General features: G+C 48.3%; 3 protein-coding genes across 6 annotated transcripts; 2 read left to right on the forward strand and 1 right to left on the reverse strand.

The window, feature by feature from the left end:
• The first annotated feature begins 433 nt into the window (after positions 1 to 433).
• Positions 434 to 12,210, forward strand: SMCR8 (SMCR8-C9orf72 complex subunit). Of its 4 annotated transcripts, none has more exons than XR_016346901.1 (3): positions 435 to 3,356; positions 6,410 to 8,854; positions 8,893 to 12,210. XR_016346901.1 is itself a non-coding variant. In XM_014575243.4 (2 exons), exon 1 carries the CDS (start codon positions 1,012 to 1,014, stop codon positions 3,358 to 3,360), a length of 2,349 nt encoding a protein of 782 aa, XP_014430729.3. In that variant the 5' UTR covers positions 434 to 1,011; the 3' UTR covers positions 3,361 to 3,383; positions 6,410 to 6,546. The 4 variants fall into 4 exon arrangements, 2 of the variants coding, with proteins under 2 accessions (XP_014430729.3, XP_006126648.3); XR_016346902.1 differs by having other exon boundaries at positions 8,931 to 12,210; XM_014575243.4 differs by lacking the exon at positions 8,893 to 12,210 and having other exon boundaries at positions 434 to 3,383; positions 6,410 to 6,546.
• SHMT1 (serine hydroxymethyltransferase 1) lies at positions 12,146 to 29,971 on the reverse strand. The gene is made up of 12 exons (XM_006126585.5): positions 29,812 to 29,971; positions 27,062 to 27,203; positions 24,583 to 24,728; positions 24,090 to 24,205; positions 23,692 to 23,852; positions 22,238 to 22,319; positions 21,208 to 21,420; positions 20,038 to 20,154; positions 18,820 to 18,942; positions 18,170 to 18,286; positions 14,127 to 14,237; positions 12,146 to 13,370 (listed from the first exon to the last, which is right to left on the reverse strand). Exons 2-12 carry the CDS (start codon positions 27,161 to 27,163, stop codon positions 13,198 to 13,200), a joined length of 1,461 nt encoding a protein of 486 aa, XP_006126647.3. The 5' UTR covers positions 27,164 to 27,203; positions 29,812 to 29,971; the 3' UTR covers positions 12,146 to 13,197.
• A 1,871-nt stretch (positions 29,972 to 31,842) lies between these two features.
• Positions 31,843 to 36,206, forward strand: LOC102444841 (chemerin-like receptor 1). The gene has a single exon (XM_025186369.3). The coding sequence runs from the start codon at positions 32,948 to 32,950 to the stop codon at positions 34,031 to 34,033; it is 1,086 nt and encodes a 361-aa protein (XP_025042154.1). The 5' UTR covers positions 31,843 to 32,947; the 3' UTR covers positions 34,034 to 36,206.
• The last annotated feature ends 19,267 nt before the right edge of the window (positions 36,207 to 55,473 follow it).

The following is a 55,473-nucleotide window of genomic DNA, read 5'->3' on the forward strand; positions in this document are numbered from 1 at the left end:
TCTCCTAGCCCCCCCAAGCCCAATGGCAGGGGCTCCCCCTCCTCTCCTAGCCCCCCCTCAGCCCAATGGCAGGGGCTCCCCCTCCTCTCCTAGCCCCCCCCAGCCCAATGGCAGGCTCCACTCCCCGCTGCCCTGGGGTCTCCTAGGACCAAGGCTCCTCGATTCCCTCCAGTACTTCTCTCCCTCAGCCGAATTCCGCGCCCCACACTGTCGTGACGAGAGGGGGAAAGGCGCCGTTTTCCTATTTTTGCGCCTTGCCGTAAAGCGCCGCCGCCTGCGGCCGGAGAGAACTACAACTCCCAGGATGCCCCGCGGCGTCATTTCTATTTTTTTTTTAAAAGGCGCTTCGCTTTCGCTCCCCCCCTCGCGAGGCGCCCCCGACGCTTCTAAGTAACGTCTGGTGAGTGACACTGACACCGGGAAAAGGAACAACCCCGGGGGAAGAGGGCGCCCAAACCACTTCCGGGTCAGGGGCCACAGCCCGAGCGGGTCATGTGATCGGAAGATGGCTGCCGGGCTGAGGCGTCCGTGAGGGAAGTGGCGGTTCCTCGCTGGCGCGGCAGCCGGGAAGGAGGCGGCGCCGGGCGGGGGCCCGAGCTGGGGAAGCGCCGCTCCCCCGGGAGAGAACCGGCCCGGGGAGGGGCCGCCCGCTGCATCCCGGAGCCCGGGCGGGCCGGCCCCTCGCTCTCGCGCCGGGGAAGCGGGGCTGCGCCAGGGCCCCCAGGCCGGGGAGAGCTGCCCGCGCGGGAAGCGGGTCTCGGGGGGGCCGGGGCCGTTGATCCCGGCGAAATGGGGAACTAACTGGTCGGGCAGCTTGGACGAGCAGCGCTAACTCCCTCCCCACCCGGAGACCCTGAGGGGAGGGGCGCTCAGCCTGGCCCGGGGGCGGCAGAGGAGTCGCTGCTTCTGGTGTGAGAAGGGTTCCCTCCCCGATGGCTGCTGATTGAGCTTTTATTGGTTGGGTTAGGGGAAGGGATCCCTTTTCCATGTCCTTGAACCCCACCTATAAATATGATCAGCGCCCCTGATGTGGTGGCTTTTACCAAAGAGGAAGAGTCTGAAGAGGAGGCCTACAATGAACCAGCCCTGCCTGAGGAATACTCTGTGCCGCTTTTCCCCTTTGCGAACCACGGTGCCAACCCCTGGTCCAAGTTTTCAGGCTCCAAGTTCACCAAGGACTTCATTCTCATCTCTGAGTTCTCAGAGCAAGTGGGCCCTCAGCCTTTGTTGACCATCCCGGATGATGCCAAAGTGTCTGGCACTTTTGATCTCAACTATTTTTCCCTCCGGATCATGTCTGTGGATTATCAGGCTTCCTTTGTGGGGCACCCACCTGGATGCGCCTACCCAAAGCTAAATTTTGTGGAGGATTCCAAAGTGGTGTTGGGAGATTCCAAGGAAGGGGCTTTTGCTTATGTGCACCATCTGACTCTCTATGACCTAGAAGCTAGAGGCTTTGTGAGGCCTTTCTGCATGGCGTACATTTCCACTGATGAGCACAAAATCATGCAGCAATTTCAGGAGCTCTCTACAGAGTTCTCCAAAGCATCAGAATGCTTAAAGACTGGTAATAGGAAAGCTTTTGCCAATGAACTTGAAAAGAAACTGAAAGACCTTGATTACACCAGGACAGTTCTGCACAATGAAACAGAGATACAGAAGAAAGCCAATGACAAAGGATTTTACACAACCCAGGCCATTGAAAAAGCCAATGAACTGGCTAGTGTTGAAAAGTCCATTATTGAGCATCAAGATCTTTTAAAGCAAATCAGGTCGTATCCTTATCGAAAACTGAAAGATTCTGATTTCCACCCATATGAGCCAGAGTGTGTAGTGGATCAAGCTAATACAATTTTTGATCAAGACTCTACTACCTCTAACCCTGCTGAGCCCAGTGAAATGCATCATCATGCACGGATGCCATCTTACACCCCTAAACTCATCAAAGCCAAATCCGCCAAATGTTTTGACAAGAAGCTGAAAACCTTGGAGGAACTCTGTGATATTTATTTTTTCACCCAAACTCTTGATCAGCTAAATCAAATAGAAAAAATGTTTAGAGGTGATGTTTGCTACCTTTTGACAAATCAGATCAGTAAAGCACTTTTAAAGCAGCAAACTATAACTAACTTCCTTTTTGAAGATGTGTGTGTGTTAGATGAAAAACCCGAAAAACAGTATGGGGGTTGCCAGTTATCTAATCAAGACACTGTTAACACCAAGTGTTTGGAACAATTCTTGATTCCTAAAGTGTTAATCAGCATGGGGTCTTACAAGTCCAGTGTGGAGTCTGTACCTATCAAGATGGAGCAGGAAATTGAAGATTCCCAAGAACCAGAAGTGACAGAACCTATTGCTTTTGACCAGGAGAATTTGGAATATCTTGATGCAGACATTAAAGGGAGTATTAGTAGTGGTGAAAGCATTGAGGTTTTGGGAACAGAAAAGTCTGCTGCTGTTCTTACAAATTCAGAGAGCCAGGCAAGCTTGCCTATTCAGCCAAGTCCACAAATGATCAGGAGCAAGGCAGCTGGCAGAAGAACCATCAGCGAGGACAGCATTGAAGTCCTAAGCTTGTGTCCTTCAGAATCTTTGATCCCTGAAGATTTTAAAGCAAGCTACCCAAGTGCCATTAATGAAGAATCGTATGCAGATGATGAAGGTAGAGGTCCTTACCTCAGCCCACATTTAAATCCAGCTAACGTTAAAGAGATGGAAGGCAATTCTGAAGAGGAGAAATTATTGCCAGTTGATTCTGCCTGTTGTATTGGCAAAGAGAATCCAAACTTTGTAGAGTCACTACCTGACCTTCCACAAAAACATTGTGATGATGATGATGGTGTGGTCAGTATTCCACCTCAGCCATACAGGCAGGTGGATCAGGGATTCCATGTGAACTTCTCAGACTGTTCTTCACATGATGTCTCAGGAGGACTCCTTTCATATGAGCTTGATCCACATTACTTAAGCAGTAGAGAGGCCAGTAAAATTAGCTTGGATGAATATTCAGACTCCACAAGCTACATGAGTAGTGCAGCATCCACGTGTTCGGATAGAACTTCTTCTCCTGCTCATCCTCTCAGTCACTTCAGTGAAAGGCACAGAAAAAAGGCTGGCCAGAATGCCTTAAAGTTCATTAGGCAGTATCCCTTTGCTCATCCTGCAATATATTCGCTGCTCAGTGGAAGGACACTAATAGTGCTGGGGGAAGATGAAGCAATGGTAAAGAAACTTGTGACTGCTCTCTCCATCTTTGTTCCTAATTGTGGGTTATTTGCCATGCCTGTGAACCATTGGATCACTTCCCCTTTGAATATCATGGATTTTCAGAAGTGGAAGCTGATTGGACTGCAGAGGTAAACTAACACATCTCCTTCAGATAGGTTCGTGGGCTTATTAATGTCACGAGGTCCAAGCAAATACTTCCTTTTTAAATTTAAGAAGTCTCAAAAAAAGGAACTATTGCAGGGGAATTGATAGTGGAAGCAATCCCTCCCCCTCTTTTTTTGTTGGGCGGACCTTGCTGCTACACATTCTGCTTGTTAGCTGTACATGTGTGTCTGTGTATGGCAGTGGTCCCCAAACTTTGTTGCACCCTGCCCAGGGGCCAGGAGATGGGTCGTGGTCAGTGACTGGGAAATAGGGCCAGAGCAGAGCTCGTTGGCACTTTTCCTCCTCCCCTCTCTGGGAGTTAGCCAGGGCTCCCTCCCTGCCCCCTCCCTGCCTCGCCCTCCTGAATGTTCCTCAGTGCGCCTTACAGTTTGGGGACCACTGGTGTAAGGGGTGGTATTTCTTCCAGTACTTTCCTTCCCTTTTAAAGTGTTAAACTTCCAAATCATTCTGCTGAGTGTTAGCTATTGGATTCCTGTTAGTCAGTTAGAAATCAATCGTACAGCAAAAATACCAAAGGCCCCCGTCCAGTAAAGCACTCAGACAAATGCATTGGCGCAGCAGTTTGCTGGAGCAGGTCATGATATTTCAAGGTGTTGCTTCTTATGTTGCCACCAGAGGCCTCAGAATCTCTTAGGCAGGAGTCTGTTTTTCTTACAGCTGAAGTTTGTCCTTATTATATGGGCCTCTAGATTTCCATTAAGTTTTTATTAAGGATTGTGCTTTTGATTAAATGAAAGGCTAGAACATCCTACCAACAACAATTGCTTAAGGGACAATGGCTTGTTTGTATCCATATATTAGCAACCTTGCAATTCAGGTGCTGGGAAGAGGTGCAAAAGTCTTGTTCTGAGCCCTGTGATAATGTGTGTAAACGCAGTGGAACATGTTTACGGTGCACAGAGTTTCACTCTAAAGTGGAGCAAAAGGCCCAAACTGCTCTGTGTGCTGAAGGTTCAAACTGCATTTGAGTTTATTGGGAAACTTCTGCTTTGGGTGAAGACATTCTTTGCAATAGCAATACTTAGAAGAGGGTTTCTCTGGTACTGTAAGATAGTTCTAAAATCTGATTATTCAGTTCTTAATACATAAGGTATTATTCTATTTGCTACTACATAAAAACCACCATACAACATGCACCATGTATATTGCATTTCGTAACTTTATAGGAGCAAGTGGTGTTGTAGAAAGTTTGTACCGTCACACTCTTACAGAGAGTATGTATAAAAGTTTATAGTAAGAGCTTAGGGTGTGTCTAGACTACAGGGTTTTGTCGACAAAAGTGGACTTTTGTCGACCAAACTATACCTGTGTCTACACTGCCGCTGAGTTCTGTCGACATCGACAGAACTCAGCAGCTTAGTCGACGGCTGTAAACCTCATTCTACGAGGAATAACGCCTTTTGTTGACAGAGTTCTGTCCACAGAAGGCATTATTGCATCTACACTGTCCTTTGCGTCTACACTGTCATGTCGACAAAGCGGCTTGCTTTGTCGACAGAACTGGATGTAGTCTAGACGCTCTTTGTCGACAGAAGCTTTGTGGACAGTATCTGTCAACAGAACTTCTGTTGACAAAAGCCTGTAGTCTAGACATACCCTTCGTGTCAGTAACTTCCACTAGAAAAGGCAGCTTTTTGAGCATAAAAAAATCAAAATGCAGAAATCTGCCTAGTGTATTTGTGCTTTTTTTTTCTTTACCTAGAGGCTCTGAATTATTAAATCGTTTTGAAGAGTACATTTATTTATACATCCTTGTAAGTGAAAATGACAACTCTTCACCTGTGCTGCCAGTTATTACTATGCTTTGGCGCTCGCATTTAGGCAGAGAGTAATATTGGGAGGGGAGGGGGGCCTACTACCCTTGTTACAGATCAGCAACTCTTTCCTCTTGTGTGAAGTTGTGGTGTGCCATTCCCAACAAGGAGATCTAGTCATGCAGAATTAGAAACACTGGGCAGAGTTTTCTTGAGGTTATGATTAAAGATGTAAAATAAAAGTATAATTGTTTAAACGGTTAACCGATAAGCGTGGGCTTATCAGTTACTGGTAACGATTATACATAGGCTCCTGCCCTGCTCCTGTGGAGCTGGTTGCCACCCTGCACTGCTGGCTCTGATACAGAGCTAGCAGCACGAGGGGGGAAGCCAGCTCCCCAGGAGCAGGGCTGCGGGTGGGAGCCAGTGCGTGTCAGGAGCTGACTTGAAAGCCAGCTCCCAGCAAGCACTGGCTGTTGCCCCACGCTGTGGGTGCGTGTAACCACGTAACTGCTAAGATTTTCTGTGGTTACACAAGTTCCCACTTTTTAACATCCCTAGTTATGATTATCTCTGTTAAATCTCACAGACTTGTTAGGCTTTGTTTGGTGTCTGCATGTGATGAATATCATTTGACTTCATGTCTAGCAAGAAATGCCCAGACTCTGTAGTGGAACTCGCTTGTCTAAGGATTTGTTTACAAAAAGTTTTTCTACAAGCAGGGTTTCACCAACGTCAAAGCAACTACCAGCAAAAAAATTCTGGGGACATAGGCAGTTGTTGGAAAGGGGACCACTGAGGGCTGTTCCTTCACTTCAGTGGAGAACAGTTGTAGCAATATTTGTGTCTATTCATCATACGCATACACTGCTTCTTCCCCCCCCCCCCCCCAGTGCATTTTTAGCAGGCTGGGCAATAGCCCGGCTCAGTCCTGGCTTGCACCAGGTCTGGGATGTCCCCCTGCTGCAGCTCTGTATTTAAAACTTATTAGGAGCCAAGCAGGCTGGCAGACAGCTTGGCTCAGTTCCAGCTTGCACCAGGATAAGAATTCATTAGGTTAATCGACTAAACAATTAACTGATATTCAACATCCCTACTCTACATTTGATCTCTGCTACTAAAGCCAAGTGACAAGTTTACTCGTAAAGATTATCACACTGTATTTTATTAAACCTTCCAATCTAGTTTGTAAAAACTTTGAGTCTTTGTGTCCGTGTTTCGCAGCTGTCCTTAGGATGCGATCTCTCTCTTCTCTTTTGCAGAATGGTTTCCCCTGCTGGTGTCAATATGTTGCATTCTTTGAGTCGATACAGCCGATACATCAGCATTCTGGATGTGGACAGTAAGACACTACGCTGTCCCCTTTATAAAGGAACCTTGGTGCCCAGGCTCGCTGATCACCGCACTCAGATCAAACGAGGAAGCACCTACTATATGCACGTCCAAAATATTCTGACTCAGCTGTGTTCTAAGGCCTTCTTGTATGCCTTTTGCCATCACTTGCACCTTCCCATCAACGAGACAGAAACAGAGGACTCGGTTGTGTCTCGCAGGAGGAACTTTCTGAAATTTCATCTAGGACTTGTGAATGAAGATGTGAAAGTGGTACAGTACCTAGCAGAGCTGCTGAAATTGCAGTACATTCAGGAACCCATCAGAGGCAGTAACCCTGTCCTCAGATTTGACTATGTTCCCAGCTTCTTGTACAAAATTTAATATCCTCTGGGCTGCCCTTCTGTGGATTCTCATTTTGATGCAGATCATCTGTGCTTGACTTTGCTGTTTACAAATATCAGATATATTGGGAATGATGCAAAACATTCAACATATTTGCAAGCACGAGTCAACTGGCTAGAAAACATGGTGTTGAAGGAACCTAATTTCTATGTGGTTCCCCACAGCTGAGAACTGCATGTGTTGTACCCCACTAAAAAAGCTCGAGATCTTAAAAAGATTGGCCACCCCATCTTTAGATGTTAAAGGGACACTGTCAACTTTTAAAAACCATGCCAAGAACATCATCACCATGTTCATGGCAGTGAGGGCAGGAGAAATCAGCTATCATTATGAGGTGACATCTGATGAATAGTGTCCGATCCCCTCAGTACATGGTAACATGTACATTTAGTTAAAACTTTGCATTTGCCTGGTGGCATCAGCATTACTAGTGCATAGGCAGGAGTTAAATGTGAAGTATGGGCCCTATGGGTTTTGACTATTTTACACCCATGACAAAATACATTTGCCCAAGTTTGGGGGTGGGGAGGCGATATTGGCTTATTAAAGCTGTCAAGCATGGTGGAGGCTAAACATTACCTGCCCCCAGTAAATAGTTCACAGTGTCCCTTTGTGTTGTCTGTGCTCATTCATGGTTCATGGAATTGATTGTTGCTGAGCCTCTAAGCTAAAGATCGAAGCATGTATGTGTCTGTTGTCATCTCAGCTTTGCAGGAAGAAGAAAAGGTTTAAGAGTGTCCTGACTCTGAGGCTCCTCCTTCAGTGTGAATGTAGAGCACTGTGCCTTATTAATTTGCAGCATACTCATTGATGACCTGGGGATGGGGAAGCGACTTACAAGTCTTTAAATCTTGCGAAGGCTTTGCCGCACTGCTGTGGTGTAACCTTGAAGAGGATATGCTAAGTGAATAGCAAAAAGGGCACCTCTTGGTTACTCTGAGTTTAGAGAATAAATAATGCAACTCAGCTGAAACTGCTTGCAGAGGGAGAGATGGGGACAAGGCACCTCTTAAGGCAGGCACTCAGGAGAGATCTGGAATGAATGTACTGAATTAAACATTTTATCCTTGTAATTTTGGGTCGGGAGCTAGATGTGCATTGGATAGGAAAATGAGTGTAGGCTCAGCGGCACCAAGCACTGCTTCTAGCTCTGTCTCGCCATGCCATTTTATTTATTTATTTTTAATACCACGCCTTTGCAACTTCTCTACTACCTCTCCCACAGCGTCCAGTGGGTAGTTCTGGATGCTGCAGTACTGCACTTCACTGAGCCCATTGGTTGAATATTGAGAACTTTTCAAAGCTCCTCCCACATTGCAAACTGTGCCAGAACCTTCATATTGCCAGTAGAAGATGTGCGTTTTCTTCTGGTCAGTGTGGAAGGATTCACGCTCTGCTTTTGTCGTGCATCTTTTCCTTGCCCGAGAATCTCCGAGGAGATTACATCTCATTCGTGGCCACCCCTTGGCTGGAGATTACTCCAGCACATCCAAGGCCAGTCCCAAAGTTGTTTTACATGAGAGAAGTTCTGGTGGAAACAATTATCTGGGTTTTCTTTCTTTTTAACACTGCTCTTGTCTGATTCGGGGTGGAAGCCATTACTAGAATAACTGAACTGTATATATTTTTAAACCTCTGTCTAATGTGATTGAGACATGCAGAAACTGAATGTAAATTTCTAACGTACCAGAGGAAGCTGCAATGCAGAGTGCTAGATTGGTTGGTGTATTTTAAATACCATTGAAACTTGAGGCGATAGCTGCACTATTATGTAACATGCACCCCAAACAAAGAGAGGCTTTCTGGAGAAACACTGCACTGTATGGTCCTAGTGTCCATACTGCTGTAATTCATCCTCCTCACAGAGAGAAATGTCTGAGACAGTACTGCAGCAGGCTAGGGGGAATCAATGAGGAGGGAAGACCGTTTTAAATGTTAGCATCACTACTGATGGCTTACAGTCAGACCAGGTCAAACAGGAAATGAGGAGGTACTACAGTCAGACCAGGTCAAACAGGAAATGAGGAGGTACTACAGTCAGACCAGGTCAAACAGGAAATGAGGAGGTACTACAGGCTCACTACAGTCGGAGGTTGCTTGTAATTTGTAGCATGCCGTTGGGAGCCAGTGTAAAATAGCCTTTTGCTGAAGGGCTGAGCAGTGTGTGCATGTGTCATGTCAACTTTACATGTGTCTGTGCACAGTGCTGCAGAATTGTTTTCACATTTAAAAAGCATGTGTGAAGAACTTTTCCTTTTCAGATTCTAAATGTGACCGCCTGTGTGCAGCTGCTGCATGTGAACTGGGTCTGCTAGTAAAAGCTATTTTTGTGCTTATGTAAAAACAATATAATGTACTAGGTGACCAAAGTCACTGCTTGTTAATTTAAGGACATGTCTTAATAACCTTAAGCCTAAACAAGATTCCAATTAGAAAAAGAACAGCTGGGATCTTATTAGTAAGTGTACAATATAGATATGATTCAGTCTTAACCTCTCTGTCAATTAATGGACTGAAAATATATTAATCTCAAGACCTCATCTTTGTACTGTAAAATAATCTGATGCTAGTTGGGAGTGAGGAGGGTTAAAAACATACCCAAGTTCTTGGAGACCTTGATCTCTCCCTATCTGACAGAACAATGAAGCAGGACTGGTGAATGTTGCAGGATACAGTATTATGGGACTTTCTAATTACAGCAGCATTATTTGGGTTTTGTTTAATCAGACTCCTAAGTTGGTAAACGAAGATTCTAATTTTTCTCTGTGCAAAACTGCATTGGTATCTAGTATTCTGCAAGGTGGGATTAACCGCCAGCAGTTGTGCTTCTACCAATCTCTCTCCCGATTTACCTGCCCAATGCAGCTGTCAATTTCAGAATCTTCCCCTGCTTTGTGGGTGTACCCAGACCATCTGACCTGTTCCTTTTGCTCCTGATTGAGGAATTCCCCCATGCTACATGCAACTTTTATTTGCTTTAATGTTGAGCAAGCAGCGCAGGTAAACAAAGTACAGGAAACAGAGGCTTAGCTTGCCTTGTAGCATGGAGACTGTTCCACGTAGCTAGGCACAGCTGGAATAGGTCTTGAACTTGAATTGCTAGATCTTTATTGCTTGTAATTCCTTTTTCCCGTTATCCACAGTGAGAGGGGAAAAACCTACACAAGGCTGAACTGGCAGATAGTGTTTGGAAAGTTGATGCAACTCTTAAAAGGTGCCTCACTTGATTGAAAGCTTTCAGAGTTGATTGTCTTACCATATTATAAGGATCCCTGTTTAGGCACTTTAAGACTTTACCTGGTCCTTAACCATATTGCCTCAATACCTTCTGCTATTAGGAACTATTAATTAATTGGGAGCTTAATACTAATGGTTCCTACTGCTGATATTGACACGTATGTTAATAACTGGTTTAAACTGGAATTGTTACTGCAAAGCCCAAGGGAAAACACTGGTACATGTCAAGTTTCAGCTGCATTTTTTAAACCTTAAGTGGCACTAGATCCTGTAGGGCTAATATTTGCTGCTGCTCATTACTAAATGAAGTCTCTCTATCGGAAAGGCCGAAGACCCAGTGTTGTATTGTGCTTCTGTAAATGCCACCAGCATGCACCCCATGACGCACTGCATGGCTGGCTGTAGTTCACATTTCCTCTTTGTGTTGTCTGTGTCAGGGAGATGTGGTTTGTAAGCCCCACATGAGAATTCATCAGAGCAAAGGTCTCCTGTGGCCTTCTGCTGACTGTCCTCTAGCTCCCTGTGTTTGACGCTGTTTTGTTGGCTTGCTCTCTTAAGCTAGCCTCGTGCTTTTTCAGAACCAACAATTAGGATGGTCAGCCATATGGAGGGAGGTGAAGTGAAGCCTCTACCAGTTCCATTTCTCAGAGGATAGTGCTCAGATTTACCTTAAGCCAGTAGTGATAATTTCTGAGCAGCTCAAAAGCTGTTTTGCCTTTAAACTATAATAGGGAAGTACTGCCTGTGCTCTAGCAATACAGGACATGTTTTAAGGGTTGGGGTTTGGAAGCCTGTAGGGCTAAGGGTTCTGCAGTGCATAATATTCTTGGTTTCTATTAGGCAGCAGAATCAAGGTGGTCCGAAAGCCTGACGGTACAAGCTACTGAGTGCCCGACTCACTTTCAGACTCCATGTCTGGGAGGTTTGGGCCCAAACGTATCGGTGGGGCTGCTTTGGGGTTAAAACACTTAGAAAAAACCAACCATCCGAATGAACATCTAGAACCAGCATTACAACAGGAAGCTCAGTGAGCAGGAGAAGAGGTTGGTCCTAAAATACAGAGCTCTTGCTATCCACTAGACCTCAAGGCTATGTCTAGACTGCCCCCTCTTGTGCAAGAGAATATGCAAATGAGGCAAAGTGGTGAATATCACTGCGCCTCATTTGCATACTTAATGAGCCACCATTTTTGTGCACAGGGCTTTTGTGCAAAAGAGCTGCCTATACTGCTCCCATTTGCGCAACTCTCTTCTTCCCCCCCCCCCCCCCCCCCCACATAAGAGCTGTTCTGCTGCTTTTTTTCAGGAAGAATGGCTCTTGCCCAAGAGGGGGGGTTTGTGCCAAAAGCCCCTTGCGCAAAATTGTGGCTTAAGTATGCAAATGAGGCATGGCAATATTCACTGCTTTGACTCATTTGCATATTCTCTTGTGCAAGAGGGGACAGACGAGCCATAGCCCAGGTGAATAGTGCTGTGTGAGGGCTTATGGCAGCATAGCTATGTTTCAGGGAGATGGGTTAGCTACAGCAATAGGACAACCCCAGCTGATGCTGTGCCTCTGGAGCATTTTAAGTGTGGATGCAGCCTTAGGCAGTGCCAGATAAGAGACTGGACCACCAAGACATTTTGAAGTGAGAGCCTAGAACCTGCTACCAGAGCTTGAGAAATCATAAACCTACTATGTTCTGGTTGCTGAGAGATGCATTTTAACAAAGGCAGAAGCAGAGGCTATCTGGCCCCACTGCCTACTTGGGGAAGGATAGTTCAGTAGATTGATGGGGCTGGCTCAGAACTGCCTTTGAGGGCCATGAGTAGGCTGTGATGAATTCTCTTATTGTAAAGCACCGTATCTTCTGATTGCATGTCAAGTTCCTTGTCTGTACCTCTGCAGGGCACCTGCATCAGTAGTTAGACCGAGTGTCACCTGGAAGAAACCCAAGCAGCATGTTGTAATTTGTAGTGATGTGGGTGTTGCTGCACAAGAGCTTCACAGATGTTAACACCAAATGAATAGTAGGAGAAATGTACTTTAAAAAAAATTATTTATTTGGGTTCAGATATTTTTGAAATACAGAAAAAAGTTGGTTGTATTTTTTAAAGCTTATTCTTGTCATACATTGTGGTTAAATTCTAATTTGACTGTGCTTATTAAAAATGGTCCTATACTTTGGGCTCAGATGTTTGAAAGAGTCTGCAGGTGGTGGCTTGAAATACTGGCATCTGAAACATTGATTAATAGGGAAAATCTGGGGTACGTGCTCTGGAGTTATCAAAGCACCAGAAAGTTTGTTTCTTTCGGTAGCTCAGAATTGCACCTGGACTAGTACGCTTGCCGCTCATGATTATAATGAAAACCTCCTAATCAGAGTTACTCTCCCATGGGGAGTGGCATTGTGGAAGGCTGAATGAGCTATTCTGAAACTAACAAGACATGTTTGATGGTAGTGAAGTGTGATACTTTCCTACTGCACCCTTTACATACAAAATGGGACTGCATGGTAAGTGGCTCCCGAGGGAAATCTGATGATAAACACAAGCACAATTTGAGAATCTCTTTAAAATACGCATAAATCCCGGCTGAGGGCAATGCCAGTTCATGCAGTCCCTTAATCAGTCATTTGGAAGCTGAGCAATTCTGTCTGTAATTGGACTTTAGAGTTACCCTGTTTGTCCTAGTTAAAAATGCAGTTGAGTATTAAAAATCAGTTGCCAATTTCAATCCTTAAAAAAGGGCTAAGTGCTGCACCATTCGTAGTTACTAGAAAAGGAACCGTTTCCTAAACGGAGGCTTACTCACCCCTTGGTCATGCCCATAAGTGGAGCAGCAGCCTACAGGGATAGCCGGGGGGAGAGAAGGGTAAAAAGTAACTTTTTAAAAGCCATCTGCCTTGTGGGAACAAATCACGAAGAGGAGAGAGGATGTTAACAAGTGGGCGAGAGGGGATTGACATATTTCTCTCAGTTCCATTGGCTTGTCAGATGGCAACCGATGTTTTCCTAGTGGAAGAGAATGCACCGCAATCCCTGTTTGCTTCCAGAGTCCTGCTAGCGCTGGAGTTGGGTGCAGCTGCCTTGTTTTACAGGACAGGCAGGCCAGGGAGTGGGAAGGGAGTAGCGAAGGCCTCCACCTCCTCTTTGAGAGACTTGAGAGCCGCTTGGTATTTCTCATCGCTCACCAGCCTCTCCTTGAATTCCTTCAGCGTTGCTTTGGGGCTCATGTCGTTCTGAATCCTCAGCGTCAGCTCTATCCCTATGTGGGCGATATTAATGCTGCCAGAGTGTGGCTCAGGCTGACTAACGTTCCCTCCCTGGAGCCCACTTAACACAAACCTGGTAGCTGCACAGCTAGTGAATTCAACAGCGCTCCCAGCCCCCACAAAGCTCTGCCCGCCCCGCCTCCATGCACCACACTGGTGGGCTTAAGCCACCTTCCCAAACTTTTTGGCATCACGCCCCCTTTTTTATTTTTGAGAAACTCTCCCCCCCCCCTTCCAATAGCAGCAAAACTTGAGGGGGAAAAAAAGGGAACTGACCGGAGCTGAAAAACAAAAATAGCAGCAAAGCTTACGGGGGAGGATTGACCAGGGGGAAGGAGGGGCTGGGTTGCCTCACGTCCTCCCTGGAATTTCTTCATGCCCCCCAATTTGGGAATCCATGCTCTAACAACTGGAGGAGGCTGGGCCTAGCTTGCATGGAGGCTACTGCTCTCAGCTCTTTCCACTACAGGGTGACAAGAGGGAGCAGGTCTGTATGGCACAGCAGCCACCTTTAGTGCCAGTGTACTACAGGTCCCCCAGTAACCTCCTAGGCTGTGTTGCATAGGAGAGGGTCCTGGCGTTGTCCCAGGCCCTGCACCCCCTAGGGTGGGTGCTGCACCCAAGACTCGGTCCAGCTCAGCAGTTGCAGGAGGAGTTGGATTAGGCCTCTCTGCAGAAACCTTTGCTCTGTAAGCTGCTGGAGCCACCTCTCCAGCATTCTCAGCCAGGTGTGGCTGCCTCAGCCTTACCTTTGTGGATGAAGTGAGCTACTTTCTGAAAGTCTTGTTCCCGGAATCCCCTGGAGGTCAACGCTGGTGTCCCAAGCCTCAGGCCGCTGGGGCGCAAGGCACTCTTGTCACCTGTCGAAAGAGCTCACATTCAGGATGGCCATGCTCCCACAACCACCCTCGGAAGGCGCAAGCTTGGCCCCAGGGCCAGGATGTAGTTTCACAGGTTGCAGCCTGCTGCAAGGCAACATCTGGAGAGCTGGGGTTACTCAGGATCCCTGGGAAACGGGGCCATTTGCTGGGTGCCAAAATATGGATTTTAGGAGCCTTGCCTTTAGGCTTGCAGATCTGAGGGTCTTGGCTACAAGTGAGCTGGAAGGAACAGTGGCAGCCCCTATGGGTTGGGCCACACCAATGTAATAGACATCTGTGTTGTTTACCTGTTCCCATAATGTAAGAACGAGGGGCCACCAAATGAAATAAATGGGCAGCAGGTTTAAAACAAATCAAAGGAAGTTCTTCTTCACACAGCGCATAGTCAACCTGTGGAACTCCTTGCCTGAGGAGGCTGTGAAGGCTAGGACTAGAACAGGGTTTAAAAGAGAACTAGATAAATTCATGGAGATTAAGTCCATTAATGGCTGTTAGCCAGTATGAGTAAGGAATGGTGTCCCCAGCCTCTGTTTGTCAGAGGGTGGAGATGGATGGCAGGAGAGAGACATCGTTTGATCATTACCTGTTTGGTTAACCCCCTCTGGGGCACCTGGCATTGGCCTCTGTCAGCAGACAGGATACTGGGCTGGATGGACCTTTGGTCTGACCCAGTGTGGCCGTTCTTGTGTGTCATTTCTGTGTACCCAGCTGTGTGCTCACACTCCTTTGGACTGGAATCATTTTGGAGGGAGGGCTCCATCTCAGAGCTCTCTAGGTTGGTTTGAGGTTTTCCCCATGTGCCTCTGTCATAAAGAGGCCACATGGTGAAACAGAAAAGCGACTAGCCTCTAAGTTAACAGCCTGAAGACTTGGCCATGGAGCAGCAACCCCAACGACTGCCTGGAAGCAATGGAGAGGAGATTACACTAATGGTTGCTAGAAAGAACGAGCCACATCTGATCCGCCAGCGCCAGTTTCCTTTCAGCTGCAGTGTACATCAGTGCTTAGAAGGAAAGGAGGTGCAGCCAGCACTCCCCATCCTCTGGTCACTGTCCCCCATGCTCCCAGCTGGTAACGTCTCCCGCTGGCAAGGCGGGAGGGGAGTTTCCCTGCTGCGTTCTAGAACTCGCTTTCAGTGGCAGGGACGCTGGGAGTGACGCTTGGCCCTGCTTCCATAGATCCTTTCATCTGACAGCACTATAGACAGGCAGCTCCAGCATGGAAATGCAGCCACTTCGGGGGTGGAGCGTAGTGCAGTGCAGTGGAGGAGAGGGAGAATTTGAGTTAAGGACTGTAGGCAAAGTAGTAATCCAGCAGGAATATTTGTCTGTGGAGGAGCTAGACTTGTGCTGCTTTCATGGCTCTTTCCTCCCCCCCAAAGGCACACACACCAAAGCCCTTAGCAGAGGCCCTGCATAAGCCCTGCAGGGTGTAACACTTAGGTTCGAGTGTTTCCAAGTTCACAAGGCCGAGAAGACCGGAGCTGAACTCAGCTCCCTGATGGGGCTCCGCGTTTGGAAGGGTGGCACAGGGGATGCTCGAAGCACAGACTAAAGGCAGCAACGTGACACTGTCTCCTGCAGTAACATTTCAGGGTAAATCTACCTGCCGGGCTCACGAGAGAGCAAGCCACAAGTCAGAACCCCACGCCACAGAGAGGTAAGGGGGTTAATACAAGGGAAGTCTTAACCCTTCCACTCCCTGACTGGTGACTACCTAGGAGCAGGTTAGACGAACACGGTCAGGGATGGTCTAAATCGGGGTGGGCAAAAACCACTCAGTGGGCCAAATCTGGTCACCTAGGGCTTTGATCTGGCCCACACAGCTGTTCCAGGCCCTGCCCCTTAGCACGTTGCCTGGGAGCCATGCGAGCCCTTTCAACGGCTTCTATTTAAAGGGCTCGTGCCTGTCAGGCCACAGCCCCAGGGACGGCGTGAAACCTTGAACAGAAGCAGTCGAAAGAGCTCCCGTGTCCCCAGCTCCCAGGCACTGTAGCCAGACAGACCAACACCCCATCTCATCGATCTTATTTGCCTTCCTGAAGCATACAGGACAGAGAAGGAGCAATAATATCAGCATAGTCTATGCTGGCTCATCTGATCCTGAGAAGCTGAAAAAAAAAACAAATATGTGGAGAGAGAGCGATTAAGTCAACAAGCTGGCCTCAAGGCTGTGAGAACTGCCCCCGGCTGGCACCCATGTTGATTCGAACACACACACAGTCCCTGGGAGAGGAATTTCCCACTGAGAAAAGAATCCCCAGTACTTCCAATTTAGTTCTCTCTCTTACAAGTGTAAATTAAGTTCACAACTCCCTTGTAAGAACTGGTCTCACAAAAGACAGACCAGCCCCATTTGGCATGACAGACAAGAAAGAGAAATACGTGACCCCATGAGTATATAAGATGGGCCCAGCACACACTCACTTTGAGTGTCATTCTACCCTCTACCTGCTGGTCGGGTTAGGTGTTTGACCTCCCAAGGTTCTATGGGGATGCCCACCTCATATTTTCGTCTTTCCTAGGAATTGAGGGACCGGCCCTGGCCTGACATGCTGGAGTCGAGAGGCACAGAAGGGGGTAAAAATTGTACCTGGATGTGGTCCTCTGTCTTAAGTGTACACAAAGAAAGAGTAAGCTGTTACTTGGTACCATTATTTCTATTTTTCTATCTTTATCTTCTTTGTAACCATTTTTAAGATCTATATTTTGCTAGTAGTTAAGAAATAGAACAATAGCCATTGCAACCATATGATTTATAAGCTTCCTCAAATAAACCTGTAACTGTTTAAGTTTTAACCTGACTCCTTCAGTTGCTGTAATAGAACCAAGCACAATTTAAAAGAACTTCAGCCAGTCATAAAGGGACAGATATATGGAGCCCTGACCGTCGGCTGACAGGCACCCCGCTAGCTACGAGGCCAGGAGCCCTTTAAATAGCAGGCGTTGAAAGGGCTCTCTGCTCCCGGCTAACGTGATGCCTGGGAGCTGCAGGGGAGGCGTGAGCCCTTTCAACGCCTGCTATTTAAAGGCCCTGCCCCTTCCGGGGCAGCCTGAAACCACTTCACAAATTATTGCCCACCCCGGTCTAGATGGTGCTGGGTCCTGCCGTGAGAGCAGGGGATGGGACTGGCTGACCTCTTGCGGTCCCTTCCAGTTCTAGTGCTCTATGAATGGAAGAGGTGGAACAAATATTCCCAGGTGCTGCCCTTGCTGGCTCTCTAAGCCACATGCCTGTTTTCAGTCCTTCACTACCGGAAACTGTCGACTTGACAGACTTTCCTCCTTCTGGGGCCCTGCCCCAGCGCAGAGCTCTCTCTCACCTTTGAGGGAAGGCTTCTCAAGTAAGAACAAGTGTGTCTGGCTCGACCCCAGCCTCTTACTTGCACAAGTCTTTTTCTCTCACTGATTAAGAACATCAATGGCCAGACTGGGTCAGACCAAAGGTCCATCTAGCCCAGTGTCCTGTCTGCCAACAGTGGGCAATACCAGATGCCTCAGAAGGAGGGAACACAACAAGTAATCATCGCGTGATCCCTCTCCTGTCACCCATTTCCCGACAAACAGAGGCTATGACACCATTCCTACCCATCCTGGCTAACAGCCATTAAGGGACCTATCCTCCATGAATCTCTCTAGCTTCTTTTTGAACCCTGTTAAACCCTAGTCTTCACAGCACTGAAGCAGTTCTAGATGTGGCCACAAGGGGGCCTAGCCCAGTTTGCTGAGCTGGGAACATTGGTGGCCCAAACCCTCAGATCTGCCACCCTAAAGATAAGGCTCCTAAACCCAGATTTTGGCACTTAGCCAAGTGGTCCAGTTTCCCCAGGGATCCTGAGCAACCTCAACTCTTTGGGTTCTGTGTGAAGCTGTGACCCCGGCTAAGCATTCCACGGAGAGTGGGCCCCTCACCAGGGCAGGTGTTCTTGTTACAGGCAATGGCACAGACTTCCAGCACCCGCTCGGCTCTCCCGCCGTCTGTCCCTCTGTTGCGCAGGTCCACGAGGATCAAGTGGTTGTCCGAGCCACCTGGGAGACGAATACAAGGATGGGAAATGGATTCAGCCACGGGTGGCGGAGGTCAGAGGGCTGGGATATTGGAGATTAAACACATGGGCTCGGTCCAACTCCCATGGGAAGTGGCAGGGGGCAAGAGTCTAGCCCCAGGGCAGTGGAGCCATCTGCGAGGGGGTGGGGAAGTGCCAGCAAAGGCAGGCCTGGGAGGATAGGAGCTATCCAGAGTAAAGGAAACAGGCCTACTAGCTAAGGCATCCCTTGTGCTTGAGGCTCACTGCTGTGTCTATGGCTAGGGCTGTACCAACGTACTGGACGTCTGTATCATTTCTGTGCACCGAGCCTTGTGCTCAAACTCCCTGCACGGGGCCACAGGACAATCTTTAAATTGCTCCCTGCACATGCATCCTAACAGGCTGTTACAACAGAGCCCTGGGCCTTTCTGTAACCATGGCAACCCAGGCTGAGCGGAAAGCAGTGGCCCCAGGCATCAGGAACAGCCTTGCTCACAGCAGGCACTGCCGGGGGTACCTAGCGGTTGTCCTTACCAGTGACGACGTGGTAGCCCATGTCCATCATGGCTGCAGACAAGGCCTTGCAGTTTGCGACTATCTGCTGCTGATAGGCTTTGAATTCTGGGGTCATGGCTTGCTTCAAAGTGACAGCGATTCCTGGCAGAAAGGCCAAGTGTTAGGACTCCCTTGGGACGCGAACCCCAGGCATGAAGAAGCTTGGCAGTGACCCAGAACGCTGACCACGCAACCCCGGCCTGGCAAGCTGAGGAACCATCCCCCGCAAACCAGAAATCAAGGACGCAGCGTCGCATTGGCCCAGAGTGGTGGCTCTTCGCTACACAAAGCGCCTACTGGCTGTCTTCCACTACACAGGGCCAAAATCTTACGAACGGACCCCTGGTGGTCTGGCGGATCAGAGTCACAGGCCCGCTGCAGGGCGAGATTTCAGATTTCTCCAGCACAGTGGCCAGATGGTGCAACTGTAGCTGTGTCTTTCATTGGTGCCTTTCCCCTACTTTGGCCCTGAATAGCAAGGCCTGGATCGGGACTTTGGCCATTGCAGGAAAATCACCTGCTAGCTATTTCTATTGAGAGGGCGAGGAATGTGGGAATCCCACAGGAAAAAGGCTCTTCTCGCTGATCGGCCAGAGGGACTCAGCCAGGGATTAGGGTTCCAGCCAGAGGATGATGCTCTGCTATCCTTCAGTGCTGGCCATCAGAGGACCTCAAAGCGCACTGCACACGGACTCTGAGTTGTAGGGCCATTGTACAGCTGAGGAGAAGAGACAGAGAGGAATCTGACCCAGGAAGCAAGGGCACTTGGCTCCCAATCTATGCTAGGGCCTGCCTATGAAAGCAAGGTCAGCTCTTGACCTTCACATCCCCATGTGCAGCCAGTAGCCTTGGCTGCCTTTGGTTCTGGAGTTCTAGATCCCATGTGGTGCAAGATAAGAGGAGCTACAAGAGGCAAGCAGAATATTCGGCGGCGGGGGATAAGGACCCTTAACCTCTCTTGCCTGGTGCTGGGTGGCTGCAAACTCATTCTTAACACCCCTTGTCCGTGAGACCCTGCGCTTGGCCCTGCCTCCCTCCTGTGCGGAGCCAAACATCCCTTTAGGCATCAGCTGCAAAGGGGCACTGCTGAGTAGTAAGTGCTTTTTCTCCTGCTTCACGCCCTGCGACCTTGGCTGGAACTAGACACCCCTCCGCCCTCGGTGTGGCGGGCAGGGCGTGGCCCAATGGGGCGCCTACCTGCGATGGCATGGTTGTGGGGCCCTCCCTGAAGTCCTGGGAAGACGGCTTGGTTGATGAGGCTTTCCAGGTTGTATGGAATTTCCTTGCCAGTCTTGGGATCCACGCTGCGAGCTCCTAGACGGACGGATGGGGGAGATGGTGACTACAGCTCACTCCTGGTTCTTCCCCTCCTGTGTTCTACACCCGGGTGGGCGTAGATGGGTTTCCTCTCTAACCCTGGAGTGGCTGGAGTCAGGACGTCACCACGCTCCCCCCCAGCGGTGTGCTTAGGGCTGTGCAGAGCCCACTCCGGCCTGTGGAACTTGCAAATGCAAAGCACACTGGGACACACAGGCACCAGCTCCGTGCGGAGTGGGAGTGGGAGAGAGGGCTAAGCAGCAGAGAGCAAAGGCAGGGTCTGACTGAGGGAGGATTGAATGTGTAACCTTGTGTGCTGCTCTGTCCCCGTGAAAGGGGGGCCCGGCCACTGCCAGAAGATGAGCCTGCTGTAGCTTTGCCACACAAAGAAAGATCTTTTAGCTCGGGCAGCAGAGGCTTCAAATCCACAGCCCCCAACTCAATCCCTGCTGCCTGACCCAGGTGTGTACAGGGCACTGAGCTGGGCCAGGCTGGGAGTGCCAGGCCGGGGCAGCATGGAGACCACAAGGAATGGCAAAGCCAAGAAGGGAGAGGAAAGCGAGCAGAGGCAGAAGCCCAGCTGAGCAGAGCCAAGGAAGCCAGACTGAGCCGCTCCGCAACAAGGTAATGATTAACCTGGGCTGCTCCACCAGGGGCCATCAATAACCGCACACAGCCTGGGCCTCGGTTAAATCCTATCGACCATGGGGCGGCTCCCGCAGAGGAGGAATGCTGAGGAATTGTTCCAGGCAGGCTTCGTGGGAAGCGTGTTCCCTACCGAATCACCCACCCCACTCCCTCTAACTCCTAGTGCATCCTTGGCCATCTGCCACCTGCATTTCTCCCCCAGCCTGTCCTGGGGATCAGTACTCCCATGAGAAGGACAAGCCCTTTTTACCCTTCTCTGCCAACTTTGTTTCCACAGCTTCCGCCAGCCAGAGGGAGGATGGACCAGCCACGGCGCCTGCCCCGCCAGCAGCCCAAAGGTCCCACTGGCCCACCCAGCCCAACCGTGTCGCATTTCACCCTCGGCTTCTCCGTGGACCAGACCTTTCCGATAGAAGATCATGCCGGCCCTGCAGCCTCGCAGCGTCTTGTGAGTTGTGGTCGACACCACGTCACAGTGTTCAAATGGCGAGGGCACCACCCCGGCTGCCACCAGCCCGCTGATGTGAGCCATGTCAGCCAGGAGATAAGCCCCGTTCTCATCCGCGATCTTCCTCATGCGGGAGTAGTCCAGGTTACGCGAGTAGCAGCTGACGCCTAGGTCGGGAGAAAACACCAGCCTCAGGGTAGGTCTGGGCTGTGATTGATGCTCAGGTGTGGCTGCATGAGCTGCAATAGTGTAGCCACGGCAGCATGGGCCATACACCCCACCCAAAGGCTGAGTGAGTAAGTCCAGTGGCTAGCTCACGCACAAGGCTGGGCCACAGTTGCTTCGTTGCTCTGGTATCTGAGGAAGCTAGAGTGAAGCACCCCATGACTGCACCACACACCCTCAGCAAAAAGGCTGCTGCATAGCCAGATGCTTGCTCGGACCTGCAACAAAGCTCCGCTAGCACACGACCACAGGGAGGGAATATGTCCAAGTCTAGGAACTAGGCCGTGGGAGGGGCCCAGGACTTGGCTGCAAGAAGCCAAGTGGCAGGACGAGCCCTACTGCCCCACAGGGAGAGGCAGACACCTGGTCCAAGCCACTGAAGTTGTACGTGCTGAACGACATCCTCCCACCCTATATCTTTTAGCTCACTGAGCCAAACCAGCATGTCTCCTCACCCCTGCAAGCCTGACGACAGGAGGAAAGGAGTGAGTCATGCACTGAACGGATGACTCCTAGCCCCTCCTCTCACTACACTGCTCCCCCCCGAAGCCACCGCAGCACCAGCACAGAGGCGGCTCAGAACACGTCAGGATGCTGCGGGGTTGCTGAAATTCACCACGCTGCTCTCAAGTGTCCAGCCAGCGACTAAGCCCTGTGGCTGGGATTTTTCAATAGTCTAGACCAGAGAAAAGGATTTTTACAAGATTCTACCTGCTGCCCTGAGCCTCCGACAGCTGCTTTTCCTTTTCAGCCACTTACCAGCAATGATCAGCTTTGGGTGGAATAAGCGGGCATTCTCCTCCAGCCGGTTGTAGTCGATATAGCCAGTGGTGGGATTGACCTGGCAAGCGAGCAGCAAGAGGAGACAGGAAGGGTAAGCACGGTGCTCCTCTGGCCTTGGAGATGGCAACATCTCGCTCTGGGCCGTGCTGATCAGCGAGCAGCACAGCTGTGCCCAGCTCCCCCCGGAGCCCTCACAGTGCAGAGCCAACGGAGTTAAAGGGTGAACGAAAGAGGTCCCAAGAGGAGTCTGCAGAGCAGACAGCGTGTGTTCCCTGCTCCCTGGGTTCACTGAAAAGAACTTCCTGTGCAACTCTTTGCACAGCCATGCTCTGATGATCTCCCTGGCATCCTCCATTAAAGACCCACTGATTGAGTCAGCTGTTAGACCCCATGACTTCACAGGGCAAATTATTAGCATGGAGAAACTGGCTGCCATCTCTTCTCTGGGAACACAGAGCCCAACGTCCGTCATTAATAGCCTAGGGTCACACTGAACAGGAACAAAATGGGCATTCAGTAGCAGCCCAAAACTCACACTCGCAAGAGAACTGGCCATGATTAATAAGGAAGAGCCTTTAGAGAGAGTGGGTCAAAGATGTTAACATGGTCAGGGAACCAACCTGGGCAAGATGTAAATATCCTGTGCCCATTTGACAGACCAGGAAAGTGAGGCACAAGTGATTAATCAGTGGCGGAGCTGGCAGTAAAAGCCAGATCTCTCAAGTCCCAGGCAGATGCTCAGCTCACACGTCTCTGATTAGAACGTGAATGAGAATGCAGCACGATCCTGGCTAATTCATATTGCCGTCCAGGTGAATGCTAGCTTCATTGGGGGCTCCGACTGTGCGAAATAACCCTGCAGTTGTTCCTAGCGAGGATCCAACTCGCTGAGAAAGCTACTGGGAAGTTGGGCAACTGCAGCAGAAGTTTTCACCCATGAGAGCTGGGTTCCCAGGACACACTCAAGCTTAACCCACCCATCACGTTTGGCTCAGGTTCTATTCCACTTCCCCTTTGGGACAATGGCACCGGAGACACTGCCGGCTTCCTTCCTCCAGCTGCAGCCCAGGGACGCGTCCGGGAGTATGCAGAGCCTGCACACTCAGGGCTTGCCATCAGGGCTCTGGAGAGACAACTAGGGGGTTTCGGCTCTGATCCTAGGACTGCTGGAGCTAACAGGACACCTCTCCCACCTTCATTGGCCTTGGATCACACCCTGAGTGTTCATGCTGGGGCCCATTAGCCTCAGGAAGACTATTTAACCCTTTGGCATCCCCCGTCCTAGCACACCCTCCTGCTTAACACGGAACACGCTAAAGAGTCCCTGCTCCCAAGGCCAGGGCATGAAGTCAGGGTGAGTAGTCTGCATGGAAGAGGTGACAATCGCTGGCCTCCACCGCTCTCCCTGCAGCCAGGTGGGACCCCCTCACCTTGTAGGGCATGGATTCAAAGAAGATCGAGGTGGCTGAGATTTTCTTCTTATTGGTCATGAAGCCGTGCGTCAGGTGCCCCCCGTCAGGCAAGTCCAGACCCATGATCCTGCCATGGGGCTCCACCAGGGCCGTGTACACCGCAAAGTTAGCCGGGGAGCCTGCAACGAAAGGCAGGCTCTTGGTACCGCTGCTCTGTGGTATGGGGAGGGGAGATTGGGTATGTGGCCTTGGGAAGGGGTTTTAAAGCAACCCCCTCTGTGGGGCACCCACCTCCCTGCTTGTACCCAGTCCATGAAGAGGAGGCTGAGTTGCGGAAGGCAGGGGTCCCAGTGGCTCAGCAATTCCCAAGGCCATTCCCGTTCCCCTGTCTCGGGGGAGAAGCTAGGTCCTGTTACCTGAGTATGGCTGGACATTGACCCCCCATTTCTGTGGGTCCAGCCCGTAAACTTCCAGTGCTCTCTTCTGGCAGAGGAGCTCCAGCTCGTCCACAAACTCCGTCCCACCGTAGTATCTGACCGACGAGAAGAGCAGGTGTTTCACCATGTCTGTGGTGTCTCATGGTTCCATCCCCAATGCCGGTGGCAGAGTACGAGCTAACAGGACACCTCTTTCCCCCTCCCCCCGGGCAGGATCTGACCTGTTACTCCACAAGCTCGGAAGCGACGGCCCTAGCAGTAACGTGGGGAAGCTACAGGGCAATGGCCCGTGTGGGACTCATGTCGCAAGGAGCAAAAGGAGTGAAGTGTGGGGCGTCTGCTACTGCTTTGGGAAAGGACCAATTTACAACCAGTGACAGTCATAACAGAGCAGCAATCGCTCCCTCCCAGACAATGATCTGAGCAAAGGGGGGCTTGGGCTCCCTTTGGACGTGAACCCCCCGTTCCATACCTCTGTCCCGGGTACCCCTCCGAGTATTTATTGTTCATGCAGGAGCCTAGAGCCTCCAGAACCGCTCGGCTGGCAAAATTCTCAGATGCAATCAGCTCCAACCCAACCCTCTGACGCCGCTTCTCTTTCTTGATGAGGTCATACACCTGGGAGGGAGAAGCCCCATCCTTATCAGCTCCGTACAGAGCACTGGATGCTGGCAGGTAGTCTCTCTAAGGCAAATAGCGACAGCCAGTAGAATGGAAAGATACAGAGACATCCCGACCTGAACAAAGGAGGCAAGAACCCTTCTCTTCTGGTTCTGTACCTGAAACACTCAGTTCTGGTGTTGTTCTACCAGACGGATACTGACAAATTGGGGGGCGTTCAGAGAAGAGCAAGGAGAGAGCTGAGGCAGGAGGCACTAAAACACGGCAGCTAAACAGAGTTTCACCAAGGCCATGCCTACACTATGCAGAAAAGCAATGTTGCCGCGGTCGATCTTCCAAGGTTCGATTTAGCTGGGTTAGTGAAGACACGCTAAATTGAATTCAGTGGGTGCCCCCATCAACTCCTGCCTTGCACAAAGAGTAAAGGAAACTCATGGGAGTGCTTGCTCCCGGTAGCCTCCGGTTGTGTGGACAGCGTGGAAACTCAATTTAAGATACGTCGACTCCAGCTACGTAATTAACGTAGCTGGAGTTGCATATCTTAATTCGACCTTCTGCTGTAGCGTAGACCAGGCCAAAAGGAATAGACATAGGGGGGACAAAAATCCACAAATATTGGAAAGCTGTAAATACTCAGGATGGGGCAGAGCCGTCTAGGGCAGTGCTAGGGGTAATAAGCTAGGCCTAAGGACCAATTAGTCCGCGTGGTAGAAGACATTTCCCAAAAGCGAACCATTGGAGGAACATTTGCAAGGTACCACCGCAGTGGAAACTGGCTGGAAGAAAGAAACCAAACATCGTAACAGATCTAAATTTGTAATGTCTATAGAGCACCTATTCTCATTTGCTTCACTGCCATGTAACCCTCTGCTAGATCAGGGGTCGGCAACCTTTCAAAGAAGAGGAGCCATTTTTTTTTAACCAAAATACGATGAGAACTGCAACACACACACACACACACACACACCAGTGTATGTGTACTAGTAAAAAGACAGCAGCTACACAGCAGCTGACAAACCAATTCTGACCTGTATACACAAAATAGGTGATGGAATAAACTGGTCTCTGGGAGGGAGTTTGGTGCAGGGAATTGGAGTGCAGGAAGGGGTGAGGGGTATGGACTGTAGGAGGGACTTTGGGTGCAGGAGGAGGTGCAGGCTCTGGTTGGGAGGCAGTTACCACAGACAGCTTCCAGACAGCAGCATAGCCATTCTTGGAAGTGGCTGGCTGCTGCTGTCATGTCTCCGAATGCCCCTTTGGTGGAGTGGGGCAGTGGGTTTCGGTGCACTGCCAGTGCTCAAAGGCGCTGCCCCACGGCTCCCAGTGTCCGGGAACCAGCCAATGGAAGCTGTGAGGACAGTGCTGGGGACAGGGCAGCACATAAGCCACTGCCACCCCTCCTGCCAGAGAGGGGCAGAGATGTGTGGGCTGCTTCTGGGAGCAGCACAGGGCCACCGCAAGCAGGCAGCCTGCCTGAGCCCTGCTGCGCCATTGGACTTTTAGTAGCCCGCAGACTGCAGAGGCTCCAGGATCAACCAGTCGATGGTGATCAATGGATTGGTGACCACCGTTTCAGCATGAAAAGAAGCGAATAAAGTAAATTCTTTGTTTTTTAAATGACTTCTCACACAGGGGCAGCCAGAGAGCTGCAGTTTGCCAACCCTCCAACCCCCATGTAAGATGCCAGGGACACGATTTGGCTCATTTCCATGTAGATACTGTAATATCAGATCCCACACAGGAAAGAGACCTCGGGCCTGAGAAATCTGGGATGAGACACTTAGTAGACCTATTTTCTGGCACAGCTATAGACCACCACGTGGGAGTGTACGGTTTGGAGGTAAATTCACTTTCATGGCAGCGGGGGCTGGGAACACCATAAAGGTGATGCTGCCAGTCTCTGGTGCGGAGAGCTGCCAAGTGTTCTCCCTTGCCACCCCCTTGGGATTGCAGCATGTGGCAGAGGGAATGAGAAAGGAGGCGAGCGACAATCCAGGACTGAGTGACCCCAACATCCCTGAGGCAATGGATAGCTCAGTGGTTTGTGCATTGGCCTGCTAAACCCAGGGTTGTGAGTTCAATCCTTGTGGAGGCCAGTTGGGACAGAAATTTGTCAGGGATGGTACTTGGTCCTGCTGTGAGGACAGGGGACTAGACTCAATGAACTTTCAAGGTCCCTTCCAGCTCTAGGAGATAGGCAATCTCCATTTTTGTGGTTGGATGGGGCTGAAAGGGTGAATGAAGAGCTTGTGCTGCAATTTCTTGGGTTGATCCTCTGCCAAAACACACACAACCCTCTCCCCACCACAAACATGGGGGAAAGCCCTCACCTCTGGGTCACTGGTATCAAGCGGCTCCAAGACCATCTTGTTATGGGACGTCCACAGTTCAGCGCTGGGAAGCTCTCCATTGATACTGGGTAAGTGAGCCATGCTGTGGGCGGGGTGGGTTGCTTGGTTGGTATAACGTGGTCTGAAAACAAACGGCACGGGACACTTTGTAGAGCACAACAGCAGAGTTAAAAACAGCCAGCCAGCGGAGGCAAACCTCTGTAGCATTCCTGTTTTGTTTTGAAATAGATTCCTTCCCAGCCTGTGATCCGACATTCCACTTAGCAGCCTGCAGTGAGTCAAGTGCTGACTGTATAATATATAAGCCCCAGGGCCTGTTCCATATCCATGGAAAGAACTGATTTCAATGGGGTTTGACCCAACCTTGTAATGTATCAGAAAAGTAACCTTGATAGTCTGTAGCTGCAAAACCAATAAGGAGTCCAGTGGCACCGCAAAGACTAATAGATTTATTTGGGCATAAGCTTTCAAGGACAAAAACCCACTTCATCAGATGCAGATATTACACTCTGCATTAACTTTATAATGAAAACCCTACAATTCTTAAATGCCATTTAAAATCTAGTCCGGTTTTTTCTAAAGTGTGTCATTTCAGGACTATACCTGCCCCTGCCAATTATTGTGGTTCTACAATCACTTTGTTATTTTAGCTGTTTTTCTTTCCTTATTGCTGTGTGACAGATCCACCCATGCAAGAGGGGAACCCGTCAATCTGATTATGCAGCGGAAATAGCGAAACTGCATTTACCAGCACTCTGTGTGTGGACAAAGTCACAGCAAAGAGGGAAAAACATTATTTTTCCTCCAAACTCATAGTTCTAGAAATGTTAGTTGGTAAACTCATATTTGGACAGAATCATGATTTTTTTTTTAAATTGCTGCTCTACCTAAAGGGACGGTGCTTGAAACATACAAGAGATATTAAATTCAGATCAATGTCTGATAAATGTCTTCAGCGCCCTTATTTACAAGTAGCATCTTGCACCCAGGAGTGGTCCTAGTTAAGACCACATACTCTCTCATATAAGCAAGGCACTGTTCAATACAAATAAAGGTTGCAGAGCAGGTTGAAGTCCCAGAGTATGCTACAGTACACTAGATCCATGCCAAGCTTCATATTTACAGGAAATGTGACAATCAGGTCTGACCAATACTATCCAAAAAGCTACGCATCCACTGATCAAAGTCCATCCACGTGCCTTCTGTGGAGATCAAAAGCTAAGAAGCATAAACTTTCAGAGTCATTAAGGGACAGAACAGCCTCTATCCTAGTCAGAAACAAAAAGCGCTTTTAAACATTAACTCCTCAAGGCTAGCGAACGGCCATATACAGCTAATTAGGCAATCACATTTTATTTACCAGTGCCAAGCAGATTTCCAAAGGGACTTTAGCTGTTTGTTTGCCTGGCTTGGCAAAAGGCAGCTGGTTAGACCTTGCAATTCTACATTTATTTTCATCCCCCATGGATTTGCTGTCTCTTGGTAGCACTGTAAATTCTGCACCTCAGAAAAGTGGAATTGCAAAAATGGAGTCAGAGAGAATCAAATGTTGCTTAGGTTGGAAAAGTAGGATTTGCCATGGCAACCAGCCAGGCTGATAACCCAGCTCCTGCCAGACCAGAGCATCTTCATTCGTTAATAAGTAATAAGCTCTTCTATAGCATTCTTCACTGTATATCCCAAAGCGCTTTACACAAGATGGGGTGGACACATACTGTTCTCACCAAATCATCAATGGGGAAAGCAAGGCAAACTGCCACAAGTCACAAAGAGCAAGCGACAGAAATGGAACCCAGTGTATGGAATCGTGTCCCTCACTTCCAGGCCAAAGCCCCAACCACTGGACCGTGCTGTCCCTTAAATACTTTCACTTTATTCAGCGCTGTACAAGAAATGAAAGATACAGTCCCTGATCAAAGGATCATCTCAGACCCACCTGACAAGAACTGGTGAATCTCACATATGGTAGACACCTTATACTTTAATAGCACTGTGTCATTCACCTTGTGCCCTTTAGCTATGATCTGCCTTCTACATGTTAGGTGGAAACAGCACAACCAGTAAAACAATTACGATGTTCCTACGCATCTGCAATAGGCCTCGGAGAAAAGCCTGCTTTGAACAGGAGCGTGCAGAAACCTTTCCCTCCCACTGCCAAAACCTGAGCTACCTTCAGCTGTTGTGACTTAAGAGAACATTTAGCCTGCACTTGAAACTCCCTTTCCAAGCCCCGTTCTTTAAAACAACCCCTAATCTTTGTGTCCTGCTGCAGAAGAGGGAGGGAATCACTTCCCCTCTCAACAGTGATTTTGCCCCTGCCGCTGTGACAATACTTCCAACTGCAGTTCTGCCACGCCAGCCAGCGAGGTGCTGCTGGGGGCATAAGAGAGCCGGACAGGCACTCTCTGATCCTGGGGAGTCCCGAAATAGAAGACCCTGGCGCCAACTTCCTGTTGCTTCCCCCCAGGCGGCCAATGGAAAAAGCAGAGGCAGCTGCTGCTAAAGCCCAGCCCAGCCCAAATAAAGCCCATACGGCTCAGGTAAAGGGGAGAGAGAGCCAGCGACCCGAGCCCCACGTGCACCTGGCGCCAATGCTGGCGGACGCTGCCCCCAGCACAGATTTACCCGGGTCCCCCTGCAGCTGACCCAGGGATTCCCTAGGACGCCAGCCTAGCCCCGCAGCCCCAGCTCTGGAAGGGACCGAGGGTCCCCGCGCGCCCTGCACTCACCAGGCTCCCCACGCGCCAGAGACGGCGGCAGCTCCGAACACACTGGCGGCTAGAGCCGCCCCAGGCCCCCGCGCTGGAGCGTTCAGACCCTCCCTCCCCGCGCTCCCAGCCAATCGCTCCATCCGGCCCGGCCGCCTCCTCCCCTCGCACGGGCCCAGCTTTCCCCAGAGCAGCACGTGCGTGGTTGCCAGGTGCCCCTGGCCCGGGCCACGTGTTGGGTGGCGATGGGCCCGGTGCCCAGCGGCGGAGAATGAACCCCCCGCGGGGCCCCGTCAGCTCTCAGCATGCGGAGAGCGACCCCAGCAGACAGCGGGGGGTAAATCCGCCCCTGGGAGCGGGCTGGAGAATGGGGAGCCCTGTCCCTCTGGGAGCCTGGCTAGAGTCCAGAGCCCTTTACCAGCCGGGTCCTCACCGTGCATCTCTCCTCGGCCCCACCCTCCAGTAGGCACCTGCCTTAATGCAACTGGGAGCCACTGGGGAGTGTGTTTTACAGTGCCCCCCCCCCATCTGTGCCAATACACAGATGCAAGGAGTCGTGGCTCTAGCAAAAACGGGCTAAGCAATTGCTTAGTCCCCACGCAGCTCAAGGGGTTCCCCCTATTTATTATTAGCATGTGAGGGGATGGGTATTCCTGCTTAGGGCTCTAATGGGCTAGTATTGGCACTCCCACATACAATCGTTGTTCTTTAGTTCAAGCTGCAGTTACACCTGCTTTATAGCTAGTTCAGTCCCCAGTGTGTAAGCCAAGAGGGCAGCCGTCATGCAACATTAACGATGTGATTTTTAATTAATGAATCCTAGAAAAGCGGCTTCTGCCGCTGCCTGTGTGTCATGCATATCATCTCATGCATATCATCTCGCCTGGCAGAGGAGAGGAGAGGTGAGATCGGAGACACGTACTGAAAGCAGTAAGAGCAGGCTCCCTCCTGTTTTCAATAATCATTAAAAAGTCAGGAGGAAAAACTGCCCCTGATGCTGAGAGACAGGAAGCTCAGCACTATTGGGTAGTCTTACCTCTGGTCATGAATAGACACTGATGCTAAGGACACATCTACACTGCAAGTCTATTTCGGGATACCCAAATATCCCAAAATAGCTACCCTGAGTCTTTTGAACACTTCTGCTATTGCAAAATATAGCAGACCCACTATTTCGGCATCCTTGTAAACGGGATAAGGGATGTCTTGATATAGCGTTATTTCAAAATTTGGCGCTGTGTAGACGCAACAAATTTCGAAATAGCTTATTTTGAAAGAGAATCGAAATAAGATACACAATTTGCATAGCACAAATTGCGTATCTTATTTCAAGCTAAGGGTGCAATGTAGATGCACTCTAAGTAGACACTGAAGATCAACCCCCAAATACAATGTGAACCCTCATTCTGGGCTACCCACCTCAGGTGATCTCTGGAGGCATCTGTCCCTTTGTGATCCACTTGGGGAATTCGCTGTGACTCTGATCCCAGTACAAGAGTGAATTGAGCTGCATGTGCCCAGCATTGCAGCTTCCATTCGGGATGAAGCTGGGGCACTTGGCACATTTCCACAGCTGCATCGTTGAGACTTCTTTCATCCTGCTAGCCAAAATGACTGCTTCGGACAGGATACGGGGCAGAGATGCAACGGGTTAAATTCTACTCGCTGTAAATTGAGGAACAAGACATCGGAATAAATGATACCCAATAAATTCCCCAGGAACTCAGGCCATGGAAAGATCAAACAAGCAAACCTGAATCACGCTCAGAGACAGTCACTGTCTCAAAAGCTTTTTGACAGTAAACCCAACGACTGCACTGTAGCTGCCCAGAAGCTGAGAGCAGAGACGCACTGAAAGGCATAAGGCAGTGGTGAGTGCTACCCATATGAATCTAAGTTTAAATTCAGGAATTAAATGGGGGTTGGGAGGCAGTGACAAAAGTGGCTATGACTTCAAAGGGGGATTTGCTTATAAATGGGAGAAAATCTGTCATACTAGATAATAAATTAGTACACTTTGAACTGAAAGATATATCATAAAAGGCACCTTGTTGAAACAGAATCAATTATAAAGCACCAGGTAATGGGATCACTGAAGGCTAGAATAAGGTACCAGTCAGTGCTTGTAAGTCTCGTCCTGCCAGCCTCTCTAGCAAGATGAAGGGCCATTCAGAACATATCAGGGGAGGCGTGGGCAGACATCTGCTGGCAAGAGAGGGTTTCTTTGCTAGCTTGCCCCTGACTGATTAATTTTCTGGGTAGTTTTTTCATGGGTTAGGATCCTGAGTAGGATCCACTGAAATTGGTGGCAAAACATCCACTGATTTCTAGGGGACCCAGACTTCACCCTTGTCTCTTAAAAGCAGTGACAACACCATGTGCCCATCCTCCATTTGGCCGTACTGAAAGGGTAGCTTCTGTGCCCAGTGTCAACACAGAGCCTAAATCTCTAGGGTCTTCAGGACCAGTTCAGTACCATCACCTCCTAACTGGAGCGTTGCCCACCCATAACCCTTACATAGAAATGTGCTGCTTCTTGGAGGGAAATAGCCATATGCAAAAGATTCTTTCTTCCTTTTTACTGTTAGAGGAGAAAAGCGTCCCGATGCGATTCTCCCTGGGAATTGGGAATAGTGCTTTCTAGGCATTTTAGAGTCTTTGCATCAAATGTTTCCTTACATTTGTCTGGATGGATTTCAAAGTTTCCATTTAGAATAGTGGGGCTCTGAGGCACTGCAGTGGCTGTTGAACTTAAGCTTGAACATCTTATTTTAACTGCTATATAAAGTCAGGCACCAGATACAGGGCTCTCTTAGGACCAGAGTCAGCCCTCTGATATTCATACACAACTCTACTCCTAGTTGTGGCACTGTCTTGCTGGGATCTTGGCTAAGGTACTTAAATGCCTTCTGCCTCACTCTTCCTATCAGTCATGTAGGTCTACCTTTGTAAGTGTTGTCGTAAGCCTCAGATGAAAAGCTCTAGAGGAGCACTGTCAGTACTAAGGGTCGGATACTCCCCAGATTCATGGTCTTATGGATTTTTGGGGCACTGTTGTTGGCAAAGATTCTCACCTCAAACTGACTGCTTAGGAACTGCTAGTGATGCAAATAATAGCAGAAGTGTGTTTCTATAGTTTCAGGAGCCCAGATCACAGATGGTGATGGAGAACGTCTCCTCCTCTTCGCTGTTCTCAACCAGCTTCACCACTCAGCCTGAAAACTCCACTGCATCCAATTACTTCTCTGGCCTCCAAAAGAGCATTCATGTCCTTTCCATGGTGGTCTACAGCATTGCATGTCTGCTGGGGGTGACGGGTAATGGTCTTGTCATTTGGATCGCTGGCTTCAAGATGAAGAAAACTGTAAATGCCGTGTGGTTTCTAAACCTGGCTGTTGCTGATTTCATCTTCACTTTTTTCCTGCCCTTCAGCATCACGTACACAGCCCTGGGCTTTCACTGGCCATTTGGGAAGGTCCTGTGCAAACTGAACAGCACTATTGCCTTCCTCAACATGTTTGCTAGCGTCTTCCTCCTAACAGTGATCAGCATAGACCGGTGCATTTCAGTGATCTGTCCTGTGTGGTCTCATAACCACCGGACACCCAAGTTGGCTTCCAACATTGCCCTGGTCACTTGGCTTCTAGCCTTCGCCATCAGCTTTCCATATCTCGTTTTTCGAGACACGGCTACTAATTCAAAAAACGTCACCAGCTGTTACAATAACTTTGCCCTGTCTGACAACTATAAAGCTGAGGCATCCCGTCAGCTGTGGAGAATGAGGCACAAAACTATGATCATAACCAGATTTGTATGTGGGTTTCTCATTCCCTTCACTGTGATCCTCATCTGCTACAGCATCATTGGTGTCAGGATGAAAAGGAACCATCTAGCCAAGTCGACTAAGCCTTTCAGGATTCTTGTTGCAGTCACCGTGTCATTCTTCCTTTGTTATTTCCCATACCATGTCTTCTGCTTGCTAGAAATATCTAAAATCTCTTCCAACCAGGAGCTGAAAATGGCCCTTTACATAGGGATCCCCTTGGTTTCCAGTCTTGCTTTCTTCAATAGCTGTATCAACCCCATCCTCTATGTCTTTATGGGGCAGGACTTCAAGGAGAAGTTCCGACAGTCCATCCTCTCAGCCTTTGAGGGGGCCTTCAGTGAGGACTCTATCTTGACCTCTCTGGCCAGCAAGAGAAAATCCAGAGCCACTTCTGAAGTAGAAGTTCCAGGGCTTTAATCAGTAGCTAATGACCCAAATTTTAGTGGTAAATTACAGGAGACCGAGCTCTGTCCTTTGCCTCACCAATGCAGTTCCAATGGATTTCAATCAGAGTTGTGTTTGTGTCACTGAAAGCAGAAATGATCTCTGGATAGCAAAGAAGCATGGCTTGCTGCAGTCTGGAAGTGCAAAACCTAGGGGGATTTACACACCAAAGAGGTGAAACAGCTGGATGGAGCATGAAAAGCAACTGACAAAGTGGCAACCCACTGCCATGGACACTTTCCACCAGGGGTGGGCAATAATTTTAGAAAGGGGGCCACTTTACAAATTTCTGAAGTTGCCCCAGACTGCCCTGGAAGGGGCAGGGCCAGGATGGTTGACAGGCTGCAGCTGGCCCCCGGAGGCTCTGTTGCTCACCCCTGCCTTACACTCTCCTATTGGTTGCTTTTCCTACTATTTCCCCCTTTTTCATTTTCTTCAGTGTGTAAGTCACACTTATTTTGACACACCTACAGAGCGTGTGCAAGTTACTGTTACAGCGCGAGTTACTGTTTTTGCCACTTCTGCTCATTTTTAACTGGAAACATAAGCACTGAATGTGGTCCAGAGAATTTAATGCCTGCCATGTTATACTCAGTCAGCCTGCACCTGGCCCGTTATTTATAGATAAAGCTTGTCTCTTTTATTGCCCTGCCTTCACTGATTACCTGCAGCAGCATTCCCTTTGAAAAAAATCCAATATATGCTTAGCAAAATATGTTCCACAATATCCATGATTAAAAGATTAAGATACCATTTCAGGTTTCCTTTATCTGCAGTCAAACCTTACCACTATTCCAGTGGTCCCCAACCATTTAAGGTTGCCAGGCACCAGGGGGCATGGCCGTTCGCCCGCCGGGCGCCAGAAGGCGGGGACACTTGCACGCCCAGGGGCGGGGCCCCCCATAGCCGGCGGCCCCCCGCAAGGGCCATGCCCGGGGCCAGCGCCCCTCCCCCAAGCGCCGCGTGCCTGGGGCTGGCACCCCCCCCCCCATGTGCCACACGCCCGGGGCTGGCGCCCCCCCCAAGTGCCACATGTCCAGAGCGCGGGTGGCCAATCTGCGGCGCTCCAGGGACCAGCGCTCACCATGCGCCATGCGCCCGGTGCCGGCTCCAGCACCATGTATGCGCCACGTGCTCAGGGCCAGGCTAGCCCTGAGCACTTGGCGGGCACACACAAATGCCTCCGCGGGCGCCATGGCGCCCGCAGGCACCGTGCTGGGGACCACTATGCTATTCAGTTAATCATTGTTCACCCTCTGCATAAATATTCAGGACTGAATCATAGAATCATAGAATAATAGGACTGGAAGGGACCTCGAGAGGTCATCGAGTCCAGCCCCCCGCCCTCAAGGCAGGACCAAGCTCCGTCTACACCATCCCTGACAGATGTCTATCTAACCTGTTCTTAAATATCTCCAGAGAGGGAGATTCCACCACCTCCCTTGGCAATTTATTCCAATATTTGACCACCCTGACAGTTAGGAATTTTTTCCTAATGTCCAATCTAAACCTCCCCTGCTGCACTTTAAGCCCATTACTCCTTGTCCTGTCCTCAGTAACCAAGAGGAACAAATTTTCTCCTTCCTCGTTGTGACACCCTTTTAGATATTTGAAAACCGCTATCATGTCCCCCCCTTAATCTTCTTTTTTCCAAACTAAACAAGCCCAGTTCATGAAGCCTGGCTTCATAAGTCATGTTCTCTAAACCTTTAATCATTCTTGTCGCTCTTCTCTGTACCCATTCCAATTTCTCCACATCTTTCTTGAAATGTGGCGCCCAGAACTGGACACAGTACTCCAGCTGAGGCCTAACTAGTGCAGAGTAGAGCGGCAGAATGACTTCACGAGTTTTGCTTACAACACACCTGTTGATACAACCTAGACTCATATTTGCTTTTTTTGCAACAGCATCACACTGTTGACTCATATTCAACTTGTGGTCCACTATGACCCCTAGATCCCTTTCCGCCATGCTTCTTCCTAGACAGTCGCTTCCCATCTTGTATGTATGGAACTGATTGTTCCTTCCTAAGTGGAGCACTTTGCATTTCTCTTTATTAAACCTCATCCTGTTTACCTCTGACCATTTCTCTAACTTGCTAAGGTCATTTTGAATTATGTCCCTATCCTCCAAAGAAGTTGCAACCCCACCCAGTTTGGTATCATCTGCAAACTTAATAAGCGTACTCTCTATCCCAATATCTACATCATTGATGAAGATATTGAACAGTACGGATCCCAAAACAGAGCCAACCACTTGCATACTCAATTACTTTGTTGATCCACTGTCAGGTCTCCCAGCACCTGCCTAACTTACTTCAAGCGGGTGTTGCCCCCGAAAGCTCATGATGCTATTTTTGTTAATCTCTAAGGTGCCACGGGACTACTCATTGTTTTTAAAGTTACAGACTAATAGGACTACCCCTCAGACTTCTCCATGGTGACTCATTTGACGAATGTCTTCTATCCAGTGTAGCCTCAGGGGTCACCTTGTGAATTCTGGTGTAACATATCCAAGGCAAAACCCCATTTATATTTACAGCTGTGTAGCCTCATTAATTTCATTTCTGTCTGGTCAGGTATGTATTTTAGCCGTTACCTGGTTTGCTACAAACTGCTGCAGAGATCCAAAAATGCTTGGGCACCACTAAATGGCAACATGGTGTATTGCTGCTCCTATATATACATGTGTATGTTCTCTCTCTCTCAAATCCAGAGAAAAAAGAAGGAAGCTTTTCTGTTATGTCCTGAATGATTACAAAAAAGTTAGAACCATTAATGTGAAGATTCTGTTTCAGGTCATGTATTATTTTCTAGTGCACTGGTCCTAGTGACCTGGAGGCTTCAGAGAAAACAACCTGTTCAGCAAAAAGGTGACTGGAAGTTGTAGGCTCCACAAAGTTTATTGACCCTCTTCACATTGTCTCCTTATCTTCATTGATGCTATTGTGTGTGGGCATGACCCAAAATATGGAAGTCAGCAGAGAGGCTTCTCCTGTCTTCAATGGGTGTAATTACAGCATAACTTTACTCCCATGAATAATCCTTTTGAGTTAACAGAACTACTCATGTGAGTAATGTGGTGTGTTTTTGCAGGATCAGGATTCCAGGTAGTAAAACTCTATGGCTATGTTGGCAGAGACAATGCAAATGAAACGCTCGTTAGCATTTGTCCCACTGTCATTTGCATATTCTCTGCCAATGCTTTTTGCGGAAGAGTTTTTTGCGCAAAAGCAAGCAGTGTAAACGGGGCCGTTTTGCGCAACCCCGCCCTTTTGCATAAGATCCCTTATGCCTACACTGCTTGTTTTTGTGCAAAATCCTCTTCCACAAAAAGCATTGGCAGAGAATATGCAAATGACAGCGCGACAAATGCTAATGAGCATTTCATTTGCATTGTCTCTGCCAACAAAAGGCTGCAGTGTAGACGTAGCCTATAATTTCCCCCTGCCAGTATACTGGAACATGGTCTAAAATAGGGGAGGGCAATAACATGGCAGTGGTTTGCCAGGGTTAGCTCTGGTGGGCCACCGCTGCTGAATTTACCTGCACGGCCACAGGTAGTGGCAATCACAGCTCCTGTTGGCCAGGGATTGCCATTTCCAACCAATGGGAGTGGCAGGAAGTGGCCCGGACCAGGATACTGCTTCCCACAGCTCCCATTGCTGGCAACAGCGATCCCTGGCCAATGGGAGCTGCGATTGCCGCTACCTGTAGCCGTGCAAGTAAATATAGCGGTGGGAGCCCAACAGGAGCTAACCCTTGTGGACCGGATCCGGCCCATGGTCTAGTACCTGCCCACCCCTGGTCTAAAAGCTCAGATTTCATACAAAATACACTTTTTTTTTCTGAAAGCAGCTTTCAATGTTAGACATTTTATTGTCTCTCAACTATCTGAGATCTGATAGTTTGTACTTCATGTAATGAATGTGAAAATCAATAAAACCATTTTAAAACACATAGCCTGTGGATCTAATGACAGCCGTGTCACCATGTGGTAAAAGACTCATAGGAAAATATTCTGTGAGCACAACCGACTGTGCAAGTTCATCTTTGGCAACGGGACAGCTAGCCAAAATGGCTTAGTCCTCCGGAATCTGGAAACTAGGGGCAAAACTCACTGAACAGTTACTGGGGGCTCCAATGGGGGCTCAGGGATCTGCACATTGGCTCCAAGTGCAAGACTGAAGCCCTTGCTTATGACCTGATCTCAATGCTTCTGATACATTTGAAAACCAGTTGGTTGACAGTGACACAGTAATGATACCCCACTTATGCCACTAGGCTGTATTTGCTTGATCATCAGACTGTAAGATGCTTGGGATTGGGGATTTTGGTTTTTTGTTCAGTAGGAGCAATCCGTCTTTGACCAGGTTTATTTTTTAAAAGAAAAAACCTCTAAGACCAGGAATGGCATTTCAGCACAGAGTGAAATGCTGTTACAGGAGGCTGTCATTCTCGTCTCTCTGTCCTTGCACAACTTGTCATCTGGTGCTTTTCCCTCCACCTAGCAGGTTTGGAAAACTCAGTGTTCAATGCCAGTTTGTTCATCCAGGTGAGGGGAAAAAAGCCCAACAAAGAGCATAAATTATAATCCTCTGCTTCCTCTACTCGTCAGCATGTTTTGCATACATATGACCTAGGTATGTGAAAGTGTAAATGGTTAACTGATGAGCCGGGGCTCATCAGTTAACCTTCATGGTTACACGCATCCCCTCCCTGTACTGCTGTCTCTGTATCAGAGGTAGCAACATGGGAAGTGGGGGGCCTGTCCCCCTCACTGCTGCCTCGATTAGAGGCAGCAGCATGGGCAGAGCCAGCCTCTCCCCCTCCCCCGGCATGTAAATGTCTAACTACTGACATTTCAGCGGTTACACGTTTACCTAAATAATCACATTTTAACATTCCTAATACAAACACACTGTGTGGCTGCATAGAGTGAGAGCTGTCACTTATATACATGTAGGGGAGCCAGTATGGGTCCCTTGGCCCATGCAGTATTTAACAGAATGAATGTAGTCATTGATCCTTCAAATACCTACATAGGTGCTTAACTTGAGTGATTCCACTGGATTCAGGGGGATTACAATACTCACATGTTTAAAAGCAAGGAAACTGATAAGTGCTTGCAGGGCTGGGTACAGAGAGAACTGACCTTTGCCAGAAATTGCTGACTTATCCAGATTAAACTGTGTCAGACAAGTGCAATGTTTGTTCAGCAGCATGCAGCTACAGGGATATTTACTGACTCCGAGAGGTGAGTTGCAATGTCAAGGTTGTTCAGAACAGCATTTGACCTCGCTGCTTTTTACTTACGTTTGCAAAGTCAGTGTAATTCCAAGGGGCGAGTGGCTCACAGATCTTTCACACTTCTGATCCTGGCTCTGACATTTCCTCTTTGACCCAGATTATGTTTGGCAGAAATCCAGAGGAGGAGACCCCAATTCCAGGTTTCTGGGCGCACACCCTGTCCCCAACATAAAAGTGAGCAGGCTTCAGGGGGTATTTAGGGAGCAAGGCACTGGGGGCCTCCACAAAAGCTTTGTCCCACCGAGTGGCACAGAGCAGTCTTAATAAGCCAGATGCCAGCTCCTTCTGTGACACAGAGAAAATGACTTAGGCCAAACTGCTCAGTGTGGATACCTAAAATAAATTGCCTAAGCTTGTATTAATTTCAGTGGGAGCAGCAGGTATCCAATGCCTTTGAAAATCAGCTGTCTTATTCAGGTGCCTAACTTTGTTGCCCAAGTATGAAAATGTTGGACTCAACAGTTCTGTGCCTCAGTTTCCATACCTGTAAAATAGGTATAATACATCCCTGCTGCTCAGCTCTGGGTGCTGTGAGGTCTTAGTTATTTGTAATGCAGTAGTTCCTAGAAAGAAAGAAAATACACATAATGTCTCTCAAAGCCATGTACAAATGTTAGGCAATCAAGCCCCAGAGTACCCCTGTAAGTTAAGTATTATTACCCTGAGGCACTTAGATGTTAGAGTTAGGCACTACAGAAAACCCTATGGCAGTCTAAAATCTTAGGGGTAAACTGAGGCATGGAAGTTTAATGTTCCAAGGTCACAGCAAACAGAAATAGAATCCTGGAATTCTACCTATCAGCCTCATATCCCCATTTGATCCACCTCTTTGCTCTCATTAACCCCCAATCACTCTGTTCTCTGCTCAAACTCGCCTCACTGAACTTGGTGCCTCCTTTCAGGCCCACCTGTATGCTCCAGAAAGCTTCCCCATAATGCCAGCCAGGTGCCCCATCTTCAGATCATTTCAGAAAAATCACTCATTTGGCACAGCATGTCTGTGATAATATCCACATGCTATGCAGTGATTGTTCACAGGTGCTGATCACCCTCTTGCCCCCGGTGCATTATATGCTTCCCCTTCTTCTGGTACCTTTGTCCCATTCTGACACCAGTGTTCCCCCGCTGCTGAGTAGCAGCGGATATCTGGGGCCTTGCAGTTTGGCTTCCCAGTGGAGAAGAAATCAGTGATGCCTGTATATATTCTAAATGTACCTTGTGTCATTAACACACATACCCCAGTCCTGGAACACAGGTGGTCACATAATTCAGCAGGCAACTTTTTCCAGGAATCTCAGCATCCTTGATGTCAGATTCTCTCAGAGCAATGCTGCCCTAAGAATTGACTCAAATCAGATTCCAAGGCAGAGTGCAGTGTCCTGCTGTGTGCGTAGCTCCTTATCCAGAAACCACCTTCAACACAGAACGGTGGCTCGCCAGAGCGAATAACTACAGAGCACCTCTTCCCGGAACCGAACATGTGGTTGTGCGTGCTAAGAACTTGGATGACTCTGTAACACCACCACCTGGTGACACCTGCCAACACAATATTGTATGTGTTACAAAATGCCACATGGAAGGGCACTGACATTTTTCAGCAAACATAATTACCTGCTCCCAGTCACGGTTTTATTAATGAACACTCTGGAACAGAACTGGTGCTTTTAAAAAGAGTCCGATCCAGTCATGGGCAATATACAGAATGGGAGTTCTACATGTGGCCTGTGAAACATTTTGTTTACTATTGCTCACACATAGGGTTACCAGATTCTGCTGCTTTCTATCCACGTAGTTTTTTTTCCCCACCAGTATTACTAAAGTGACATGCACTTAAAACATGGGCATGTAAAGTGAGGTGAATGCTGATTGCAAACAATGACTGTGAGAGATGTGCACTCCCTCTGCATCCAATCAAAGTGCTGCTACACTTCAATCAGCGCACACTGCAAATTCTAGGTACAAAATCGAAGTTAGTGAAACTACCCTATCCCAGGAGACCATCTTGGTTGCAATAATCTCACAGCCCACTAAGGAGAGCCATTATGCAACCCAATCACTAGCCTGGTTTGCCCATCACTGGTCTAATTCCATAACCCTTATGCAACCAAATACCTCAGTGACATTAATACAGCTGGAGCTTGAGACAGGATCAGTCTAATGTTCCCTCTAATTTTTTTCATCCATGTGAAGAATAATTTTTATGTGCACCAAGGTATGTGAGAACGTGCACCACCAGTAGAAACAAAAAACCTAGTTGTGGGCACTCTGCTAATCATCTGGATGGCATCTGAATCTCTCCTGAGTGGCTGCACAAGCACACAGTTTACAGGATACACTGGATCAGTCCCCAAATAAATATTCCTTTGTTCTATCACAGCATCCCTCATTTATAACCAAAGAACCTAATAGATTTGTTTCTACATCTACTTTAATTGTAACATTCTTATCTGAAAATTTTAATTATTAAAAAAGCATAAAATAGTCACCAAACCCATAGAAATCTTTCCAAGACATGGTTGAATCCAGGCAATAGCTCCAACTCCCCTCCATCTGGCATAATTGTATTTTCATGATATTTTTAAATTTAATCAGGTTGAGGGGGGAAGACGCTCTTAGGGCTAAGGCCAAGTCTACACTGGCAAGTTGCTGCACACCAAATCAGCCCCCAGCACTGTAGCATTTGTGGTATCCAAACTGGCAAGGTATTTAGCATGTACTAGCTCCGTAGTTAGTGCTCTCTAGGTAAATCAGCTCCGCAAGAAGTGCAGAGCTTGCTGTGCTCTGGACAGTGCGTTGGGATGCCAGTGTGGACATCGAGGTGCAGTACTGTGTCCTGGCTGGCCTCCAACACTCTACCCACAATGCCTGTTCTGGCCTCTCTGGTCATCTGCTTGAACTCTACTGCCCTACTCAGCTGACCAGCTACATGACCAAGACCCACCCTTGAATTCTTTTTTTTTTTAAATTTGGAACTCCCCTTGTGGTTTGCTCAGCAAGGCGTAGTGTTCTCAGCACATCTCTCCAACTGGCCATGCCTGATCCACACACCATGAGAACCTCTGCTTGGAGCCATGCCGAAGTGCTGGACCTCATCAGTGTTTGGAGAGAGGAGGCACTCCAGTCATAGGAATTATGGTACCTACAGGTGCATCTTTAGATGCATGACTGAAAGGGACCATGGCTGGGATGGATTGCAGTGGAGGGTAAAAGTGAAGGAGCTGCAAAACACCTACCACAAGGCATGGGAAGCAAACCGCCACTCTGATGCTGCACCCATACACCTGCAGTTACTATAAAGAGCCGAATGATATACTTGGAGGTGACCCCACTTCCTCTCCAAAGATCCCACTAGATAATTTTGGATTTCAGGGGTTATCCAGCAGTGGACCAAGGCAGGAGGGGTTAGTTGTGTCTGAGTATGCTCAGGGGCAAAGGGACCCAGAGCCAGAGGAGGACTCTGCACCTGTAGAGGTTTACAGCCAGGAACTGGTTTGTATCTCCAAAGAGATGAGCCACTTGCAGCCCTTGGAGGCTGCAGATGATATGACTGGTATGAGGTTAGGAAAGCACTCAAGCAATTTGCTAGGAGCAGGAGGGTCACAGAAAGAAGGCTGGGTTGTGTGCGATGCTGCTACCAGCAGAGGGTTGGTCAGATGGCGAACAGACCATTGATGCATCTCTTACGTCTTGGTAATTGGCCTCACACACTTCATCGAAAGCTTCATGTAGCTGCTGCACCACTCTTCACCTCAGATAAGCTGGCAGAGCAAGTGGTAAGTGACCCCGGAAGGCTGACGTTCCCTTGCCACTGTGCCGACACCAGGGGTGTGTCTAGACTACAGGGTTTTGTCGACAAAAGTGGACTTTTGTCGACAAAACTATACCTGCGTCCACACTGCCTTTGAGTTATGTCGACATAACGTCGACAAAACTCAGCAGTTTTGTGGAGGTATGTAAACCTCATTCTACGAGAAATAACACCTTTTATCGACAGAGTTCTGTTGATAGAAGGCATTATTGCAGCTACACTGTTCTTTGCGTCCACACTGTTATGTCGACAAAGCGGCTTGCTTTGCTTCTTCTTTATTTCTCTGTTGGAGTTGGGAAGCTTCAGGGTTTTTTCCCCTTTCTCTCTGCTTCTTTTTTTCCCATGCGCCCTCTGGTGGCGATTTGCATTACTGCGCCTTACCAGAGAGAGCAGGTAATGCTGGTTTGCTGCCCTCTGCGATTAATGTGTATTAATTTTTTTAATGCATTAATTCTGCCCTGTGTTAATTGCAGGCATTAACACCCCTAATTGACAGCCCTACTTTTTTTCCATTACATGAAATCAAGCGTATCCCAGTAAAGCTAAGGTCGGCGTGGTGCTAAGTCCAGCACCAGTGAGAATAACCCATGCATAGCAACCAGGTTTACTAACTTTCAGCATCAAATTGCTGCCTCAAGGCATCCCTGATCCTTAATGCTGTGATCCTTCAATAGTTCTGGTCTCAGGCTGTTCAAACTCGGCCTCCTGGTGCTTTGCCTCAGCGGTCCAGCCTTCAGTAAAACTTTTGCCCTTCCCTTCACAAATATTATGGAGGGTAAAGCTTCGTCGATAACCATCGTGATGTTGTCATCTGCCAAGTCCAGCTTCCTGTAAGAACATCACCAGTGGGCTTTCGAACAGCCAAAAGCACACACCAGTCATTCTGCACCTGCTCAACCTGTTACTGAACCACTCCTTGCTGCTGTCAAGACTCCTTGTGTACGGTTTCATGAGCCACGGCATTAAGGAGTAGACAGGGTGTCTAAGAATCACTACAGGCATTCCCACTTCTCCCATGATGATCTTCTGGTACAGGAAGAAAATTTCCACTTGCAGCTTCCTGAACAGGTTACCATTCTGAAAGATGCATGCATCAAGCACTTTTCCAGAGCAGCCTGTGTTAATGTCTGTGAAACGCTCAGGGTGATCCACAACCACAAGTGCCTGCAGAACCATGGAGAAATACCCCTTGCAGGTTATGTCCTTGGAGGCTAGGTGGTCTGGTGCCAGAATTGGAATGTGCATGCCATCTACTGTCCGGCTACGTCTACACTGGCCCCTAAAAACGGAAAAGCCATGCAAAGCAGGTAAGTCAGAATAGGGAAATCCGCGAATAGGGAAATTTCAAGTAGGAATAAGAGATCCTCCGGAAAAGGGCTTTATTCCGGAGGATCGCGCCAGTCTAGACGCTTTTTTCCGGCTTTTCCCCAAGCCGGAAAAAAAGCGGCGGACATGTTTATTTAAATCCCGCGGGGGGTATTTAAATCCCCCGCGGATTTCCCTATTCTGACTTACCTGCTTTGCATGGCTTTTCCGTTTTTAGGGGCCAGTGTAGACGTAGCCTCCCTGTGCAGTTTGGGAAGCCCATCTGTGTAAAGGCATCCACAATTTCATGCATGTTGCTCAGAACCATGGTCTTTCGGAGCTGGATGCCATTGATGGTCCTGCTCCCTTGTATGAGCATGAATCCAGCACTCAACTTTCCCACTCCAAAATGATGGGTGACTGAGCAAAAGCTGTCTGGAATAGCCAGCTTCCACAGTACAATCATCACGTGCTTTTCCACGGTTAGGGCAGCTCTCATTCGCTCTCTTCCTGCGCCAGTGGCGGGGGGCAGGGAGAGGAAGTCCTGGGCTGTGGGACCCCACCCTCCCATGCAGGAAGGCAGGCAGCAGGGGGAAGGAAGTCTCTGGCTGCGCACCAAACCCGGCTTTTCAGGAAGTGTGTCGACTATTTGGGGGAGGGGAGGAGCAGCCTGCGTGCTTCCTGAGACACCGGGTCTGGTGCACAGATGCAGGACCTCCCTCCTTATGCCGCAAGAAGCTGGCACTACCTCCATTTTCCCAGGAGTTAGTGCTAGCGCGGGCTACTTCTTGGGTGTAGGGGGAATGAGGGAGGGCTGGAATGCCTCATGATCAACTGGTCATGTCCCCAAAATCAACCAGTCAATCGCAATTGACCAGTTGGTGACCACGGGTCTAGCAGCACCTCAAAGACTAACAAAACATGTAGCTAGTATCATGAGCTTTCGTGGGCACAACCCACTTCTTCAGATGATTGGAGTTATTAAAGGTCCAGTTCCAAAATAAATAAGGGGTGGGAGGAGAGAAGGAAAAAGAAGGGGGAAATGCTGGTGAATTCTCAGGGTGAATATTTCAGTTATAAGAATGCTCTATATAGATCCTGTAGGTGTTTGTCTGTGATCCCACCACTCAGTGCTTGTTTCCTGAGCCCAAAAGTGATGTTCCACTGTGGAGTGCCACAATAAATGTCCTATTGTACAAAGGCTGCTCGGACTCCTCATCGTCACTTTGCAGCTTCAATAATAACTCGATTGCCATGCTAGTGAGACTTATCAGCATTTTCGTCAACAACTGGGGATCCATTCCCCCCACAGCCAGGAGGCACAGCACACAGCACAGAAGCCATTCAAAGATGGTACCAAATGTGGACAAAAGCACAGGGATTGCTGGAATGTGAAGTGCTGCATCATGTGGCATTGTGACAGGACCCAGGATGCTCCACACCTCCCCACCGACCTCTGAGGCAGAAGAGAAAGAAGTGTTCTGTAGGATAGCTGTCAAGAATGCACTGCTCCCAAAAGCACTACAAGTGCTGTGAGTGTGGCCTCACTAATGCGCTGGCAGCTGACAGTGTAGACACCCAAAAGCATTTTCACTGCTGCACTCTGTGAGCAGCGCTGTAACTAAGGTTACCAGATGGCTTAAAAAAAATACCGGACACACTTGGTGTGGGGGAAACCGGACGGTGGGAAGCAGGGCTGGCTGGGGGAGGAGGGAGGGAGCAGCGGGGCTGGCTGGGGGAGATCGGGGGGTGGGGGGGGAACCGCCGAATGGTGGGAAGCAAGGCTAGCTGGGAGAGGGTTTGGGGCAGCGGAGCTAGCCAGGGGAGATCGGGAGGAGGAGGGGGGGAGAACCAGCTGGCAGGAAGCAGGGCTGGCTGGGAGGAGATCGGGGAGACCGTGGCGAGTAGATTACACCCTGGAAGAGCCGGTGCAGAGCGATCTGCGCACGCTGCTCGGCGAGCCCTGATAGTAAACTTACCTAATTAGAAAATACCGAACATTTTATATGTCTGGTATTTTCTCAATTTGTTTCCCGGACAGAACCCTCAAATACTGGACTGTCTGGTTCAAAACCGGACACTTGGCAACCCTAGCTGTAACTGCCAGTGCTTTCCATCTGCCAGTATAGACATGGCCTAAGAGTTTGTTCAAATTGATTCTTAGTTGAGAAATGTGTTAAATCTGCTGTCCCAACTTGTACAAAAACCTGACTCATTCCTGTGAAGAGGTGGCTCCCTGGGTGAGCCTATTAAAGCACAGCTCATTTGATCAAAGTGGAGGGTTAAACATCTGTGTACAATTGCTCAAGGATCTGTAGGGGCAGGTAGCAAAGCTAGGAATGGTCTGAGTGAGGACAAGTCTCAAAAGAGAACAGAAAGAATAAATGGGAGTTTTAATAGGCAAAACCCTTTAGTCTGGTATAGCAGCAGAGAGGGTTGGTGAATCTGGCAAGGCTGTGTAGCGTTTGATGAACTGGTTAAGGGAAATATAGTATTAGAAGCAGGCTGAGGAGAGACATAGCTGCAGCACTGGATTAGCACCTGATTGGAAGGCATATGAATAATCACTAAAAGAACAATGCTGTTTTTGGCCAGTGAAGACCATGAGGAAAGTTGTTACAAAGCCAGGCTAGTACAGACTCTGGTACGGTGAGTGTAGATTTTGGACCTGTACAGTATTTCAAAAAAATCACTGTTACTTACAACATGCTTATGACATATTAAAACACAGCTACATCTTGCACTGCAGGTGGTGCCTAACAGTGCTAAAATCTTAGGTGAAGTAAAGCTCTAGCACTCTTAGACGTGGCATACACTGTAAACTAGAATGGCATTTTAACCATAATGGGGGATAATTGTAGTGTAAGTGATGTGGCTGTTCCCCTAATGAAGGCAGGACCTAAAAGAAGGGTGTGGTGGGATTTCCAGTAAGCTAAGGCCTCATCTAAGAGTGTGAAACATGTTTTAGTATCAGTTGATTATTTATATATCATCATGCTCTAGTGACACAAATGTATGTGATACTTGATACCTCTTAAGTTCAGGTCCTTGTCCTCATGCTCTTACAGAGATGTTTCATGAGGCTAGTAGTGTGCAGGTGTGACCATCAGCAAAAAGATCCACTTAGGAGGCAGTGGTGAAAAGTAGGCTTGGAGGAAGGATGTGAATGGTTAACTAATTAAATGGGATTAAACATCCCGGCTGTGTCTACACTGGCACCTTTTTCTGGAAATGCTTAAAACGGAACAGTTTTCCGTTATAAGTAATTCCGGAAAATGAGCGTCTACATTGGCAGGATGCTTTTCCGGAAAAGCCCTTTTTCCGGAAAAGCATCTGTGGCCAATGTAGACGCACTTTTCCGGAAAAACCCCCGATTGTCATTTTTGCGATCGGGACTTTTTTGCGGAAAAGACTACTGTGCTGTCTACACTGGCCCTTTTCCGGAACAGTTTTCCGGAAAAAGGACTTTTGCCCAAGCGGGAGCAGCATAGTTTTTCCGGAAAAGCAGCTGATTTCTTACAGTAAATCATCAGTGCTTTTCCAGAAATTCAAGGGGCCAGTGTAGACAGCTCGCAGCTTATTCCGGAAAAGCAGCTGCTTTTCCGGAATAAGTGGCCCAGTGTAGACACAGCCCCCTAGTTTGGAGGGGAGAGGGCATTTGCTTCATGGGATTGGGAGGCTACCCACAAAAAGAATGATGCTAAGCCTAGATGGGGACACTGAACAGATGAGAGGAAGCCAGAGATGGTGTGAGAAGATCTGAGAGCAGAGATGAAAGCAGGAGAGGAGTTACACAGTCTTGAGGGTGAGAACAAGGTGCTTGGGCTGAATGTCATGGAGGACCAAGGGCCAGTGAAGGAAAGAAGGGAGGCAATGTGAAGGGGAGGAAGTTCAAGCTTCTTGGTGACCCAGACATGAGGAACCTCTTGTGAAACCCAATGACACCCACCCCACCCCTGCCAATGGAGACAAGAGGTTGCTTCCAATGAGGCTTTCCTGGTAAGTCAGTCTTTTAAATAAGTGTCCTTTTTCTGGGCTGGGAAATGGACTGGTTGGATAGCCCAGCTCTGAGTACAAGCAAAACAAAATATGCAGAAGCTCGGAGGGTGAGAATAGCTGAAAGAGGAGCATATTTTAGAGCCTGCTGATTTGGCAGGAAATGTAGGCTACAGCAGTGAGGTGAAGGCAGTTTCCTGTCATGAGCAAGATGTGGTTGAGACTTGACAATGACACAGGCTAGAGAAGGACTAGTTAGTAGGAAAACTGTCTGTGTACATAACACAGGACACTAAGAGTATAGCTGACCTTACCCCATAATCTTAGAGACATACCTTGACTTGCACTAAATTCATGAATGGAAAGGGCCCCACAGCGTCTGTGCAGCTGAAGGGAGGGTAGGATTCCCAACTGGGGCAAAGCAGCAGGGAAGAGGTCTATTTACTCCTTGCCAGTGCCATGGTCTAAGGCAGTGGAGCGCAACCTGTGGGTCGCGACCCCCAAGGGGGTTGCGGCTGTCTTCCTGGGGGTGGAGGGGTCGCAGCACTTTGATCCGGGCCAGTCGGCATTTTGTTTTCCTGGCTTGGGCCCCTGACGTACATGTGGCGGGTGGGTGGGGGGAGTGGCACTTTAAATTAAAGGGGCCGCAACAAAAATGTTCCCACCCTTTTTTTTTTCTCAACAAAGAATTTTCCTGGCTCCGGGGGTCATGAATGAAAAAAGGTTGAGGACCTCTGGTCTAAGGAAATGTGAACTGCTGGCTCAGTGATAAGACCAAAACACACGCAGTGCATACTGATGCAAGGGAACAGACTGCTCCTATAAGGATCAGAAAAGTGCACTCAGTAACGCAATCCCTGCAGGTTGCTCTGAGCCATCCTGGAACCAGATGTACAATAAATGCTACTCTGCTCTTCCTACTCTGCCTTTGTGCAACTCCATATGCTATGAACAGATTTTTTTCTGTGTTGTATGAATTTTGTGCCTCTGTATAGATTCTTGCTATACTGAAATACAAAGCTGTGCTGGATTTGTGTATCCATCAGTAATTATAGCTTATTCTATACCAACTACAGGTTGAACTTCTCTAGTCCGGCACTCTCCAGACCTGACCAATGCCGAACCAGAGAATTTGCCAAACCACAGCTTAGAAGACATTAAGGGGTAAATTAGAGCTGAGTAACAGCACAGACCACTGAGAGCCAGGACTGGTGGCTGTAAACAAACTTTATGGGACTGCAGGAAACTTGGCCACACCCATGATAAGTGGATATCCAGCTAACTAAAAACATGGTAGACCACGGATGTTGCCGGACCAGAAAGGTTCAACCTGTACTATAAAAAAATGCCACTGACCAAATACCTATGCAAGCCATAACACTGACTGTAGTCCTCTAATCTTGAGCGAAGTAGTGAACAGAAGGCACTACAAGATGGAGTGCTAAGTGGTGCCTAGATATTTGACTGCTAGTACAGTACATGCAGAAGGCCGCAACTTAAGTGTGGTTGCATATATATGCAAATATATGCAAATATCTTCTTCCATACTGATGGGCATGGATACAAAGTTTAAGGCAAGACTATACAACACACAGGCCCCATATAAGTCAGTTCTGCTGATATTAATAAAATGCAATATTTACCTGATTTTTACCCATATGACAGCACTTTTAATGAGAAATGGCAGTCTAGAAATTTACCGTAACTATTAAAACACATATCAACAGATGACCATTATATTGACTACTTTTTTGTTTTGGCTTCCACCTATGGCCCATGTGTTGAACCCCGCGTAAACCCAAACTGCACCACAGGCTGCAAACAAATGGCTGCGGGCTGCAGTGTTAAGTAGCAATGCTCTATTCTAAAATGTGACTACTTTAGTGAATCTACCCAACTAAATGTAAATAAGTTTGAGTACAAAAAGCATCTGTAAAACAGCAAGTTGAATGAATGTTACAGCCCTCATTCCAGATGTGAGAATAAAACTGTGTACATGCATGTATACACAGTGATCTCTTTCTAGTTATATACCAAGCCCCTCATTCCTCATGAACACTTGAAACTTGATGGGGGGGAATAGCCCAGTGCCCATAACGTAGGCTGGCATTTTAATTCCTGCTAACATGGCAAATATGTGAATCAGTTCAGACTCATGCTGAAGCTGAGAACTCCTGTAAACAGGAAAACAGAAAGATTGGAAAGTATGTTATCAGTTAAAAGCTATACAACACCGAAGAAACTAGGATGTAACAAATAGCTAGGGTGCCTATTTCTCTTAGGCTATTAAATCACCATAAGGCAGTAGTAGTTGTTAAAATATTTATATAGTGTTTACATGACACTTAACATAGCATAGATAAGACCTGCTCTCTGCATCTATGATTCTTGACAACAACTTAGTTTGCTAATGAGGGAAATGCTATTTCCCACAGTGTTTTCAAGTGTGGGAAGGGAATGTAGAAATTTTACCAATGGCTGCTCTCCCCCTTAGACTTGCAACAATATTCATAGCTTTATCACTATGTTCCAGTTCTTTTGTTGGCTACTAGCCATCTCTCCCACTATTCTGTCTTGGGAACAGCTCTTCTAGTCCTTTACTCACAAGGCAGTGAAGAGGGAGTGGTTGATAGTGGCTCACTATAGCAGAGATGGCTATTTTTGAAAACTACTTTCCGTGTGTTTGTGAAGGTATCAGTAGTGCAGACTACTCTTGCAGGCTCTAGGAGACAATGCATTGTAATGGAGGTGGTGTTTATGCATTGTTGAACTCCAACTACAGAAGACAACTAATACTATTTGTATGGTTCCATCATCATAGTATCTGAGCAGTACGTCTGTGATTTCTTAATATTCCATTCTTGTTAACAATCATAATCAGATCAGAAAGATGAATAAATAACCTTTAACTTCCTCTGTAAAAACATGTGGGTTTGTTTAACCAGGGAAGGGAACAATGTTACTTCTAATTTTTTCCATCCATGTGTGGAATACATTTTGTTATGTGCACCACCAGTAGAAACACGTCAGCTGCTGCCAGCTGTGGGTGCTCTGCTAATCAACTGGGTGTCATTTGAATCTCTCCTGGGTGGCTGACCAAGTGCACAGCTTACAGGGAACACTGGAGGGGAAGTATTTCAGTGTTGCCAACTCTCATGATTTTATCATGAATCTCATGATATTTATTGTTTTCCTTAAAGCCCCAGTTCCTGGCATCAAGTGAATATGTGGTGGCTCAGCCTTCACTCTTTTCTTAAAGAAAAAGTTCTAGTCCTTGTGGTTGTGGAGAAAGCATCAAAATGTGACCTCAGTTCACCTTCAACTCTCAAAAAGCAGAAGCCAAATAAAAAGACCAAACTAATTATTTGTACATAATCTCATGATTTTTGAACATTTGGGGTTGGCAATACTGCAACTAGATGACAGTGTTATAGGGGAACTGTTGTGGCCAGATTCTGGAGGAAACTTAATCAGTTAGTGGAATCCCCCATCCTACTGCTTTCAAGAATCAAACAGGGACTCCAGTGGGCACCAATTTTGTCACAACTACCAAAAGGAAACTTCCCTGTGTAAGTCAGTATGAACTGTAGTAGGATTACACTGAAGGCTGAGTACCAACTGTGGTATCTTTCATAGGCCTTCAAATGACTGTTAAATGAATAATTATATTTAAAAAAAAACAAATACAAAAAGAACCATATTAATGCCTTATCCTTTTGCAGAGTTTTATTAATTCTTAGCACTTCAATAGTTTATTGTAAAATTAATCTTCTTTTCCCCAGGAGTTAATTATTCCTAATTTACAGATTTCCAAATGGAAACTTAAAGAGAAATAAGGTGACTTGCTTAAAGTGGCAGAAATCATAAGAACATAAGAATGGCCATACTGGGTCAGACCAAAGGTCCATCTAGCCCAGTATCCTGTCCTATCCAGGTGCCCCAGATAGGGTGATCAAGCAATTTGTCTCTGCCATCCTTCTCCAGCCTTTGACAAACAGAGGTGAAGGGCACCATTCCTTACCTCCTGGCTAATAGCCTTTTATGGACCTAACCTCCATGAATTTATCTAGCTCTTTTTAAAACTCTGTTATAGTCCTAGCCTTCACAGCCTCCTCTGGCAAGGAGTTCCACAGGTTGACAGTGTGCTGTGTGAAGAACTTTCTTTTATTAGTTTTAAACCTGCTACCCATTAATTTCATTTGGTGTCAGTTAATGTCAGAGCAGGGATCAGAAGTCAGCTATTCTTATTTCCCAGGCTGCTCTCTTTGCTTGGACCTACAACAATGATGTCAGAGACCTGGGGCAATGTAGTACAGATCAGACCCTGGTTGTCTGAAGGTAGCTAAATGTTACGATGGAAGGCTGACAACTGTATCAGTGGTCAAGTGGTCCAAGACATTTTATTGCTATTACTTCTGAAATAAATTTCAGACCTGCTGTGCTAGCTAGAAGTGAGGTGCTACAATGGATGTACCTGCTAGTGGTGAAATCAATGTTGCATCGGGAAAGAATCAACCCAAGAAGCTGAAAAACAATTAAATAGGGGTACGTCTACACAGCCGCAGCTATTTCGGGATACCAGAGGTAGAAATAGATCCCAAAATAGATCCCCTGCATCTTAACAAGCCGCCTGTTATTTTGAAATAATGGGTGCACTATTTCGGCATTCCATGAGGGTTAAGGGATGTCTTGAAATAGTGCGTTATTTTGAAATTTGGCACTGTATAGACACACCAAATTTCAAAATAGAATTTAAATAAGATAAACAATTTGCGTATCTTATTTTGAGTTTAGGGTGCTGTGTAGATGCACCCTATATGAAAGGCTCAATGGGTTTAGGAAACACCTGTCAGGTTACAGAAAAATATAACAAGACTTGATTTTTCCTTTCACTTACCAGTGTAAATCAGAAGTTACTTCACAGAAATAAACAGTGTTCCTTGAACTGAAAACGTGTGTAAATGACTGGTGAATCAAGCCCACCAGTATGTAACTTCTTTTTTTCACACAGCAGAAATAAATGTTTTAGTTCTACTTGAATATGTGGAGAAAAACAACACTTTCCTGTTCTGTGCCCTTATTTTAAATAGATCCACTTAGTTTTACCACAATATGAAGAGAGATGATTAACTGGTTAATGGGAATAAGCTTTAAATATAAGCAAAGGTTATAGAACCTAAGTTAAATGAACAATCATAAGATACTAAAGTGGTAAGTGCTGTACGCATACCAAAACCAAAAAAACCTACAGCCAATATTAGAGAAAACTGTAATTTAAATATAAGAAACCGAATGAAGTACTACTTGCCTGACAGAAGGTAAGGATATCGCATGACTTCTTTTCCCCTTTTTAGGCTCTAAGAAGGGTGAGAGGCAGGGAGAGGGTTCAGTACTGATAGGAGTCCAAGGTCTCATTCCCAAGATATATGAGCCATACAACGAAGAATAGAGGATCACTGTTTGTCATGGGGAGAAAAAACAGCTTTGTCACAGCAAAAATTGCACAAATAACTTTGGTTTAAAAAAATTATTACACAGATAACTGACATTGGTATCATGAGAAACTGAAAAACTAGAGTATCCTTTCTTTTACACAGCTTTGTCGCTAAAAGTAAGTTTGAGTGAACACTGTCAGCACTTTGGGGACAAAACACTTCAACCCTCTAGGAAGGGCTTTTGGTTTATTGGCAGGAGAGCACCAGATGAGAGCTCCCCTATTCAAATGTGCCCCCCAAACTGCTCACTGCTTTATTTACACCTGCCTATTAACCTCCCTTAACACCTACTTCCATTCATGGATATCCCTGCTTGCTGAGGGGAGTAGCGCCTCATGGCTGCCCCCCCAACACTAACAGGGGAGGACTGAGGGGAGTAGCACTTCAAGGCCAACCCCCAACACTAGCAGGGGTGCTGAGGGGAGTAGTTCCCCTGAGGCCAGACCCCAACCCAAGATGTGCTGAGGGGAATAGCATTCTGTGGCCGCCCGCAACACTAACGGGGGCGCTGAAGGGACAGTGCCTCGTGGCCACCCCAGACACTAACAGGGGCGCTGAGGGGATAACGCTCGTGGCCACCCCCAATGCTAACGGGGGCGCTTAGGGGATAACGCTCGTGGCCACCCCGGACACTAACAGGGGCGCTGAGAGGACAGTGCCTCGTGGCCACCCCAGACACTAACAGGGGCGCTGAGGGGATAACGCTCGTGGCCACCCCCAACGCTAACGGGGGCGCTGAGGGGATAACGCTCGTGGCCACCCCGGACACTAACAGGGGTGCTGAGGGGACAGTGCCTCGTGGCCACCCCCAACACTAACGGGGGCGCTGAGGGGATAACGCCTCGTGTTCACCCCCGACACTAACAGGGCGCTGAGGGGATAACGCCTCGTTCTCACCCCCGACACTAACGGGGCGCTGAGGGGATAACGCCTCGTGTTCACCCCCGACACTAACGGGGCGCTGAGGGGATAACGTTCGTGGCCACCCCCGACACTAACGGGGGCGCTGAGGGGATAACGCCTCGTGTTCACCCCCGACACTAACGGGGGCGCTGAGGGGATAACGCCTCGTGTTCACCCCCGACACTAATGGGGGCGCTGAGGGGATAATGCCTCGTGTTCACCCCCGACACTAACGGGGGCCCTGAGGGGATAACGCCTCGTGTTCACCCCCGACACTAACGGGGCGCTGAGGGGATAACGCCTCGTGTTCGCCCCCGACACTAACGGGCGCTGAGGGGATAACGCCTCGTGTTCACCCCCGACACTAACGGGCGCTGAGGGGACAGTGTCTCGTGTTCACCCCCGACACTAACGGGGCGCTGAGGGGATAACGCCTCGTGTTCACCCCCGACACTAACGGGGCGCTGAGGGGATAACGCCTCGTGTTCGCCCCCGACACTAACGGGGCGCTGAGGGGATAACGCCTCGTGTTCACCCCCGACACTAACGGGCGCTGAGGGGACAGTGTCTCGTGTTCACCCCCGACACTAACGGGG

This window comes from Pelodiscus sinensis, chromosome 15 (assembly GCF_052426305.1).
Source record: "Pelodiscus sinensis isolate ZL-2025 chromosome 15, ASM5242630v1, whole genome shotgun sequence".
NCBI classification, from domain to species: domain Eukaryota; kingdom Metazoa; phylum Chordata; order Testudines; family Trionychidae; genus Pelodiscus; species Pelodiscus sinensis.

Excerpts from the sequence above, each read along its gene's own strand:
- SHMT1 (XM_006126585.5), bottom strand. The coding sequence starts at position 27,163 with ATGGCTCACTTACCCAGTATCAATGGAGAGCTTCCCAGCGCTGAACTG. Across the intron at positions 18,287-18,819 it reads GGGCTACCACGTCGTCACTG|GTGGCTCGGACAACCACTTG; the intron begins GTAAGGACAACC and ends TTCGTCTCCCAG. Across the intron at positions 13,371-14,126 it reads AGCTCACTTCATCCACAAAG|GGATAGAGCTGACGCTGAGG; the intron begins GTAAGGCTGAGG and ends TCGCCCACATAG.
- LOC102444841 (XM_025186369.3), top strand. The coding sequence starts at position 32,948 with ATGGTGATGGAGAACGTCTCCTCCTCTTCGCTGTTCTCAACCAGCTTC.
- SMCR8 (XM_006126586.4), top strand. The coding sequence starts at position 1,012 with ATGATCAGCGCCCCTGATGTGGTGGCTTTTACCAAAGAGGAAGAGTCT. Across the intron at positions 3,357-6,409 it reads AAGCTGATTGGACTGCAGAG|AATGGTTTCCCCTGCTGGTG; the intron begins GTAAACTAACAC and ends TCTCTTTTGCAG.